The sequence below is a fragment of the Lepidochelys kempii genome, unplaced genomic scaffold, assembly GCF_965140265.1.
Source record: "Lepidochelys kempii isolate rLepKem1 unplaced genomic scaffold, rLepKem1.hap2 scaffold_140, whole genome shotgun sequence".
NCBI classification, from domain to species: Eukaryota; Metazoa; Chordata; order Testudines; family Cheloniidae; genus Lepidochelys; species Lepidochelys kempii.
The window spans coordinates 72,436-130,865 of NW_027333604.1; the positions used below are offsets into that span (position 1 = coordinate 72,436).

The 58,430-nt window shown below is 46.9% G+C and overlaps 1 protein-coding gene and 3 pseudogenes across 1 annotated transcript; all 4 read right to left on the reverse strand.

Annotated features, from left to right (window-relative positions):
• Positions 1 to 11,358: 11,358 nt before the first annotated feature.
• On the reverse strand, positions 11,359 to 15,442 carry LOC140904490 (olfactory receptor 10A4-like; annotated as a pseudogene).
• A 12,002-nt stretch (positions 15,443 to 27,444) lies between these two features.
• On the reverse strand, positions 27,445 to 29,892 carry LOC140904491 (olfactory receptor 10A2-like; annotated as a pseudogene).
• A 7,836-nt stretch (positions 29,893 to 37,728) lies between these two features.
• On the reverse strand, positions 37,729 to 38,676 carry LOC140904492 (olfactory receptor 10A7-like; annotated as a pseudogene).
• Positions 38,677 to 47,395: 8,719 nt separating this feature from the next.
• Positions 47,396 to 48,352, reverse strand: LOC140904499 (olfactory receptor 6N1-like). The gene has a single exon (XM_073326876.1). It carries the CDS (start codon positions 48,350 to 48,352, stop codon positions 47,396 to 47,398), a length of 957 nt encoding a protein of 318 aa, XP_073182977.1.
• Positions 48,353 to 58,430: the final 10,078 nt, after the last annotated feature.

The window sequence follows — 58,430 nt, forward strand, 5'->3', positions numbered from 1 at the left end:
CAGATGGAGGTTGATGACCTACCTGCCCGTGGTGACCGTGGTGCAGGACAGCCCTCAGGACATGTGAATGCAGCTCCAGATCCGGTAGCAGCTTTTCTTTGCTGGCAGGAGACCTTGCAGGTTGAGGGGAGGGGCGTGAGACAGGCACTCATATGGGCATGGAAGTTTGGGGAACAGGACAGAGGCCGGGGCTGGGCAAGGAGGTCAGGGACTTGGGAAGAAAGAGAGAAGATCAACCACTTTCTGAATGTGGGTCAGGATTATCCCCACTTTAGAGAGTGAGAAATTGAGGTGCCACGTAGAAGCGGGATTGCCTTTTGCCCAAGCGTCTGAAGAATCGCTACAGCTAAAATAGAAAAGCTATTAAGTGTCAGAAGAAGATGAACCATGGAATTCAGAGTTCAGGGCTGACCAGCAAAGGTTTCGTATATGTCATAAAACAGTCTGTGCTCTGCCACCTCCCTGGTCTTGGAGAAAGGGGTCCATCCCTTGGACAGGGTGTCACGGAGTCCCCGGGCGATGCTCTGGAACTGCTCCCTATGAAGCCAGTCAGGACTCTGGGGAAGTCTCCTTTCTGGGAGCAGACTGTCTGCAGGACACGCAGCTCACATAGCTTCCACCTTCCTGGGTCTGACCTCGGAGCATTCAGCATCCCCTGCCCCTCCGTGCGCTTCTGACAGCGAGTCCGCCCAGGAGTTGTCCTGGGGAAGCCAGAGGGTCCTGCACCCCAACTCCGCAGTCAGACGTGACTCTCAGCCAGCCAGTAAAACAGAAGGTTTATTAGATGACAGGAACATGGTCCAAAACAGAGCTTGTAGGTGCAGAGACCAGGACCCCTCAGCTGGGTCCATTTTGGGGGTCAGTGAGCCAGACAACCACGTCTCCACTTCACTCCAAGTCCCCAGCCAGCATCAAAACTGAAAACTCCCTCCAGACCGTCCTCCTCTGGGCTTTGTTCCTTTCCCGGGCCAGGAGGTCACCTGATTCCTTTGTTCTCCAACCCTTTAGTTCTCACCTTGCAGGGGGGAAGGGCCCAGGCCAACAGTTGCCAGGAAACAGGGTGTCAGACATTCTCTGTGTCCAGACCCCTGCACACACCTGCCCTCTAGGGCTCTGCACTGATCATACACCCTTATCCCACCACCTAGATACTTAAGAACTGCATAGGGGAAACTGAGGCACCCCCACACTATTCAAGAGGAACCATTAAGAACAGTCCCACTTCGTCACATCTCTCCCCGCTTCGAGATCGAACTGAGCGGGGTCACTTTAGCAGGTGACCTGGGGAAGTTCGAAGCCACCAACATTCCCATAGATGCCCCAGCATCTCTCCCATTCCTTGGTGGGAGTTATACCAGGCCCTTCCAGTTTCACGCCCTCCCTTAGGTCGGGGGTGGACGATAGCACTCACAGGCCGCATGTGGGAAAGTTTATGCGGCCTGTGCCCTTTGGCCACCCCAAAACCTCTGGGGGTCAAACTGGGATCGGGTCTTCTCCCAGCGCTCCAGTCTGGAGGACTGCCATTCAGGCTCTCTTGGTTAAGAGCCCCCATATTGACCTGGGCCACATACTGTTCACTTACAGAACTAGCATGGAGACATTCCTTTCTCAACAACCTTGTCTCCCCCAACAATCTGGCCAAACACAGCCACTTGGTGATAGGACTGTTTAACTTTCTTAACGGCTTTCACTTCATCTGAGACCTTCTCAAAGCTATCCACACTGGATCTTTCAACAGGAAAGTCAGGGGCTTCATTCACAACAGAAAACTTCTGGCTGTTAGGAACTGAAACTTTCTTGATTAAATCACTTTCACACTCTTCAGCTGCAGTAAACTGCTTGCAAAGACTCCATAAGGACTCCTTTCCCTAGGGGCTTTTCTATGCAACAATTCACCCTTCACAGAAATTCCGATGAAGTGAGCTGTAGCTCACGAAAGCTCATGCTCAAATAAATTGGTTAGTCTCTAAGGTGCCACAAGTACTCCTTTTCTTTTTGCTCTTACCCTCTTTACCTAGGGCTTGCTCTAGAGGAACACTTTCCTGAGCAACAACAGACTCTTTCTGGGTCTCACTTACATCCAGAATTACCCCTGGCCCATCAGGCGGATTCCGACACAATCCCCTTTCAGGCAAACTTACAGACTTCCTAGATGAAAGGTGAGAAGCATTCTCCTTCCCTTTGCCACCCACTAGCAACAGGCAAAATACAAGCATCAGAATTGTCTGGGTTCTGGCATTTTACGTAGACACGGACTGGATGCGACCTAGTTACAGGGCCATTCTCCCTAGCAGACAGAAACTTAGGACCATTCCCTTCCTGGGCTTTAGCTGAATCCAGAACCAACTCTGAGACAACTGCAGTATTCTCAACCATCACAGGCCGAAAGGCCCCTTCTGTCTGCTCCACAGACAAAGAAGAGCCGGACACACTTTCTCCTTTACCAGACACACAGCTTGGGATCTCATTCCCCTGGTCCCAGCACACAAGGCTGGTCACAGACAACTGCTTGGAGATCAGGATAGCTCCCTCCATAGGCAAGTCAATACCCCTGACAGACACAGGCACGTTTCCTTCACTGTCACACTTCTCCACGCAGGTAACAGGTAAGGTCCAGGGACACTCATCTTCCACTCTCCTCGGCTTCCACACTTCTGACTAGACAAAGCCATCAGCTCACAAGGCTGCCTTGGCTCATCCAGACTTTTCTTACCAAGCACCTTGCCACTCCCAACAGATACCCTGCCCTGCCTGTGTCTCCCCCCACTCAGCTGGGGTCTCAGGTCCCACTGTGCTCAGCTCTGCCCTTGCCGTCCCAGTGGAGTAGGCAGCAAGCTCGCTGCTTTCCTCACTGCATCAGAGCCAGCGTGAGCCCCCTCTCTGGTGTGCAAGGGGGCGGGGAGCATCTCTCGGTCCCACCCAGCCCCAGGGGCTGGTTACAGGCATGCAGGTAGCCTGAGCCTAGCAGCTCCTCCCTGCTGCCAGCCAGGTCATCTGCATTTTCACTGACCATTTCCCTCTCCACCAATTGGTTCCCTGGATTCAAATTCAAACCCTTGGCAGTTACAGGAGCAGGGCCTGGATCCTGTCTCAAAGAGACACAGTCACCCCACAACAGGGTCTCGCAGCTGGTATCCTGGGGAACCCCAACGACCAGCCAGCCCCACCCCTCCTAGGTCTGCACAGGAATCTGGGCCATAGGGAGGGAGAGGGGCTTCATCCCTGGGACCCTCACACAGCCCCTCAGCATCTGAGGCTGCACCACCACGGGCCTGACAACAGTTCTCTCTGCCCCAGGATCTCGCCACCCCAGGAATGTCTCCCCACTGACCATCACCTTCCGTTCCCACTGGAGGTCCGAGGGGCCTGGCCCCAGGAAACTCCACACAGACATATAGGTTGGGGTGAGAAGTGGGAGCCTGTCCACCACCCCACTCATCTGGCTGACGGAGCCTATGGCCTTGGGGCCCAGCAAGGGAGCTAGACACCGGGGCTTTTCCGCAGGGTCCCCCTGGTTCAAATCACCAGCCTGCTCAAAGGCAGTGAGGTGGGCATCCACATCCCCCCCTCCTTAACCAGGGGCAGCAAATGATTCTCAAGGTTCCCTGTGGAACTGGCACCCCGGGGTCTATCCCCACCCACCCCCGGGAGGTCCCTTCTGCCTCTCTGCTCCACCATCGCCAGTTCATGCTGCTGCTGCTTCTGCAGCTCTTTCTTGGACTCTCGCTGTCTCTCACAGTCCTCTTGCTCTCTCGGACTCAGCTCCAATCCCGTCCGTCTCCAATCCCCGGATGGGGAACCCGATCGTGAAGACCCTCGTCTGGTTGGGGACTGGAGTCTTGAGGATGCCTGGCTACTACTCCAGCTGCTCCCAGATCCTGCTATAGCCCCAGCTGGGGTCAGGAATCTGTCCCTTAGAGCGATCCTCCTCCTCCAGCTGCACGATTAACTGTGCTTTGGTGGGTTTCAGAGCAACAGCCGTGTTAGTCTGTATTCGCAAAAAGAAAAGGAGGACTTGTGGCACCTTAGAGACTCACCAATTTATTTGAGCATAAGCTTTCGTGAGCTACAGCTCACTTCATCGGACGCATACTGTATACATCCGATGAAGTGAGCTGTAGCTCACGAAAGCTCATGCTCAAATAAATTGGTTAGTCTCTAAGGTGCCACAAGTCCTCCTTTTCTTTGTGCTTTGGTGAACTTTCCAATGCTCAACCTTCTCTTTCTGCACAGGGTTACAATGTCCTTCTTAAGGAGATAGTGACAGGCCATCACTCCGCTCTTCCCAAGTTGTTGCGGACTCACAGGCCTGTGTGCTCTCAGCTCCCCATGGTTTCCAGGGAGAACCCCTAGTGTGCCAGCCCTTCTCCAGGTCACCACCTCTTTGCCAGGGTCGAGCTGCAGACTCCTCCGCCCCTTGGACTGCTCGCTGAAATCCCCAGGGGAACCCTGTTACTGCAAAAGTCCTTCTTTCTCCAAGGGCCAAGCCGCAGGCTCCTCCGCCCCTGAGACTGCTCACCGCAGTCCCCAGGGGGACCCCATTACTGCACAGTCCTTCTCTCTGGTCACACTCCCAGGGGTTAACCGCCCCCTGAAACCGCTCCTCTCTGAGCCTTCAGCATGCCTGGTCCTCGTCAATCCCCCTTTGTTTTACTGCTCCCCAGTCACTTACTGCAGGAAGCGCCATCCACGGGGTGCAGTACATCCCACCGCTGCCGCCAGTCTTCACGGAGTCCCCGGGCGATGCTCTGGAACTGCTCCCTACGAAGCCAGTCAGGACTCTGGGGCAGTCTCCTCTCTGGGAGCAGACTGTCTGCAGGACATGCAGCTCACACAGCTTCCACCTTCCTGGGTCTGACCTCGGAGCATTCAGCATCCTCTGCGCCTCCGTGCGCTTCCCACAGCGAGTCCACCCAGGCGGGGTCCTGGGGAAGCCAGAGGGTCCTGTACCCCAACTTCACAGTCAGACGTGACGCTCAGCCAGCCAGGAAAACAGAGGTTTATTAGACGACAGGAACATGGTCTAAAACAGAGCTTGTAGGTGCAGAGACCAGGACCCCTCAGCTGGGTCCATTCTGGGAGGCAGTGAGCCAGACAACCACGTCTGTACTTCACTCCACTCCCCAGCAGCCCCAAACTGAAACTCCCTCCAGCCCCTCCTCCTCTGGGCTTTGTTCCTTTCCTGGGCCAGGAGGTCACCTGATTCCTTTGTTCTCCAACCCCTTTAGCTCTCCCTTTACGGGGGGAAGGGCCCAGCCATCAGTTACCAGGAAACAGGGTGTCGGCCATTCTCTGTGTCCAGACCCCTGCACACACCTGCCCTCTAGGGCTCTGCAATGATCATACACCCTTATCCCACCATCTAGATACTCAAGAACTGCATAGGGGAAACTGAGGCACCCCCACACTATTCAGAGGAAACATTAAGAACAGTCCCACTTTGTCACACTGCATATTAAGCTAAGATTTAGAATTTCTGGACCCGGGCCTCACACCAGTGCTCAGGCATCTGTGCTGCACTACGCAAACCTAAGTCAAACCAGCCTGTGCCAGGTTTCCTAGCACCCTCCCCAGCGGTAGCCGTTCTAGCCCTTTGTGATGCCCTGTGGGAAAACTTGACTGTCCATCCCGTGGCACTTTACCGGAAGCTGTTGCATCCTGCCAAGGCATCCGGCCGAGCTGTCTTTTGAGTCTACACGTGCCCGACGGCTGGAGCCAGCAACAGGGAGGAGTCAGCGTTTGAAGCACTTGTCTTGCTTGTGCTTTCACTCCTGTTTCAGGCAATGGGCAGAGAGTCCATGAAGTGCTGGTGGACGTTTCGGGGGCATTTTCTGACCTGCTGAAGAAGGCACCTGTCGGGGGGCGGGGGGTGAAACAGACCTGTCAGACTCAAACTGGCTGATGGTGCTCACGGCTCTCGGGAGAGCTGCTGATGCCCCCTGTGTAGACCGGCGCTTCTGGAGCAGGGCCACGAGCACAGACCAGTGGGACCCCATAGTCATGCGGATCTGGGATGACTAGAACTTGCTCATGAAGAAAGCTAGATTTCTGGAGCCTTGTGAGCAGCTTGCCCAGACCCTTCAGCACCATGACATATACGCGAAGGAAGCCATTCCTGTTCAAAAGTGGGTTTCTACACCCCAGAGTCCTACAGGTCCGTTGCTAACCAGTTTGGGGTTGGAAAGTTGACTGGACGGTAAAGTGGTGGCCGAGGTTTCTGAGGCGATCAGGTGTGTGGTTTATCCAAAGGTGGGGGCATAAACAATATCCCCGAAGTAACTGCTGGCTTGGAGAGAATGGGGTTTCCCCACTGCACTGGGGCCACTGATGGGACTCATGAGCCCATTGCTTGCCCTCCTCAAGGAGCAGGAGTACCTACACTGCAAAGGGTACTACTCCATGGGCATGCAGGCCCTTGGGGACCACAGAGGGCAATTTATGGACGCCAACGTGGGCTGCACGGGAAAAGTTCATGATGCCAGGGTTTTCCGCCAGCCAGGCGTCTACCTTAATGGACAGGCCGAAACACTATTCCAAATGACAATGTCATAAATGGAGTCATTGTTCCCACGGTTATTCTAGGGGATCCCATGTACCCCCTTTTTCCTGGGCTTATGAAACAGGATCCTGATCACAGAGGCCCTGGCAAAAGGAGGTTTAATTACATTCTCAGTAGGTGTAGAATGGCGGTTGAATGTGCGTTTGTCAGACTGAAATCCTCGAGCCTGAGTCGGAGTTTGGGCTTACTTTGCAGTGTAGACATTCCCTAAGACCCAGTGCATCAGACCCTAAACAGATTAATGGCTAACAAAGTAAAATAAATGATGTGAATGATTTTTGTTGACACAACCTCTTTGCTACAGCAGCAGCAACAAACAACAAAACCAATGTCAAGTAAAAAAAAACAGCAGTTAGGCATGGAGGAAATGCTAGTCATGACATATTTGACAAGTGCCAGCATCTTTCATCCTGAAGCACATGGGGTAAAATTTCCAAAAGTGCCTCGCTGACTTAGAAGCATAATCACATTGACTTTCAATGTGACAGAGATTCCCCAGTCCTTAGGGCCTTCTGAACGGGGAACGCAGGCTCTGAGGTCACTTGGGCGCTTTTGAAAATTCTACCCATTGAGTAGTACTTGAATTCTTAGGACTCCGATTCAAATTAATACACAGGAACTAATTGAAGGCATGACAGTAGTTGAACCATTGAGGGTACGTCTACACGGCAGCTGAAGGTGAGCCTCCCAGCCTAGGCAGGCAGACTCGTCCTAGCAGGGCTTGTGCTAGCGTGCTAAAAATAGCTGGGTGAACATTGTAGGGTGGGGCCAAGCCTGGGTGACTAGCCCGAGCCTCCGCTGAGGTGGGGGATGTTGTAATGAGCTGGACGAAATCTCGTTATGGTTGAGTTAAAACACATATTCTAACTGATGTGTGAACACACCCTTCTAGTCACATACCTGTCAGGATGAGTTAAGCAGAAGCCCCTTCCCCCGCCTAAGATAAAGAGGTGTGTGAACTTGCCCAGGAATTTGGACTGAGTGAGCAGAAGGGCTTTGCTGAGAGAGAGAGAGCGCGCTAGAGGGGAAAAAAGCCAAGCAGTAGCCCAGTGCGAGCCTGGAAAAAGTGAGTGTTTGGATCTTATAAGGTGGCTAACGAGACTTGGGGCAGTAAGCAAAGAAGCTGCTCCTTTTGTTCTTGGTTCCTCATGCATTCAGAGAAGTTGGACTTTGTACATTCCTTGTCAATAAATGAGATCAAAGAAAATACCAGACTCCATCAATTTCTACTTCCAATGGGGACATCCCCATGGCTCCAAACTTTGCCTTGCCACTCTGGTCAAAAAGGGGTAATGATACACAGTCTTTACCCGACATGGGGATACACATTGTGTGTGGGGCAGTTTCAAACCTAATGTCCTCAGCCTCTACTCAGGGTTGTCTTGTTTTTGCAGCAGAAGAACTGAGAGTCTCTGTCTGGTCCCTAGAGAAAAACAACCTGCTGCTTAGAGTAATAGGTATTATCATCATTACATATGATAACTCTGGCTATTCTTGTTAGCCATACAAATGTCCAGTCCCGCTTTCATGATTACAGTCTAATCACACATCATAAGAAAAGGTATTTATTGGTTCAGAATTTGCCATCTTTTAATTTTATTGTATGTCCCTGTGATGTTTCTTGTGGGTGCCTGGGGTTGTGCGGTACCCACTGCCACCTGCCCTTAGCGTGGGGAAGCCAAGTCTGTGCCTGCCGGGGGTCAGCTCCCCAAATCCACTGGTCATGGGTGACACAAGCACTCCCTTCTAGGCCTATGCAGGCCCCGCTGTTACTGTACAGGTTAGCGACAGGCTCGCTCCAACACCCGAGCCAGGTCCACCTCAGATCATGGCTCTGCTTGACACACAGCACTAAGAAATGGTTACAGTCAAAAGAAGTCTGACGTTATTTACCGAACCACAGAGAGTCAAGTAGCAGCAAGTAAAAGTATTGGGAACAAATGGTTACATATAAAACAAAATCATACCCTGCGTTCTGGAGCCCAGACTTGATTAACAGGAGACTCTCACGTCTTGCAGAATATTGCTCACCCCAAAATGCTTGCAGAGCATTACAGCTAGCCTTGGCCATGACCCAGGTTTCCTGAAGCAAATACACTGTCAGTTGCCTCCCAAGTGAAGGATTTAGTGTTTTTCTTTGCCTAGTATAGATACCATAACTCCTTAAATATTATCCGTACATACATTTTGCAGTGATTATGATGACCAGTGGGCAGCTGGCTCTTCGTAATCTCACATGTCACCCTTTGGTATTATGCAGATATCCAACCCAATGGATCGCTGTAAAAACCTATGCCCTCTGCCACTTGGCACCAAAGGGGTTCCTGGGTCACAGTCCCCTTGTTCTTGTGTTATGAGACAGGGAGAAGAGAAGAGCCTAATCTACCGCCTCTACACCATTCATTATTTTATACACTTAAGTCTCCTCTGACCCATTGCTCCTCTGACCCAGATGTTAGTGATTTGAGATTCACCACTTCTTGTGGTGCATCCCCCCTCTTCTGAAGCTGGCCTGCACCGACATCTACCTGAACAAGGTGGAGATATTTGTGGTGGTCGTGTTGGCGGTCATGGCCCCTGGCCTGCTGATCCTTGTGTCTTATGCCCACATCATCCTCAAGATGTCTTCTGCTGAGGGAAGGCGCAAAGCCTTCTCCACCTGCTCCTCACACCTCGTGGTGGTGACTGTATTCTATGGATCCGTGAGTGTTATCAATTTCTGACCCAAGTCAAATTACGGAGGGGGCAGAGACAGGCCATTCGGCCTGGTGTACATTGTCCTCACGCCCAGGCTGAACCCCGTTATCTACAGCCTGAGGAACAAAGGGGTGCAGGCGGCCTTGAGAAGAATGTTGGGGAGAAAAAAAGTGTGCTACCGTCCAGTATCCTTGCTGATGGTACCTTGCACTGTAGAGCACTGAGTTCTTTTCACAACTCCCACAATTTGGGCAAGTCATTTTGGGTGAATAGAGTTTCAAGGTGCTACCGTAATAAAACTGACACAACCTCTTGACCCTGACTGTGCCTGCCGGGGGTCAACACCCCATCTCCACCGACCAAGGGCAACACATGCACTCCCCCTAGGCCTATGCAGGCCCCACGGTCACTCTGCAGGTTAGTGATAGACACTCTCCAACCCCCGAGCATCTCCCTGGAGCATCCAGCCCCTTGTCCACTGGACACTTGCGGTAGTCACAGATTGGCTGCTCCTAAAGGATCAGTGCAGCCCAGGTTATCAGTTCTACCTCAGAGCACCGCTCCGCTTAACACACAGCACTTAGATACGTTTATAGTTTAAACAAGTAGATGTTAATTGAACAAAGCACAGAGATCCAAATAGCAGAAAGTAGAAGTAATGGAAACAAAGGGTTATATACATAACATACATTCTAGAGCCTAGACTTAATTCCCAAGATACTCTTGTGTCTTGTAGAGTATTTCTCACCCTGGATCCTTGCAGCGCTTTACAGTCAGGCTGGCTGGGACCCTGCTTTCATGAAATAAATGTGTGGTCACTTTTTCTCCCAGGAGAAGGACTCAGTGAGTTTCTTTGCACTCCCTGATACACCAGCCCAATCCTTTGATCCTATTCACAAACAGGACACCCCCTCCACTCTTTGTTTCACCCTGCAGATTTACTTTGTAGATTTTGCACTCTCTCAATTTGCATCTGGCTCAGTATGCAAATAGGCCTACACCAAGAGGCGTACAATACACAATGCCTGCCTGTCCAGACAGGGAGATAAGGGTCTGCTCAGGGAACTCAGAACCATAAACCACTGTGTCACCCCTCCGCTTTAGCAAGAGTGAGCTTTGCTGGAGGTTAGACTGTGTGTTGCTCCCTCCCACACCCATCTGACTGCTTCATAGTAAACTCCTCGAGATTCTGCCAATCTTAACCTTGCCTTGCAGGTAGCCATCACTGACCTCCAGTTCCTGAGTTCCCCAAAGACATATCCCTGCAGTGTCTAGTCCCTGTCACTGCACACTCAGAAATTATGGAGTTCACTCATTCCAAAGAGGCAGCGCACACACCAGACTGTTAGTTTAGCTGAAGACTCACACTTCACTTCAAGATCACAGCACTTAATTGGTTTATAGTAAAACTAAGGATAAGTTTATTAACAAAGAACAGAAATGTAAATGATACTAAGCAAGAGAAAAAAGATACAGGTCTGGTTACAAACAAACCAAACCAAACCATGCTTTCTAGTGACTAAAACTTAAATCTTAATAAGTTACAATCTTTGCCTAAGCAGTTTTCTCACTCACATCAAGTTACCAGCATCTTTAGCCCTCCAGGCCAGGGATCCAACTTCCACAGAATCAGAGGGTGCTGTTATCTTTGTCCCCAAATTGAGGGATAACTAGAATGGCTTTTTGCTCCTGCTTGTATTTTCCAAAGTCCATTGTCTGTCTCACGAGTTAGAAAGATTTCCTTGAGGTGCAGATTCGGACCCCCAGTGTGCTCACTACATTGTTTCCTCCATCACTTATTAGCTTGATTGCTTTGTTTACCTTATATGGAAATGTCCTTTTATTGTCCTCTCCCTGTAATTAAGCTGATCAGACAGGTAAATCCATATTCCTTTGTCTAGGGCAGACCTGGATTATGTACGGCCTCCAAATGCCATTTTAAGAACATATTTCCCACACATATACATAACTTGCTATACACAACCCATACACACAGAACACAAGGATTTTCGGGAGCAGCGTCACCGTTTTGCATACGATACCTAACGTGACACCGCTTAGATACACATGACGTCAACAGTGTGTTGGGTGTAGTGAGTGTGTCAGGCCTGTTGCGAGTTACAGTCTAGAGGGCCCTTTGCTGACTCAGGGGCTCTTAAGGTCACAGTTACCCCCTGCCTGGTAGGAACACCTCCAACCCACATGACCTGCCTTAAGGCCAAGACCTTAAAGACATTGTTTTGAGTATGGACACACGACTCCTTCAATATTATCCACACCCACATTTCACACCGATTAGGATGCCTAGTGGGCTGCCGGCTCTTGGTAGAGACCTCACATGCCACCATTGAGTGAAGAGTTATGCAGATATCCAACTCAGGGGCTTCCCTTAAAACTCTAGGCAACCCCTCTGCCGCTTGGCACCACGGGATTCCTGGCTCACACCTCCCCCACTCTCACTGAGGCAGTAGGGTTAGCCACTGGCTAATCCACATGCGTTGCCTCAGAACCCTCGTGCCTGGACAGTGATTCTGTCACACATTTTCCTTGCCCTTCACGTGTGCAGTTTCCATACCGTACTCATGAATGTCTGGACTCCAGCGTTGCAGTCTGGAGCTGGTACCTTCTCTTCCGTGAAGCCCTGCCAGTGGAGAATGGTCTGTTAGGACTCTGAACTTCCTGGGCAGTAGCTATAGCCTTAGTTGACCCACAACTGCATATTTCCTTTTGATGACTGAGTAATTTTGTTCAGTGATGGGTCAGTTGTTTACTTAAAGAAAGCAATAGGACGCTTCTTATCGCCCTTGCCTGCTTGTATCAGTGCGGCTCCCAGGCCTGTACTTGATGAATCTGTGCAGAGTTCAAACATTTTATCGAAATTTAGACCGGCTAGAGCCAGTGTCGCTGACAGAAGTCTTTTCACTTGAGCAAAGCCCTCCTGACAGGCTGTAGTCAAAACCACCTTGGCAGGCTGTGTCTTTTTGCAGACGTCTGTCATCACAGTCGCAATGTTGCTGAAACCTTCCACGAGTCTTTGGTAATAATTCGGCAAGCCTCTAAAAGACTGAATTTGCTTTTTGGTTCAGGGTACAGGCCAGTTAACAATGGAGTCCACTTGTAAGGGTTTCTGGCAAATCTGGCCCTGTCCTGCCAATGGCCTGGATAAGGGACTTTCACCCCATCTTGCATTTTGACACTTTTACTGTGAGACCAGCACCTTTGGGTATGTCTATACAGCAATTAGACACCCGCAGCTGGCCCATGCCAGCCGACTCGGGCTTGTGAGGCTGTTTCATTGCAGTGTAGACTTCCAGGCTCAGGCTAGAACACAGGCTCTAGGACCCGGCAAGATTGGAGGGTCCCAGAGCTTGGACTCCAGCCCGAGCCCAGAAGTCTACACTGCAATGAAACAGCCCCACAAGCCGAGCCCTGCGAGCCTGAGTCAGCTGGCATGGGCCAGCCATGGGTTTTTCTTTGCAGGGGACAAACCCTTTGAGTCTCTTCAGCACAATTTCTCTGTGAGCCTTGTGCCCTGCCCATGCATTTCTGAAGATTGCAATATCATCAACGGAGGCCAAGTAAACATGGTTTAGAACAGAACAGGGACTTGATTCATTTTAGGCTAGTTATAAAATGTTCCGAGCCTTGTGGCTTTTGGAACTGATGCACTTCCTCACGAGCCCTGACATGAAACTGAGCTGGAAACTTTATCAAATATTTGAGCCCTTGCTGCTTGGCAGGTTCCCTTGCTCTTCTGAAAGCTGATCTCTGTTCAGCCACGTCTTTCTCAAAACCTTGCAAAATCATTTTCTCATTTTGTGGCATCCCCCAAAGCTGCTCTTCCCCCGCTTCCGCGCCCCCCCCCAAGAGCTGGCTGCATTATTATTTTTCTTTTACAGTAAATCTGAGAAATTTGACAATCAGTGGGTGAGGTCTGGCAAGCCAGGGTCTGCTGAGCTCTTTCTAAACCAAATTTAAAATCATCCAGCATTACTCAGCAGGTCTGACTGGACTCGGTACAAGTGCATGTCCACTTGGGGACCCGTGACCTGCGGTGATAACAGTGACCCAAAACAGCCTTCTTAAAACAGTGTTGTTTAATCTTAACCGTAGGAAAACAGCACAGCAAGAGACAAGGCAGGCTATGCTTCCTCGAAGAACCTCCCAGCCTCTGGAGGTCAGGAGGCAATTGCACCCTCTAAACCATCTCAACAAACCAGGCTCTCCTCTATTCAGGAGGGATGCAGTCCTGGGAAAGCTGGGCTAGCAGGCCCACCATGGGTGGGCAGAGGTAGCATGTCACCGTTAATTGTCCTTGGTGTTTGCAGAGGAGCTCTTCTCTGAGCTATTGTCCATCTTCCTAGGTCCTTTCCTGAACACCCGGCTGTTGAATTAACGCAATAGGTGCATACAAAAACATCTGTACAATATTCAGACAAGCATCATACAGTATTCACAGACTGCTACAGGGTAGCCCATAGAGCTCGCTTTAGCATTTATTTTATTCAGCAGTAATGCAAGGAACCTACAGGCCTGTATCCTGTAAGACTGGGGTTGTTAATTATTTTTTGTCAAGGTTCAAATTTCTTAGTCAAGGTATAGTCAAGGTCCAGACTTCAGAGAAACATTTTTCACACCACAGTATCAATAATAATAACAACAACAAGTAATTTAAAAGATTTTGAAGTCCATTCAAAAACATCTGGCAGTCCGGATTTGGCCCGCAGTCCACCTATTGACTACCCCTGACATAACATATTATAAAAGTTGTATCCCAGCCTGTGTGCAGGGGGAGAGAGAGATGTAGCCCTTGGGAGGTGCCAGGATGATGGCCACTGATGCTAATGAGAAAGTGATGGTGATGAGGAAGATAATGGCTAACATTTCTGGTTGTTCTGCAAGGGATGGTGGGAGTATATGGATGTTCGGATGTACAGTATGTATTATTTCAGTCTACCTTGCTGGGTTAGAGTGTTGGTGACTTTGCTGAATGTATTAATAAACGATTACAAAGACAGAAGGGTTCCTAAAGTGTGAGTGTTGCAACCGTGGACATCAAGGTTCCCAACTGAACAGTAACTTTAATAACACTGGACCTGATACTGGGACAAGAACTTTCAATACCTCAGAGTGATAACTGGGAATTCTTAAGTAATCAGTATAATTAATATACGATTCATAGATCAGGCTACAACAGGCAACTCCAAATCCATCACAAGACTATTAAAATAACATTTTTACCCCCACTTTTCAAATAAATATTTTTCTGACCATCACCCTTCTCAGGGCTTCCTTTACCTCCTTGTTCCTCAGGCTGTAGATCAAAGGGTTCAGCATTGGAGACACCACTGAGTAGAACAGGGAAAGCAGTTTGTCGCTGCCGAGTGAGTAGCTGGATTTGGGCTTCAGATATTCACGATGCCAGACCCGAAAAACAAGGTCACCATGATGAGGTGGGAGGAGCAGGTGGAGAAAGTTTTGCTCCTGCCCGCGGCTGATGGAATACTGAGGATAGCGTGGAGGATACGGATGTAGGATACAAGGATGAGCAGGAAGGGGACCATGATGAAGGTGACAGAGATGGTGTAAACAGCTTTTTCATTCCTGTAGGTATCTGTGCAGGCCAACTTCAGCAGCGGGGGCAGGTTGCAGAAGAAGTGGTTGATGCTAATAGGCGCACAGTAGGGCAGAGGGAATATGAAAGTTGTCTGCCCGACTCCCACCAGCACCCTGATGAGCTAGGACACACTTGAGAGCTGGAGACACACACCTCTGATCATCATGGTCGTGTAACGCAGTGGGTGACATATGGCCATGTAACAGTCATATGCCATGACAGCCAGCAGGCAACACTCAGTGATCCCCAGGAAGGAGAAGAAATACATCTGTGTGACACAGCCCAGGAAGGAAATACTCTTGTCCTCAGAGAATAAGTTCACCAGCATCTTCGGGGGAGTGGACGAAGTATAACCCATTTCCAGAAAGGACAAATTCCAAAGGAAGAAATACATGGGGGACTGAAGGGCAGGGTCCACCACCGTGATCGTGATGAGGAGGATGTTGCCCACCATGGTGATGAGGTACAACAGCAGCACCAGAAAGAAAAAGTGAAACTTGGAGCTCCAGGATGTTGGAAAAAGCCACCAAGAAGAACTGTATCACAACTGTGTGGTTCCTGCTAGCCATGTCCTACAGTTGTTTTCTATCTGTGGAGATAATAAAATCACAGAGGCATAGGACTGGAAGGGACCTTGAGAGGTCATCTAGTCCAGTCCCCTGCACTCATGGCAGGACTAAATATTATCTAGACCATCCCTGACAGGTGTTTGTCTAACCTGCTCTTAAAAATCTCCAATGATGGAGATTCCATAACTCCCTAGGTAATTTATTCCATGCTTAACCACCGTGACAGTTAGGAAGTTTTTCCTAATGTCCAGCCTAAACCACCCTTGCTGCAATTTAAGCTCATTGCTTCTTGTCCTATCCTCAGAGGTTAAGGAGAACAGTTTTCCTCCCTCCTCCTTGTAACAACCTTTTATGTCCCCTCTCAGTCTTCTCTTCTCCAGACTAAACAAACCCAATTTTTTTTAATCTTCCCTCATAGGTCATATTTTCTAGGCCGTTGATCATTTTTCTTGCTCTTCTCTGGACTTTCTCCAATTTGTCCACTTCTTTCTTGAAATGTGGCGCCCAGAACTGAACAGAATACTCCAGTTGAGGTCTAATCAGCCGGGCGTAGAGTGGAAGAATTACTTCTCATGTCTTGCTTACAACACTTCTGCTAAGACATCCTAGAATGAGGTTTGGTTTTTTTGGAACAGTGTTACACTGTTGACTCATATCTAGTTTGTGATCCACTATGAGCCCCCAGATCCCTTTCCGTAGTGCTCCTTCCTAGGCAGTCATTTCCCATCTTGTACGTGTGCAACTGATTGTTCCTTCCTAAGTGAAGTACTTTGCATTTGTCATTATTGAATTTCATTCTATTTACTTCAGATCATTTCTCCAGTTTGTCCAGATCATTTTGAATTTTAATCCTATCCTCCAAAGCACTTGCAACCATTCTCATCTTGGTGTGGTCCGCAAACTTTATAAGAGTACTCTTTATACCGTTATCTAAATCACTGATGAAGATATTGAACAGAACCCAACCCAGAACCAATCCCTGTGGGACCCCACTCATTATGCACCTCCAGCATGACTGTGAACCATGGATAATTGCTCTCTGGGAATGGTTTTCCAACCAGTTATGCACCCACCTTACAGTAGCTCCATCTAGATGGTATTTCCCTAGTTTGTTTATGAGAAGGTCACGTGAGACAGTGTCAAAAGCCTTACAAAATCCAAGATATACCACAGCTACCGCTTCCCCCCTATCCACAAGGCTTGTTACCCTGTCAAAGAAAGCTATCAGGTTGGTTCATTAACTGGTTAAGTTGGGTTGTAGCAGGATGGTCACCTGCTCCAGCCTTAAAGGACTTAAAACAGCCCAGGACTGTGGCTGGGAGCAAGCAGTTCCCAGGCTCATTGGGGGAAACAGGCTCAGCTGTGGCCACACCCCAATCAGGGCTCAGCTGGCCCTTATAAGAGGGCAGTAGGCCAGGAGCAGAGAGTCTCCTCTAGCTGTAGAGGGAGACAAGCCTGGCTTCTGGGGAGCATACCATAGTACCTGAGGCGGAGCAGGGCTGGGGGAAGGCCAGAGGAGCTGGGGAGGTGAGGTGGGGATAGAGGGTGGGGGTTCCCTGGGGAGGGGAGACCCAAATCTGTGGGGTACTGCAGGGGGCAGCAGCCCGGGTAAAGGGGCACCATGGTCTGGGAGGGACAGGGGGGCCAGCGGCAAGCGGGACACCGGCCTGCAGAGGGCGCTCCAAGGCTGGAAGAGCTAATTCCCAAGGACGACCAGCAGGAAACGACGCAGGGGTGAGTCCCGCACCGTGACACTGGTGAATCGTATAAGAAATTTATATACATAATCTCTGATACAACAAATTTTTGAGTGGTGTTTTCATTTGTGGATGCCCAGTGTAGGACATCTGGCACTTTATGTACAGTGGCACTAAGATCCCACAGCTCCCACTGACTTCAGTTGGAAAGCCAGGCTCAATGTGTCACAACTTGGACATCCAAAACAGGAGGCATCTAAAGCAAGTGGCCCGTTTTGAGAACGTCAGCCTGAATCTCCCTGCTCTGTAAAACGAGGAGAGGATTGCTCTGTCTCACCAAGTAGACCAGGCTTTATTTCCTGTTCCCCAGATCAGGTTACAGAGGTTGATATCCCTCGCTCCGATACCAGCCAGAACACATTGGATGTGTCTACACAGCATTTTGGAGCAAGCAGGAGCGAGTCTCCCAGCCCGGGTCAGCAGACTTAGCCCATCCGCCTCACTAGACTTCATATCCTGAGCTCCAGCCTCACCTGCTATCATTTTCCTGTGAGAGTTCATTTGAGAGCACAGTGATCGCTATGGAGCATTTAGTGATTTAATGAAGTCAAGACAAAAATGATCAAAGACAAAACCACCCCATTCCCTGTGGGAGAACACTTTTCACAAAGTGATCACTCTGTGTCTAAGCTATCAGTCCTCATCCTCAAAGGAAACCTGCACAACACTTTCAAAAGACAATCCTGGGCGCTTAAATTCATAACTTTACTAGATACTAAAAATCATGGACTGAACAGAGACACTGGATTTATGCCTCCATTGAGACAGGTTCCCTGATGCATTGAATCCTTGCAACGTAAGGGACTCATAGATAAGACAAAGACTTTTTCTTCTCTCTTTGGGGTGGAGAATATACAGCTTGATAGTCAGGGTCAAAGTTTCCAGGGACAGCTGTTTTGAACAAGGGATGGTGGAAAATTTTCCATCAAAACTTTTTTCACCAAAAAACTGGGTTTCCAATGGAAGACAGAAGTGTCTGCTTTGGAAGACAGGAATCCCCAAAACTTTTTGAAAATGGGACTAAAGTCCTTAAATCGCTGATTTTGAACTTATTACCCATGAGGAACCTCATTATTTCGCTTTCTCTGAGGTACTTCTATGGCCTACATTGGAGTAAGCGCCTCACACAATTTCTTTAGCCTCACAACTCCCCTGTGGTGTAGGCAGCGCTGTGATCCCCATATTGCAAACAGGGAGCAGACACACCCAGAGACAGGGGGCAGCTTTTCAAAGGTATTTCACAGGCTAAAGATGCAGAGAGGTCCCATGTGGGATTTTCAAAATTGCCTAAACAGGGAAGGGCCAAAATCCAAAAGGCCCAGATCCACAAAGGAACTTGGGTACCTAACTACCACTTTAGGCCCCTGAAGATCCCAGAGTCAGGCCCCCTCTGGGATTCATAAAACTGTTGCTGAGCTGCCATCAAACGCTGTCGGTCCCTAAACTCCCTGGGCTCCGGCTTTTTGCAGTAAGAGTTCCCAAGGTGCCTCTGGGAATGTGCTCCGCAGCCCAACGCCAACCACACAGACACCTGAGCCCCAGAGCGATGTACGAGCTGGGAGGAGATAACCAGTCCTCTGCCTCATTTGTCTGTGGGGCCCAATTTGGTAAACATGGTCAGAGCTCACCTACCAGATTGGGCCCTTTTAGGCAATCTTATGCAAAGCAATGATGGCTGGAGTTGGGGCAAGAGGAGGACCTCCCTCATAACTTTTAACCCAGTGGTTAGGCTATGTAGTTGGGGTGTAGGATAACACTGGTTCAAGTCCCCCTTCTGGCTCAGGGGGAGAAAGGATTTGAACAGAGATCTGCCACCTCTCAGGTTTCATAGATTCCAAGGTCAGAAGGGACCATGGTGATCATCTAGTCTGACCTCCTGTATAACACAAGCCAGAGAACTTCCCCCAAAATAATTCCTAGAGCAGAACTTTTAGAAAAATATTGAATCTTGATTTATAAATTGTCAGTGAGGGAGAATCCACCATGACCCTTGGTAAATTGTTCTATGGGTAATCACCCTCACTGTTACAAATTTATGCCTTATTTCCAGTCTGAATTTGTCTAGCTTCAACTTCCAGCCATTGGACCATGTTGTACCTTTCTCTGCCAGATTGAAGAGCCCATTATTAAATATTGGTTCCCCATACAGGTACTCAGACTGTATGGAAGCCACCCCTTCACCTTCTCTTTGTTAAGATAAATCGATTGAGCTCCTTGAGTCTATCACTATAAGGCAGGTTTTCTAATCCTTTAATCATTCTTGTGGCTCTTCTCTGAACCTCTTCAATTTATCAACTACTTGTCCACAAAGCATAACATGTTCCACTGCTCCATGAAGCTACTGTCTGTTGTAAAGAAATATAAAAGACAAAACTAAAATCATAATTAAAAACATTTCCCAAAGCTCACCAACCGCAGCAGCAATCCTGCCCCTAATTCCCCTGCCTTGACCTGTGATCTTGAAGTTCTAGCTAGGACTTTGACTTCTTTTCTGTTTCCCATACACAGAGAGTAAGCATATACTTTCCAGCTGAGCCTTTTAAAGCTGTCTAGGGGATTTGAACACACAGTTCCCACTAGTTTTATTGTGAATTGGATGACTGAATTCCTTAGACAGCTTTGAAAATCTCAGCCTCAATGACTTTTTTTATTTTATATTAAAAGCAAACAGCAACAGAAGGAATAAAAATAAAGTATCCATGACAGAGAGCACAGTGTGTGTATCGCCTCAGTAATTTTGTTTTAGAAGCGAGCACAAAATGGTAGCTGCCCCCAGGAGACTGCTAGCAATTTAGACCCCAATTCCCCACAATACTTGAGCACATGCTTAACTTGCAGGGCAATCTAGGGTGGCGGAGGATGGGGATGCGGATTAGGATTGTAATGTCCCAAACTGTGCATGAAAAGATGGCGGAGAAGAGAGGTTTATACTGGTTTTATTTCATGCCTAGGATTTCAATATTTCTTAGAGTTTAGGCTGGAGTGCATGGTTCTATGATTATCATTTTACCTGAAGTAGAATCTAATCCACTTTCCAAAATATCAAATCCAGTTTGAAGCCCTGGTCTGGATTCTCCAGCTAGTCCTTACACTGCTGGCCAAAAGGAGGAGGCAGGTTTAACAAGTCTAGAATTAAGTGGTGCCAATGTATTAACATTTAATTCTGCATTCTCCTCATTACACGGCAGAGTTTGTTTGGTTCCATTCGATACAAGCCATGGCAGACGCAAAATAGGGAAATCAAAAGTCCGTCAGAGAATTCATCCTCCTGGGATCCAGGAATACCCAAAAACTGAAGGTTCTTCTCTTCTTGCAGCTTCTAGTGATCTCCACTGTGAGCATGGCTAGGAACATCCTCGTTGTTGCGCTACTTGGGGGTGATCAGAACCTTCACACCCCCCTTCACACCTCCATTCTTTCTGCTTGGAGATCTGCTTCTCTTTGCCCATCTTGACCAGAATGCTGGCCAGTCTCCTGACTGGGGACAGACCCATTTCTGTTAGCAGCTGCATCATGCAATTTATACTTTTGATTCTCTGGCAGGTGCTGAATTCTATCTCCTAGCTACAATGTCTCATGATCGGTATTTAGTGATATGTAATCCCTTGCATTATGCAGCCCTTATGAATGGCAGATTCTGCCTCCAGCTAGCAGCTGGTCTTGGATGAGCAGATTTCTGATTACTTCCATATTAATGGGTATGATGTTACAATTGGTTTTCTGTAGACAATTTAAATTACGCTTGGTGATCATGACAAACCTTTCCTGCAGTGACACCCACACACTGGACCTTATAACTTTCACCCTAGCCTTTACATTCACCCTACCCCCATTTCTTCTGGCAGTGAGGTCCTACGTCTTCTGGGCATTCCCAATGCTCTGAATTCAGAGTCTCTTTCCATGAAACTCTGTGCGAGTTGCTTCAAGTTCACCGTTTTCCAGACATGGCTAGTGGCAAGCCCATTTGCTGGGCCACTCAAAAAAGAAACACAAATGGGAGTGAACTCACAAGAAGGACTTTATCCTGATCCCTGCATAAGGGGTAGTGCAGACACTGCCCCAGGAGCAGACCAGGAGATGGATTTTGACCCCGAGAGTCCCTGGCTCTTCCCTTGCCCCAGAGAAGAGGTAACATGAACCAGTTCTAGGCCCCACTGCAATTCACAATCCTCCCCACACTCAGCTGCCGCCAAACCCTGTAGGTGTCACTCGGAGTTGGCACCTAAATTTGGGAAGTGACCGTTCCGTGTGTACCGATGTTTTTGTCTCTGAGGGTCGCCCTGCTGCTTCATTCTAGGTGTCTGGATGCCTAAGCCTGAGCGCAATGCGTGAAGATGTACCACTTTAACTGTGGACTCAGTTATACCGGGATTAATGTGGAGAAGCCAATGACGGAAATTCTTGAAGCTGCCAAGGAATTTGGAAGCCCAGTTCTGAAAACTGATGGGAATTGAGGCATCCACATTTTCTAGGGACCTCTGAAAAATCTCAGCCTTCTGGGTACAAAGGATCAGATAATAGACATTTTTTTTGGAATATCATATATGAAACTTTGGAAATACAGAACAATCACCCACTATCAACCTTGCATTCCTCACCATGTCACAACGGGTTTTGACAAACAAATCATCTATCCAGCTGGTCAGAACATGTTTGTTTTTTCCCGCAGGGAAAATTTTGACTTTTTGGACAAAATACATACCTCTCCCAAACCCATTATTTTGTTTTCAAACAACCAAATTTTGAAAGATTTCAGCTGCAAACTGAACAATTTTTGGCCCCAGACTGCTAAAAACAAACATTTTCAGACGAAACTGCCACCCTCCAAAAGTTTCGGGGTTTTTGGCAGCAGGTTCAGTTTTCAGATGAAAAATCAATAATTTGCAAGGGAAGCATATACTTTCCATTACAAAAAAAATCATTTAATCACACTCCCAATTCTCTGAAAAAGTTGACAATTTTTTGACCAGCCCTAATAATCTGGTTTGTCTGACTCAGCCATGTCTAGAATGTTCTTCATAGTCACATCTTTGTATTACACTAAGGTGTAACAGAGATGGTTGGACAATATTGGTCAAATGAGGTTTGGATTAAAAACAGGGTGGGGTGGAAATCATGAACATTTTAGTGATTTCCCACCCTCATTTTCTGACCAGATCCATAGAATATTAGGGTTGGAAGAGACCTCAAGAGGTCTTCTAGTCCAATCCCCTGCTCAAAGCAGGACCAACACCCACTAAGTCATCCCAACCACCAACACCCACTAAGTCATCCCAGCCAGGGCTTTGTCAAGCCGGGCCTTAAAAACCCCGGAGGATGGAGATTCCACCACCTCCCTAGGTAACCCAGTCTAGTGCTTCACCACCCTCCAGTGAAAAAGTTTTTCCCAATATCCAACCTGAACTTTAGGAGGTTCAACCCTCTAATTTGTCTAGGTCCTGCTGTATCCTATCCCTACCCTCCAGAGTATCTACCACTCCTCTCAGTTTAGTGTCATCTGAAAATTTGCTGAGGGTGCAATCCACACCATCCTCCAGGCCATCTAGGCCATGACCATCTAGCCCATCATTGCCAAGAGGAAAACCTCTGTCCCTGCTAGAGCCACCAGGAAGTAGAGCTGCAACATGCAGCCAGTGAAGGAAATTGTGTTGCTCTCTGACAAGAGGTTTTCCAGCATCTTGGGCATTGTAGCAGTGGGGCAGCAGATATCTAACAAGGAGAGGTTGCTGAGGGAGAAGTACATGGGGTTGTGCATCTTAGCCTCAGTCCCTGTGGCTGTGAAGATGAGGCCATTGGCAGCGAGGGTTATCAAGTAGACCAACAGAAAGGCAACAAAAAGGGATAAGCGAATGGCTGGGCAATTGGAAAGTCCTGTAAGGATGAATTCAATCACCATCATTCCATTGTCAATTTCTCTGCTTGAAGAGGAGCTCTTCTGCATGAGGTTAAATAAAAGCGATTTCATTATGTGAAATTCTATGCATGGGAATGATGGATGGTCTTAGTGTTAAGGCAAAGGAGAGGGAGACAGAAGATCTAGGTTCTCCTCCACAGGCATGTGCCTACCTGTTTTCCCCAAATGATAAACATTCTCAGATTGATACATTTTGTTTTTTGCTTTTAACCAAACTGAAACATTTCATTTGGGGTAGGTTAGACATTAAACTCTCTCCCCCTGAGCTGCTTCAGCAATCCATGGGCATTGCAGTGTGGGTGCTTCATGGTCCTGTTTTCCTCTCTGAGCTGGACTCCCTGGCTGGATTACATCTCATCTGATGGACTGCAATGGAGGCATAAACAGGGGAATATCGACTAGGCGTAGAGAGTTTATTTTACCTCTATATTTGGAACTGGTGCATCCGCTGCCGGAATCCTGTGTCCAGTTCTGGTGACAACAATTCATGAAGGATGTTGATAAATTGGAGAGGGCTCAGAGAAGAGACACAAGAATGCCCAAAGGATTAGAAAACACGCCTTATAATGATAGACTCAAAGAGCTCAATCTATTTAGCTTAACAACGAAGGTTAATGGGTGACTTGATTACAGTCTGAGTACCTACCTACATTGACAAGTCCATTATCAAATATTTGTTCCCAATCTAGCAGAGAAAGGTATAACAAGATCCAATGGCTGAAAACTGAAGCTGAACAAATTCAGAGTGGAAATAAGGCATACATTTTTAACAGTGTGGGTAATTAACCATTGGAACAAGTAATCAAGCGTCGTGATGGATTCTCCATCACTGACACTTTTAAATCAAGATTGGTATTTTTATGAAAAATAAATAGTCTCCTCTAATTCAAAGAGGAATTATTTCAGGGAAGTTTTATGGCCTGTGTTATACAGGAGGTCAAACTAGTGGATTAGTGGTCCCTTCTGGCCTTCAAATCTGCTTGAACCATTCAAAAATTCATAGAAGGGAGTCCTCAGTGCATCAAGGGAGATGTAGTCCAGCCCACAGCTCCCACGAAGGATCATGGCTGCATCCAACTGCCCTGAAATTGAATGTTTTGACTGGATTTGACAAACTGATATTTTCATTTCAAATCATCCTGATCCAGGACAAAATATTTCATTCCAATTTTCCATCAGGAAAAAAATTTAAAATGTTTGGCTGAAAACCTGTGAAAAATTTTGATTCTGACAAAACTGCATTTTCTGTCAAAAAACATTTTGATGGAAAATTCCCAAGCAGCTGTCTGTTTGCTCCTCTCCAGTCATATAGTGCAATATAGACTATATATTTTGTTAGCAGCTCAGCCACTTATCAGCTATCTTCACCCTTTCTAACGTGTCATTGATTGACTTCTCTCCCTGCCAGCTTTCTCTACATTTCTAATTTAAATAATAACCCTACAGATTTTTTTTTTAAACTACTAAACTCGCAATCTGATCCACCTCTGTTTATGGTAGGTGATTAGCTGGAACAGTTTGATCAGAGCTGTCGCTGTGATAGAAGGATAGGTGCAGCCGCACTTTAAGAGATCAAGGACACCGCATTTCAGCACCGAGTCCTGTCTGTGGTATCAGTGGAAGTGTGCGGACCAGGCTCATGCATGGGTGGGGGGGGGGGGCAGAAAAGCCCCCAGAGGAGCAGGGTCCCTGAGATCCTGACTGAGCCTGGGGCTGCTGACACCCCCTTCCCGCCTTTGTCTGAGGTGTGTCCCTCTCTGTCTCCCAGCCATTGCCCTGAGCAATGGGGCTGTGAATAAGAGGCATCTTTCTTTCCCTTCCCCTCCCGTACTCCTGTCTAGCCTGCGTGGTAGTGGGGAGGGGGGGAAAGGGGTAGTGGCTTCAAACGAGATAGGGGAATGTGGAGCTGACAATCCCCGCCTCCTTAGCCCCCACTCCCCCTTCCATCCATACCCATGATCCCCTTTCAGTGTTTCTCCCCTCCCCGTGGCCTGACACTCCCCACCCTCAATCCTCTCCCCTACCACGCATCCCCATTTATCAGCAATTCATAGAGTTTAAGGACAGAGGAGACCATCAGGTCCTCCAGTCTGACTCCTGCATAGCCCTTACATTTCACCCGGTTACCTGTGTTTTGAACCCAATCACTCATGTCTGGCTAATACAGCTTCCAGAATGGCAGCCAGGCTGGGTCTGAAGACTCCAAGAGATGGAGAATCCCACATTGTCCTGGGGATTTTGTTCTAATGGTGAATTACCCCCCACTGTTACTGTGGGCCTTATTTCTACTTTGAATTTCTCTGGCTTCAACTTCCAGCCATTGGTTCTTGTTCTGCCATTCTCGGCAGCCTTCACCGATAGCGTTCTTTTTGGTTTAATCAGAATGTCACTCGGTACTAAAATCAAACGCCTTGCACAAGTCTAAGTAGATCACATCTATGCAGTTACCTTTACCAACCAAACTTGTAATCTCAAGGAATGAAATCAGCTCAGTTTGACAGGATCTGTTTTCCATAAAACCAGGTTGACTGGCATTAATTATGTTCCTATCCTTTCATTCTTTAGCAGTTGAACCCCGTAACAACTTTTCTAGTGTTTTGCCCGGGATTGATGTCAGGACAACCGGCCTATAGTTATTCAATCACCCTGCTTGCCTTTTTCGACTATTGGCACAACATTATCTCCCTCATTCCCCCTTCCCTTGCCGCAGCCCCAAACCCATCTCCTATTCCCCCTCCCACCACATATTCACCCTCATTCTTCGCCCTCCCATATTTCCTAGCTCTGCACCCAAAATAAGGACCTTGAAATGCAAAGAGCAGCTCACCTTAGAGGCAGGGTACGTCAGAAACCCCTTCACCAAATGACCCTGCAACTGGTTTGTCAGTTTACACTCGGTTCCATTGCTCAGCATGGTTGAATTACTAACTGGTTAATAAAGTTATTCAATTTCCATCTGTTTAAATTAAGGCTAACATACTTGACAGTGCTGCTAAAGTAAAATCAGAGACTGCATGTGGATTCTAGAGCTCTTTGAAATAATGCTGTAAAACCAGAAATTTTGGTTTCAGGGCAGAACTTCCTGAAGGAACCCTTCAGAATGCAGGTGCCCATTCTCTGAGCCCTGTTGTCCTTGGCAGTTCTCAAACTCAGTGTGTGGCTGTAACTTCGATTCAACGATCGTCATGTGTCACCTTCAGCCATCGACTTCCTGGGACAGCAGACTGCCCACAAACGTCGGGCTGTCAACAGACCCTTCGTCTTGCTGCCCATGCGTATTTCACTCTCTTGGGCCTGCTTTACTGCTGCACTGACCTGGAGTTCCTAACTTAACCCTCAATAGCAGTGATGCTTCCCGGGGGTACCCAGGGCAGTGCAGCACCCCTGTCACCACCTGCCTTGAGAGGAAGTCTCGTCTGTCTACTGGGAGTCAGCTTCCCAACTCCGCCGGCCATGGTTAATATAAGCACTCCTTCTAGGCCTATGCAGGCCCTGCTGTCAATCTACTGGTTAGCAATAGGCACACTCCAACCCTTGAGCCCTCCGAGCATCTCCATGGAGAGTCCAGCACCTGTTCCACTGGGCACTCAGCATTTCACAGGAAACGCCCAGCACCCTGTAGGAGTGGACACTATATGCTTTCTCTGCTTTCTATAATTGAGAAATCAGACTTCAGAGTGCTGGTATTTGGAAATCTGCAAAACAAGGGTACCCCAAGCAATAAGGGATCAAAGCAGCCATTCACACAGGGGTCCCAAGAAACGCCATTGTACAAATGAGGAAACAGATCCAGAGAGGTGAAGTCGGCCAGAAACAAAACAGGGAATAGAAGTCCGGTGTCTCTGTGCCGCTATCACAGTACTGACCTTTCTTCACTGTCCCACCTCAGGGCTCCCGTTCTTACAGAATTATGGGGCCCTGAAACCTGATTCACATCTTACATTACCATTGCACATTGAAGGAGTTAGACGAAAAGAAATATTGAGTATCTGGTACAATCCACGATAAAGGGGCCTGGTACAAAACACAGCGTGTGCTCACGTAATTACAGACTATCGTAATGGAGACACAGAGAATGGCATCTCTCTACCTTGGTGTCTCATTGATGAGGTGTTTTAGAGCAACCCACAACAGCGGTGATAAATATCAGACTAATCAAACCACAAAGACCTGCATCCCTAAGCCAAAACAGCAGAAGTATCTGTCCCAATATTGAGTGCAAGCTATAGCAGCCGCTGACCTCACCTAAAAAGCCAGATGGCCAGTGAGAGAAGTGACTCAGACTCATTACAGCAAACCAGCATATTTCCCTTTCACGGGCACTGAACAAACTACGGTAGGACGATCTGAACCCTTTTGACAGAAGAGAATTTAGTGACAACTTTTCCCAGGATCTCTTTGACCTCTCTGTTCCTCAGGCTCTATATGAGGGGGTTGACCATGGGAGTCAGGACTGTGTAGAAAACGGAGAACACTTTGTTCAGGTCTCTCAGTGTATCAGTTTTTGGTAGCATGTAGACAATCATTATGGTCCCATAGAAAATTGACACCACGATAAGATGAGAGGAGCAGGTGGAAAAGGCCTTTTGCCACCCAGTGGTGGAAGGCATTCACAGAATGGTGGTGAGGATACAGATGTGTGTTGCCAGCCTTCATAGAAATGGCGAGAGAGTGCATATAGCAGCCAGCATGGTAGTGACAAGCTCCATCATACGTGTGTCACTGCAGGAGAGTTTTATTACGGGGATGAAGTCACAGAAGAAATGGTCAATTTCATTAGGGCCGCATAAAGTTAATGTCAGCAGCCAGAGAATGACTTATCCAAGTGCCAACTGCTAGCTGGAGGCAGGACCTGCCATTCATAAGGGCTTCATAATGCCGTGGTTTGCATATCGCTAAATGCCAATCATAGGACATCACTGCTAGAAGAGAACACTTTGCAACTGCCAGGAAACCAAAGAAATAATATTGTGTGAGGCAGCCGCTAACAGAAATGGTCCTGTCCCCAGTCAGGAGACTGGCCAGCATCTCAACCCTCCTGCCCAGGGTGTAGCCGTCTCCAAGCAGGACAATTTGCCAGGAAGAAGTACATGGGGACGTGAAGTTGCTGATCAGCCACAACTAGCGGAACGATGAGGACGTTCCCAGCCATGGTCACAATGTAGATGATGAGAAGCAGGAGGAAGAGAAAAATCAATGAGGAGTTCTTGTGGCACCTTAGAGACTAACACATTTATTTGGACATAAACTTTTGTGGGCTAAAACCCACTTCATCAGATGCATGGAGTGGAAAATACAGTAGGAAGAAATATATAGAGAGTACATAAAAAGATGGGGGTTGCCTTACAAATTCTAATGGGACAATTCAATTAAGTGGGCTATTAGCAGGAGGAAAAATCACTTTTGTAAGGGTAATCAGGGTGACCAATTTCCAACAGTTGTCAAGAAGGTGTGAGTAACAGTGGTGGGGGCGGGGGACAGAAGAACCCCTTCCATCGCTGTAGTAAGTGTCTACACAACAGCAGCACAGCTACAGCGGAGCAATTCCAGTGTAGACGTGGCCTTAGAATGATTCTGCAGCCTGGTAGTTCAGCATCAACCTCCACTGGATGAAAGCCACTGCCCCAGTTTGTGTTCTCGAGCCAGTGTCTGGGCTGGTAGCCAGAAGGCGATGGGGGCATTTGAATATAAATTCTTTTAAATTCATAGGTTTCAGAGTAACAGCCGCGTTAGTCTGTGTTCGCAAAAAGAAAAGGAGTACTTGTGGCACCTTAGAGACTAACCAATTTATTAGAGCATGAGCTTTCGTGAGCTACAGCTCACTTCATTGGATGCATACTGTGGAAAGTGCAGCAGACATTATATACACACAGAGATCATGAACCAATACCTCCTCCCACCCCACTGTCCTGCTGGTAATAGCTTATCTAAAGTGATCATCAAGTTGGGCCATTTCCAGCTCATGCTCAAATAAATTGGTTAGTCTCTAAGGTGCCACAAGTACTCCTTTTCTTTTTAAATTCATAGTTGTTATTAAAGTTTAACAAATGCTGTATTCTCATTATCTTGGAGAGTTTGTTTTATCTCCCCCAGATACAGACCATGGCAGACACAGAAGGGGGAAATCAAACATCCACCACAGGATTCATCCTCCTGGGACTCAGGAATCTCCCAGAGCTGCAGATCCTTCTCTTCCTGCTATTTCTAGCAATCTACATAGTGACTCTGGCTGGGAACATCCTCATTGTTGTGCTAGCTGTGGCTGATCAGCATCTTCACACACCCCCATGTACTTCTTCCTGGGGAACTTGTCCTGCTTGGAGACCTGCTACACCTCTGTCCTCCTGCCGAGGATGCTGGCCAGTCTCCTGACTGGGGACAGAACCATTTCTGTCAGAGGCTGTATGACCATTTTATTTTGTTAGTTTCTTTGGGGCTACAGAATGTTCTCTTAGCTGCGATGTCTTACGATCGGTATTTAGCAATATGCAAACCAGTGCACTATGCAGCCCGTAAGAATGGCAGTTTATGCCAACAGCTAGCAAGTGGGTCTTGGATAAGTGGGCTTCTGGCTGGCACCACACCAATGTCCTTCACATCACAATTATCTTTGTGGCCCCAATAAAAAACATTTTTTCCTGTGAATCTACAAAAATAATAAATCTCTGCTGCAGTGACACCTACCAGCTAGAGCTTGTAACCACCATCCTGGCTGCTTTACTCACTCTGCCCCCATTTGCATTCGCCCTGGCATCCTCCGTGGGAATCATCTCCACCATCCTGAGAACCCCTTCCACCACCGGGAGGCAAAAGGCTGCCCAACCTGCACCGCTCACCTCAGCGTGAGACCATAATCACCGTGTCTGCTACCAAAACCCAACACGCTGAGAGAGCGGAGCAAAGTATTCTCTGTCTGCTACACAGTTTAGACTCCCACGGCCAATCCCTTCATGTACAGCCTGAGAAACGAAGATGAAGGAAACCCTGAGAAAAATGGTCAGTAAGCGTGCCGATCAGTGGTTCTCAACCTCTTTGGGCTCCGGACCCATTTGTAAATGTTTATGGCCTGTCGCAACCCAGTAAACAGGCTGCGGGGGAGGCCCTGGGGTGGTTTTGGCTGGGTCCTGCCCCCCAGGGGAGTTGGGGCGAGAACTGGGCAGGGCCCAAACTGGCAGCTCCTGCGCTGGGCTGGGCTGGGCTCTCCGCTCTCGGCATTGCCACCTCCGGGGTTGCAGCGCCGCTCAGGTTTGCCCCCGCCCCAGGTGGACCAAATTTGTGTGTGTGGAGGTATGACCTGGCTCATGGGGGTGCAGTGCCACTCACTCGGATTTGGCCTACCCGGACTCCCGCCATCATGATGGCTGGGCCAAACCTGAGTGGTGCTGGGACCCCAGAGCAGAGCTGATACTAGGCGTTAGCAGACTAAGCAATCGCTTAGGGCCCTGAGCAGCTCAAGGGGGCCCCCTATTAGTTACTAGTATGTGTGCTGTGGGGGGTCCCCCAAATATTCCTGCTTAGGGCCCCCAATGGGCTGGCACCACCTCTGCCCCAGAGCTTGCAGTGCCTGGAGCAGGGGGACGAGCCCAGCCAGCCCTGTGGGACAGGAGCTGCCATGCCACCTTTGAAACATTCTGGTGACAATTTCTGGTCTCGGCCCACAGGTTGAGAAACCCTGGTCCAGATTGTCTGAGAATTCAGAAATCTCACTTTAAAAAATAAAGACGAAATGGTGACGAGCGCAGCTGCTTTGCTCTTTGATACTCAGATGCTGTGTAGCCCTTTCTTCTCGCTCAGTCTTTGGTCACGTGCGCTTATAACATTTGCGGATGTGCAAAGATTTAAACAGGTACGAGGAGTCCGTACTGGGATCATTACAGTCAGAATCAACTTGAACTGTAGTTTACCTGCTGAAATTGGATAATGATATTTTGGTGAATTGTAGCCAGAGCTCTCCTGGTATAAGGAATCTTTGCATTGCTGTAACTGCCAGGTATAAGGGCTTGTCCAAGTGTAATTATATTGGTTAAAAAAAATCACACCCCTAATAGACAAAGTTATTCTGGTATGAAATCTAGGACAAACTAGAAGAAGGTTGGTGGGCAGAGCTCTCCCTGAAAGTCTTCCTACCTCAGACATGGCTTTTACCAGCAAGAAAGTGATTTTGCTTGTAGAGCTTACACAGATGGGTTCCCTGAAAGAAATAAGCTATATTAGTAAGAGCACATTTTTTGGTTGTTATACCCAGGTCTACGCTAGGGATTTTTCTGGGGAAGAAGTGTCATTAAAAAACCTAACCAACATTACTGTACTTGGAAACGTTTCTGTTTAGACCTGGCCAGAGACACAACTGTATTATACAGTGGGGCTACTGGGTAGCAGCAGAGGATAATGAAAGGAGAAAGGACCATTTTACTCTGGGGATACCCCTAGATGACCGGAGATAAGGAAGAGGGAACAGGCTGTTACACTGTGTAATGACTGCTAGAGGAGAGTGGAAGATAAGGACAATGGAAAGGGGCAGCTGCACTCTACATTTGCTGCCACTGGGTGGCAGCAGAGAATAAGGACCCCGCCGTGTTGTGTTACTGGCACCCACTGAGAGCCAAGAGAAAAGGACACGGACAGAAAAGCGTTCTCAGCCAAGGTGCTGTGGCTGCTAGATAGCCAGGCAGCACCAACGATAAAGACAATATACTGTGCACTAGGTGGCGGCACTGGGTAAGGGATACACATGGGGGGGTCTATTGAGAGCCAGGAGGATTCTGTAGAGGATAAACAGGAGGAAAAGATGAACTATACTTCGGCTTGGAAGAATTAGATTTTTCTTGGTAAATGTTGATTTCACCCAACACAAACTGATGAAAAAAATTTCCATTGATGACCATTGAAATTTACAGATCGGCAAAGAACGAAAGATGCTGCTTGAGAACTTAGAGTTTGATTTAAGGATATTTACTTGGTATATTTTGACACGGGATGTTAAAAATTTGTATTTTAACAGTTTAAAGCTTTAACTTTTTGAATCTCAACAAGTACTGTAATTAAATAACTATTGACTGACCCACCCACGGTCTGATCCCCCATAATTTTCTGCAACTGAAAATGTATTTAAGTATTTTTTATTTTTATGGATTAAATCAATATTATCCATTGAAACAAATAAAAACCGACTTCTGCCAAGCCTAGCGATAGGTGCCCTTTTCTCTTGCATTACTCTCAGCTCTCACCTTGTCCCAGTAGCAGAGATGCCCCACTCCTTTGGGACACTGCTTTGCCATCTTAGGTCCATTAGACGCTGTAGCAGCATAAATAGTATAAAAGTTGCAATGTTGCTACCTAGTGATTGTTACACAATGCAGCTACTTAGCGAAGGGATGTCAATCCGGAGCCCTCTCAGGGAGTCATTATTCAACATATCAACATTTTCACTGCTTTCCCAACACCCATCAGCCTGTGCCATGCCATTGAAACCTGGGGCCTGAGCTATAAAGCACCTGGGACAAGGAGCACACAGCATCCTTACCCCTCTGCGCATTCCTCCACCCAGGATCCTCATCTCACAAGTGGTTCCCAAGTTCACAGTCTGGGAGTTCCCACAAATATCCCAGTGTGCAGCATTACACTCAGCCTGTATCCAACACAATCTACGAGAGTGGGGGGCAAATGTTCTGTGCATCCCCTCTCCCAGAGAGCTCAGGTAGACAATCACCCAGATAGAGTCACTCATGGCCCACAGGGAGAGCATGGAGACATTTCTTCAGTGAATGATAAATTTGCCAAAAAAAAAAAATGCATTTTTCAGGGCAGTGAAACTATTCAGGAATTCAGGTTGAATTTGGTGAAGAGTTTTCGGGAGAAAAAATTGGGAATGTCTTGAAATGTTTTAAATTCGCACTGAAAAAATTTCATTCAACTTGAATAGAATTTTTTCAGCCGTTCATTTCAGTGAGAGACTCATTTTGGTTAAAAACAAAAAAAAAAAAACTTACTAATTTGATCAGTTTTGCTGTAACACTGCCTGTAATACCCAGTGCTGTGAAGGACCTTGCCGCCGCCTGCCCTCAGTGTGAGGAAGACTTGTTTGTACCTACCAGGGGGTCAGCTCCCCAACTCCACAAGCCCTGGGCAACAAGCACTCCTCTCCAGGCCTCTGCAGGCCCTGCTGTTACTTTACAGTTCACGTTGGGCACATACCAATGCTCAAGGCCTCAGAGCATCCCCCTGGAGTGACCAGCCCCTGGTCCACTGGACACTTGCCATATTCACAGATCTGCTGCTTCCAAAGAACCAGAAAACCTTAGCTTAACCATTCCATCTCGGATCACCGCTCTGCTTAACACACAGCTCTTACATATGTTTCTAGTGAAAACAAATAGAAGTTTATTTAGCAAAGCTTAGAGATTCCAGTAGTAGCAAGTACTGGAAACAAATGGTTACCTATAACAAAATAAAATCATAACATGTATTCTAGAGCCCAAACTTAGTTAACAAGATACATGTGTCTTGTAGAGTATTGCTCCCGCAAAATCCTTGCTGTGCTTTATAGCCAGGCTAGTGGTGACCCTCCTTTCATAAGACAAACACGGTTAACTTGTCTCCTAGGTGAAGGACTCTCAACACCCCCTGCTGTTTTGTTTCTCTCCGATTTTGCAATCTCTTAACTTGAACCAGGCTCATTCTGTAAAGAGGCCTCCTTGGTGAGGCCTACAATATACAAATGGCCAGACAGGGAGAAAAGCATCCTGTTATCTCAGGAGGTATAAAACTATAGGGTTAGAAGGGACCACAAGGGTCATCTAGTCTAACCCCCTGCCAAGATGCAGGATTTGTTTTGTCTAAACCATTCAAGACAGCTGGCTCTCCAGCCTCCTTTTGGAAACCTCCAGGAAAGGAGCTTCCACAACCTCCTTAGGCGTCTGTTCCGTTGTCCCACTGTTCTTACAGTTAGGAAGTATTTCTGGAGGCGTGTCACCTCCTGGTGACCTGGCTCAACCCCAAGATGGTATTTTCAGTATAGATACATAATCCTTGTGAAATGTTTGGCTCGATAATTCTTAAGGAGTTATGACAATCCGTGTGATATTGGCTCTCAGTACAGAGCTCACATGCCACCCTCTGGTGAGCTCTTGTGCAGATATCCAACCCAGGGGATGCTATGCACACTCTGTGCCCTTGGCCAGTTGGCAGAGGTCCCGGTCTCATATGGGCCACCAAGCTGTAAACGTAATGATTCCCTCCGCTCTCATCGGAGAGGTTAAAGACCAGGAGTAAAATTTTCAGAAGTGCCCAAGAGCCAGATTTTCATAGAATCATAGAATATCAGGGTTGGAAGGGACTTTAGGAGGTCATCTAGTCCAACCCCCTGCTCAAAGCAGGACCAATCCCCAATCAAATCATCCCAATCAGGGCTTTGTCAAGCCTGACCTTAAAAACTTCTAATGAAGGAGATTCCACCACCTCCCTAGGTAACGCATTCCAGTGTTTCACCACTCTCCTAGTGAAAAAGTTTTTCCTAATATCCAACCTAAACCTCCCCCACTGCAACTTGAGACCATTACTCCTTGTTCTGTCATCTGCTACCACTGAGAACAGTCTAGGTCCATCCTCCTTGGAAACCCCTTTCAGGTAGTTGAAAGCAGCTATCAAATCCCCCCTCATTCTTCTCTTCCATAGACTAAACAATCCCAGCTCCCTCAGCCTCTCCTCATAACTCATGTGTTCCAGTCCCCTAATCATTTTGTTGCCCTCCGCTGGACTCTTTCCAATTTTTCCACATCCTTCTTGTAGTGTGGGGCCCAAATCTGGACACAGTACTCCAGATGAGGCCTCACCAATGTCAAATAGAGGCGAACGATCACGTCCCTCGATCTGCTCGCTATGCCCCTACTTATACATCCCAAAATGCCATTGGCCTTCTTGGCAACAAGAGCACACTGTTGACTCATATCCAGCTTCTCGTCCACTGTAAACCCTAGCTCCTTTTCTGCAGAACTGCTGCCGAGCCATTCGGTCCCTAGTCTGTAGCGGTGCATGGGATTCTTCCGTCCTAAGTGCAGGACTCTGCACTTGTCCTTGTTGAACCTCATCAGATTTCTTTTGGCCCAATCCTCCAATTTGTCTAGGTCCCTCTGTATCCTATCCCTACCCTCCAGCGTATCTACCACTCCTCCCAGTTTAGTGTCATCTGCAAACTTGCTGAGGGTGCAATCCACACATCCTCCAGATCATTTATGAAGATATTGAACAAAAAAGGCCCCAGGACCAACCCTTGGGGCACTCCACTTGATACCGGCTGCCAACTAGACATGGAGCCTTTGATCACTGCCCATTGAGCCTGACAATCTAGCCAACTTTCTACCCACCTTATAGTCCATTCATCCAGCCCATACTTCTTGAACTTGCTGGCAAGAATACTGTGGGAGACCGTGTCAAAAGCTTTGCTAAAGTCAAGGAACAACACGTCCACTGCTTTCCCTTCATCCACAGAGCCAGTTATCTTGTCATAGAAGGCAATTAGATTTGTCAGGCATGACTTGCCCTTGGTGAATCCATGCTGACTGTTCCTGATCACTTTCCTCTCCCCTAAGTGCTTCACAATTGATTCCTTGAGGACCTGCTCCATGATTTTTCCGGGGACTGAGATGAGGCTGACCGGCCTGTAGTTCCCAGGATCCTCCTTCTTCCCTCTTTTAAAGATGGGCACTACATTAGCCTTTTTCCAGTCGTCCGGGACTTCCCCCAATCACCATGAGATTTCAAAGATAATGGCCAATGGCTCTACAATCACAGCCGCCAACTCCTTTGGCACTCTCGAATGCAACGCATCCGGCCCCATGGACTTGTGCACGTACAGCTTTTCTAAATAGTCCCAAACCACTTCTTTCTCCACAGAGGGCTGGTCACCTCCTCCCCATACTGTGCTGCCTAGTGCAATAGTCTGGGAGCTGACCTTGTTCGTGAAGACAGAGGCAAAAAAAGCATTGAGTACATTAGCTTTTTCCACATCCTCTGTCATTAGGTTGCCTCCCTCATTCAGTAAGGGGCCCACACTTTCCTTGACTTTCTTCTTCTTGTTAACATACCTGAAGAAACCCTTCTTGTTACTCTTAACATTTCTTGCTAGCTGCAACTCCAGGTGTCATTTCGCCTTCCTGATTTCACTCCTACATGCCCGAGCAATATTTTTATAATCTTTCCTGGTCATTTGTCCAATCTTCCACTTCTTGTAAGCTTCTTTTTTGTGCTTAAGATCAGCAAGGATTTCACTGATACATTTTAAAATGTATTTAGACGCCAATAGGACTTTCAGCAGCATCTTGGGGCTTAAACCCATTTTGGCATGTTCTGCACCTGGATGCTTTTGAAAATCCCACTAGGCACCTCAATACCTTTAAGTACATCTGGCCTCAAGCGACCTTGGTGACACAGGAACACAAATCTCATTAAGAGGCCAGGGGCCGAAGAGCATCCATCACTTCGGAAGTTGGGTTTTCAGAGCTAGGTCCACAAAGGGACTCAGGTGCCTAGGGCCAGCATTTAGGCACCACTGAGAGCCTCAAAACACCAGCTCAGCTGACACCTGATGTCATAGGTGGCTAAATCTCTGCCACTAAAGGCCTGTAGGAGCCAGTCTCTGCCAGTGAACATATGCACAGCGCCCTCAGTCTAGGCACTCATCTCAGACCTCACCCCCACAGGAGCCTCAAGCTAGACGTGGCCCTGCCTGTCTCACCTGCAGGGCTCCATCTGGTAGGCATGCTCCCAGCATGCCTATCCCCAGCCAAAGTGGCTGAGGGGCATGAAGCCTCCATTATAACCCTGATCCCAGTGGCTAGGGCATTCAGCCAGGATGTGGGGGAGACAGGTCCAATTCCCTCCTCCCCCCCCCAAAGAGGAGCCATTTAAACTTGGGTTTCCCTCTTCTCGGGTGAGTTCCCCGTGCACTGGCATGGAGGGCAATCAGATCTGGGGCTCCCTCAGGGTCTCCTGAGGACATTGTTCCACTGTGTAAAACTAATTAAACATGCACTGGGCCAGAGGAGGACTCTGCCGTCCAGTGGCTAGGACACTCGCCTGGGGTGGGGGAACCCACAGTCATAGCCTGGTGAGTTCACCCCTCCCCCTTGGGGTTCCCAGCTGAAAATCCCAAGCAGAGGCAGTGTCAAACTCCATGGGAGAGATGGGGCTTAGGCAACACTCTAATTGATTTTTCCTCTTGGCTAGGTGAGGCAGCTCCTTGCTCCGCATGCTGATCTCTGGGGATCCCTTTCTTAGCTGCCTACTTCTCCCCATGCACCGTATAGGGAGCCTGGCTCCCCATGCACCGTATAGGTTCCCACTGGCTGGCATGGCACTAAAACTTGCTCATTGCAACACCAAAGTCCCTTCGTAGATCTAGCCCTAAGTCATTCTAGTGTATGGAATTAATCGAGATATCTACCCACATTCAGCAAGTAAAATACAGCTCAGTTTTATTCCAACAGTCCTGGTATTGATTCCTCTTATACTTTCAAAACTTTGCACATCCTCAAAATGTTATAAGCGCATATCACCAAAAATGGAGTGAGAAATAAGGTCCACATAGCATGAGTATTACACCATCTTGCCTTAAGGGATTAAAGTTTCTGAATTCTCATAAAATCTAGACACTTACTGACAGTTTTTTTCAGGGCTTCCTTGACCTCGTGGTTTCTCAGGCTGTATATGAAGGGATTGGCCATAGGAGTCAGAATTGTGTAGCAGACAAAGAACACTTTGTTCAGGTCTCTCAGTGTGTTGGTTTTTGGTAGCAGATACACAGTGATTAGGGTCCCATAGAAAATGGTCACCATGATGAGGTGAGAGGAGCAGGTAGAAAATGCCTTTTGCCTCCCGGTGGTGGAAGGGATTCGCAGGGTGGTGGAGATGATGCACATGTAGGATGTCAGGGTTAATGCAAAAGGGGGGCAGAGTGAATAAAGCTGCCAGGATGGTAACAACAAGCTCCCTCTGCTAGGTGTCATTGCAGCAGGGATTTATTATTTGTGTAGATTCACAGAAAAAGTTATCAATTTCATTGGGACCACAGAAAGCAAATTCTAACACAAGAAATACCATTATGGGAATAGTCAAAAATCCACACATCCAAGAACCAGCTGCTAGCCAGAGGCATAAACTGCCATTCATAAGGGCTGCATAATGCAGTGGTTTGCATATTACTAAATACCGATCATAAGAGAGAACATTCTGTCGCTCCAAAGAAACCAAACAAATAATATTGTGAGGCAACCACTGACAGAAATGGTTCTGTCCCCAGTCAGGAAACGGGCCAGCATCCGGGGCAGGATGGTGGAGTTGTAGCAGGTCTCCAAGCAGGACAGATTCCCCAGGAAGAAGTACATGGGGGTGTGAAGGTGCTGGTCAGCCACAACCAGCACAATGAGGAGGATGTTCCCGGCCATGATCACAAAGTAGATTGCTAGAAACAGCAGGAAGAGAAAAACCCGCAGTTTGGGGATATTCCCAAATCCCATGAGGATGAATTCTGTGATGGACGTTTGATTTCCCTGTTCCGTGTCTGCCATAGGATGTATCTGGGGGAAGCAATAAACTCTACAGTACAATGAGAATGATGTTTGTTAAACTTTAATCTATTGATTCCAATGCTTCCTCTCCTTGAGGTCACAGCCCAAATGCTGCATTGAGGACCCAGGCTGAGGTGGTGGGATTCTTATAATGTAGGCTAATGATGAAGTAGGAGGCTGTAGAGTTATTCTCACCCAGTTTTCCTAGCCCGATGAGTATTCATTGTCATCATGACTGACTATGAATCGCCATTATGAATGGCAACAGATAGTCATTGGGCCGGGAATGGAGTATGAACGTGACTCTATAGCCTCCCTAGGATGTGGGAGAGCCAAGTTAAAGTCAGACTCCAAGGCCAGAAGGGACAAACAGCTGAATATTGGTTTGTTTTGGACTCGTCCCCAGCAGAAACCAGCCTCTTTGACTGTTTTTTCCAGTCCAAAACTGGAACGCCAAAGCCTTTTTAGGCAGGCATTTGTTCGATTTCATTTGCGCTGTACCATGCAGATCAGTTTTTATGCTGTAATGTGAGCATCGTGGTGACACTTTGGGGATCACGCAGACCAGTCAGGGGTTCTGTCCCTGCCTGCCCTGCAACCTTGGGTGCCTTAATGCTTTGCCAGCTCTGGCAGAGCCCTGACCCCAGTAGCCAGCCCATAAGAATAAAGCTCTTGCCCTGGCTACCATCAGCCTTGTGGGGTGAGCCCCCTCAAATGACACCCGCAAACCCAGAGATTAAGGGGAAACTTTCCCCCTTCTTAACAGCTAAGCTTTCCTCAATTCGCACAACAGAGACCCCTGCTGGGGTAAAAATAAACAGGAGATTTATTTCATAGAAAAAGTGTGGATTCATATGTAACCCTTCTGCCTGCCAGAGTTGGCAGGAACAAGGGCCGGGTTCAGTATCTAGGGGTTCCATTCCAATAACACAATGCAAAACCGGCTCTAGCCCCCACCCAGTGACCTGGGACAAATATATACCACCCCCGCTGGGCGCCTCCAAGAGGCAATACTTCCCTTCTTGCAAGCACAGAGTCTGAGTGTAGCAAAAAGCCTTTTAATAACAGAGAGAAACAATGTGGCATTATGTTGGGGAAACACCACCAACAGGATTCATAACACAACCCATGAGCAAAAAACCCACCCCAAGCAAATTGGGGCATGCCCTTTCCCTTTTGTTCTTGAGTCCAGCAACCCCAAATCACCCAAAGTCCCAAAAGTCCAACGACCCAGAAGTCTCTGTCCCTGGTCAGGGCAGCCCCAGAGTTCGAAAGTTTATCTGCAGAATTTTACCTCCCAACCTGGGTGGAGTTGCTGGTGGGGAAGAGGTAGGGGGCACCTTACGTGATCTGCAGCTGACCGCCCCACAGCTCCATATGGCTTAACTCTGCTCCGCTCCACGAGCCGCTCCCCTCCGCTCCACCAGCCGCCCCACGAACTGCTCCGCTCCGCGTCCCACAAGCGGCTCCTGCCGTCCCATGAACTGCTCCACCAGCCGGTCCACAAGCCGCTCCAGCCATCCCACAAACTGCTCCACAATGTATCTTCAGGCTCCCCCCCTACTTAACACAACGCTCAGTGATTTCAGCTCTTAGTCAGTTCAGCTCTTTTGTGATTTCAGCTTGTAGTAGGGGAGCCTCAGGGCTGGTGCACTGTCAGCCCAAAGTGAATTCAGCTCATCAGCTTGTAACTAGACTCCTAATAGAATCAAAGTTAGCTCTGATATTCCACAGTGGAGAGAGGAGGAAGTACAATTAGCATGTAAGGCCTTCACCAGGGGAACCACGCTACTAAGTATTAATACCTGTCCCCAACCTCTTGTTATTCACTGGGTTTTGGAACCCATGACCCTTGCCTAGCGAGTGCTGCTTAGTGGATGGTGAGTCCCCCCATCATAACAAAAGGCCACGTACAGTTCCACTGTCCTTGATTCCCATAATCAGGGTAACAACAATTTTTTTTCCTGCCCCAATAACAGAGAAACTGGGGATCCCACAGCAACCAAAGTGACCATTTGGGCAGCTATGGCCTCATTCTAGGAGGGGTGGGTGTCCCTATGCAAAGGAGATCAGTCTCTCAAGTTCTTCTCCACAACTTGCCACATCTCACCACCAGATGTCAGGGTGGAGCTCATCCTGACTCTGATTACACATAGATGAAATAGCAAGGGAAACAAACCCATACAAGCCATGCAGAAAAAACAGAGATGCAACATCAACCTTTAAAATTTCAAATTAGATAAAAATCCCTTTTCTAATAAAAGCCTTTCCCAGCATATTCCCTAACTGTAGGGGGATTCAGCATGTCACAGACAGCACCCACCAAGTGGCTGTCCCTCAGTTACTGGAGAGATTTCACATGAAACCCCTTCAACAAGATTTTCAGATTGTTCCCCCCATAGCTTGGTCTCAGACTAGGGTGGCTCATGGTTAGTCAGAGCAGGGGAAATGCCCTCTACTTGATCACCAGGATGTCTCAGTGTTTTCCCCTTAAGTGTAAGGGTCCACCATTTGTCTTTTTCTGGGTTGTACAATGCCAGGTGCTTTGAGCTAGTCACATCTGGGGAGGGGTGGGCAGCCCCTCTCTACCAGAATGGCCACTGAGAGGTGGAGCTGAAATTGTAATAACCTGTGCTCAGAACCTATATGCATACTCATAACCACAGTCTGTATACATATCTCAGTGATTAAGTTTAGAGCATTACAAGATTTTATCAACAACCTTACTCAACATATTTTTATGTACAACACCACAATATACAATCAGTTGGTTTAACTGCTTGTTTGAAACTTTCTATTCTCCCCTTGAGGTGTCTGAACCCTGGTTGCCACAATCAGGGATTAACTTTTCAAATTCTCTACCAATAGATATTGTTGATTCAAACTGCTTAGTGAGATTCTGAAATGGCATGATAAAAATATCCATTAAAATCTCCACTAGCAAACTTATACGTTTACAAGGGATAGAAGCTTACAGGATTTAGAAAACATGCTAACTATCATGTCTAAAGTTTGTTCACAATTCCTTGTTCTTCCTCCCATAATTTTGAAAGATTTACAGAGAGAAAAGGAAAAATGAAAGCCTGTTACTTTGCCACATGATAATTTTTCAAAGTTTGAGGAAGTTTCGGAAAGTGTCATAAATATAAAGGGAAGGGTAAACACCTTTAAAATCCCTCCCAGCCAGAGGAAAAATCCTTTCACCTGTAAAGGGTTAAGAAGCTAAAGGTAACCTCGCTGGCACCTGACCAAAATGACCAATGAGGAGACAAGATACTTTCAAAAGCTGGGAGGAGGGAGAAACACAAAGGGTCTGTGTCTGTCTGTATGATGTTTTTGCTGGGGACAGAACAGGAATGGAGTCTTAGAATTTGTAAGTAATCTAGCTAGGGATGTGTTAGATTATGATTTCTTTAAATGGCTGAGAAAATAGCTGTGCTGAATAGAATGGCTATTCCTGTCTGTGTGTCTTTTTGTAACTTAAGGTTTTGCCTAGAGGGATTCTCTATGTTTTGAATCTAATTACCCTGTAAGGTATCTACCATCCTGATTTTACAGAGGTGATTCTTTTTATTGTTACTTCTATTAAAATTCTTCTTTTCAAAAACTGAATGCTTTTTTTTTCATTGTTCTAAGATCCAAGGGTTTGGGTCTGTGGTCACCTATGCAAATTGGTGAGGATTTTTAGCAAACCTTCCCCAGGAAGTGGGGTGCAAAGGTTGGGAGGCTTTTGGGGAGAAAGATGTTTCCAAACAATGCTTTCCTAGTAAAATAAACCCAGATAAACGTTTGGTGGTGGCCGTGGAAGTCCAAGGGCAAAGGGTAAAATAGTTTGTACTGTGGGGAAGTTTTAACCTAAGCTGGTAAAAGTAAGCTTAGGAGGCTTTCATGCAGGTCCCCACATCTGTACCCTAGAGTTCAGAGTGGGGGAGGAACCTTGACAGAAAGTTACCAAGTGACAAAAAGAAAAAAAGGAATAAAAGATGGAAAAGAGCAAGGGGAAGTGACACTATTTATTTTCTAGCACACCACAGTTTAAAAACAAAATCACCAGAAGTTTAAAAAAAAATGATGACTTCTTCCTGATTAATGGAAGTAACTTTCAAATGTCAACATTTTTAATGAAACTGGTTTTCCATTTTCCAATCAATACTAGTGATCATTTAGCAGAGAGAGAGAAAGAGCAACCTGATTGCCTAGGTAGCTTCTTGCCAATCTGTTGCTGAAGCAAAGGGGACTCCTCTCAGCAGTCCTTCAGTCTCTCTAGCAGCTAACTTACCTAGTGGCTGAGCAGCTCTCTGCAGCTGTTGGGAGGCCACTGATCAGTCCCAGCTGAGCAGGCAGGCAGTATCCCTATTAACTCTTTAGTGGTATCCCCTGACAGACAGGTTCAGTCTCGGTGCCTGGCAGCAGCAGCAGAATGAGGGATAGCGCTCACCTGAGACCCCAGGATGTTCAGCCTCCAATAGATGAGCTTGGATCTCTCCGTGCTGATGACCAGGAGTCAGGTTCTTCTCTCTCACTTCTCTCCAGAAATTGGGTTCTCTCAGTAAAGAGACCCATGTGGCCCTGAAGAGACAAGCAGTTGATGAGATCTCCCTTGGAGAATGTTCTCCTCTCTCCATTGACAGACCGCACTCGCCTCCTCAGATTTGAACCCTCTAAGGGAGAAGGTTGTGTCTCCCCTGATGCTACTTTTGAGCGGCATTTCCCGGCCACTGAGTGCGGGGAGCTGCCGCTGGGTTTGTGATACAGACGGCACAAACACCAGGGCTGATGAAATCAGCCTGCTTGGCCCAAAGTTCTCTCCTCCCGGGGAGAGTCTTCTAGCCCAAACGGTAATCGCAGCCTGGGCCTCCCGGTGCATTCACTCCCAGGGCAGCCCAGTCATCTAGTCCACCAGCGATTTACTGGGACAAGACGAGGTGCACGGAGCAAGGATCTTCCACCATAAGCCAGCTTCAGCTGGGGACCCTACAGGCTCGCCTACACAGGGGATAATGCCAGTACAAATACACCACTGTCACAATACTGGCAAAACTCCCCATGTGGAAACACTTATTCTGGACTCCGAGCCCCATTTTCTGCTTCAGCTGCTGGCACATGATGACATACATCACATTGGTAGATGTGCAGGTGAACGAGCCCCTGATGGTGTGGCTAATGGGATTAGGTCCTATGATGGTGTCACTTGAATAAATATGTGGACAGAGTTGGCATCGGGCTTTGTTGCAAAGATAGGTTCCTGGGTTAGTGTTTTTGGTGTGTGGTTGTTGGCTTCAGGTTGCGGGGCTGTCTGTAAGCGAGGACTGGTCTGTCTCCCAAAATCTGTGAGAGTGAGGGATCATTTTTCAGGATAGGTTGTAAATCTTTGATGATGCGCTGGAGAGGTTTTAGTTGGGGGCTGAAGGTGATGGCTAGTGGCGTTCTGTTATTTTCTTTGTTGGGCCTGTCCTGTAGTAGGGGACTTCTGGATACTCTTCTGGCTCTGTCAATCTGTTTTTTCAATTCAGCAGGTGGGTATTGTAGTTTTAAGAATGCTTGATGGAGATCTTGTAGGTGTTTGTCTCTGTCTGAGGGATTGGAGCAAATGCAGTTGTATCTTAGAGCTTGGCTGTAGACAATGGATCGTGTGGTGAGCCATCAAGGTCTTGTTCACCTGCACATCTACCAATGTGATATATGCCATCATATCAGATTTATTGATTGATTGATTTGGCTGAAGACTTTCTCCGTAATGGTATCCCACATTTGGACAAACTTTGTCATGAGAAGAGATATGAGATGATGTGAATCAAACTGTGTGTGTCTTTGCAACAAAGCCCAATGCCAACTCTGTCCACATACTTATTTAAGTGACACCATCATAGGACCTAATCCCATCAGCCACGCCATCAGGGGCTCGTTCACCTGCACATCTGCCAATGTGATATATGCCATCATGTTCCAGCAGTGCCCCTTTGCCATATACATTGGTCAAACCGGACAGTCTCTACGCCAAAGAATAAATGGACACAAACCTGACATCAGGAATCATAACATTCAGAAACCAGGTTTCAGAGTAGCAGCCGTGTTAGTCTGTATTCGCAAAAAGAAAAGGAGTACTTGTGGCACCTTAGAGACTAACCAATTTATTTGAGCATGAGCTTTCGTGAGCTACCGCTCACTTCATCTCTAAGGTGCCACAAGTACTCCTATTCAGAAACCGGTAGGAGAACACATCAACCTCTGTGGCCACTCAGTAAAAGATCTAAGGGTGGCAATTTTGCAACAGAAAAGCTTCAAAAACAGACTCCAAGGAGAGACTGCTGAGCTTGAATTCATATGCAAACTAGATACCATTCACTTGGGTTTGAAAAGAGACTGGGAGTGGCTGGGTCATTACACATATTGAATCTATTTCTTTAAGTTATGGATCCTCACACCTTCTTGTCAACTGTCTAAATGAGCCATCTTGATTATCACCAAAAAAGTTTTTTTTTCTCCTGCTGGAAATAGCTCATCTTAACTAATTAGCCTCTCACAGTTTGTATGGTAACTTCCAATGTATCTGTATGTATATACATCTCTTACTATATGTTCCATTCTATGCATCTGATGAAGTGAGCTGTAGCCCACAAAAGCTTATGCTCTAATAAATTCATTAGTCTCTAAGGTGCCACAAGTTAGGGGGGAGGGATAGCTCAGTGGTTTAAGCATTGGCCTGCTAAACCCAGGGTTGTGAGTTCAATCCTTGAGGGGACCATTTAGGGGTCTGGGGCAAAAACTGGGGATTGGTCCTGCTTTGAGCAGGGGGTTGGACTAGATGACCTCCTGAGGTCCCTTCCAACCCTAACCTTCTATGATTCTATAAGTCCTCCTGTTCTTTTCCCCATTATTGTATTGGCTACTGAACTCTGTTGGTCACTAGTCAGTATTTCTGACACTCCCACCAGCCCCATTTCCTCTACTCTGCTGCCATCTAGTGTCGATTTCCCAGCATGACAGCCTGTTGCTCTTCTCTCCTCTAGTGGATTCTTCTCTCTATAGCTGCCTCTTTCCTGTTCTTGACTCTCATGTCACCTGGTGGCCCTTTGTTTAATATAACAGCCCATAACCCACTCCATAACGTCTGCTACTATCCACCTTTCACTATGCAGCACAGAGGTCCTCTTCTCTTCAGTGCTCTCTACTCAGCACTTACACACTCTTATACAGCTTCACCTCCCTTTCCATTGGTCCTTTGGCAACATAATTTCTCCTTTCTTGCCCCTCCACTTTGGCTGCTGTTCACTGGGCAGCACAGCTGCACCTGTCCTCTCTGCCCTCTTGTGGCCCTAGACAGCATAACTGCATCTCTCCTCATTTCTTACCTACTGCTAGGTGGGTGCTGTTTCAAACTATAGCCACTGGGAACAAAATCGTTCAAAAAATGATTGCAACATTCGTGGCTACAAGAGCGCATACTGTGGCAGCAGCTCTCAAAGGCTTAGCAGGGGTTTCCCATCCATCCAGCGCCTTTCTGTTGATGTGGGCTCTGAGTCCAATGGAAATGCACAGACTGAAGCTACCATGACAGATTCCCAGTGGCTCTCCAGGCTGAGATTCTCAGAGGCGTGTAAGGTGATGTGCATCCATCTCCCATTTCAAAGGGATTTGGGTGACTAACTCTGTTATGTCCCTTCTGAAATCCCTTCCACAGGGTCGGAGCCCTACAATTCTCACTGGTGCCCAGCTCCCCGGCCTCTGGCCAAGCCCTGACGTGCTCCCAGTGACTGAGCCAGCACTGCCGTGTTTGGCATCACAGGAGTTCTGCCCGTTGGTAGGTGGTCGCTGCCTCCTCTCACCATAAGTTGCCTCACCCCCTGAGGAAAGGGCCCTGTGCGGAGCAGAGCTGCCTGGGGTACCTGGGGCTGACTAGACACTGTGCCCTCAGAACTAGCCCTCTCGGACATTGGGCTTGTTGCAGTTAGTTTTGGGGATGCTCATTGTAACAGGTCCCCTCCCTTTGAACTGCTCTGTGCAGCTGGTGGAAGCAGAGCAGCTGGTGCCCTGCAGGGCCATGAGCAGAGTCCCTGGTCAGTGACCGTTTGACAGACCCGACCCCCGGAACGGCCTCAGTTCTACGGGTGCCCTGGCAAACCCCAGCTGGGCCTGGACAGTCCCAGTGGACCTGACGTGTGAGTCTACATCTTTGTTTGCCCAACCTCCCTGCCTCCAAGGGCCCGGTGAGCCTAGAGCTGTTGCTTTCCCAGAGCTGGTCACAGCCGGGTGTAGCCCAGATAAGACCTATAACACTGTTCCTGGTGAAGTGTCCAGAGGTCACTGCTGGGGCCTGGTTGTTTGCCTCCGGCCTCTGTGAGTTCAGTGAAGATGGTTGGTTTGCAGAGGGTTATGACGGTAATATGCACAATTTCAGGGGTGGCAGATTTCCCAGCCTTACGTTCCCAATTCTGCTGCACAAGGAGTTACTATTTTTATTGTCCAAACATTTATTTTGATCAAGAATGGCTTTTCTAAAGATCTAAACAATGGGTTACAATTTTGTCTCCATTTTGCATAGTGCCCATAACTCCATGATGGAAACATGGTTATGGCCACCTCCCTCCCTGGTCCTTCCACTGAGAAGGACAACACTGAGTGCTGAGATTTTCACTAGGACTTTTCAACTTAATTTTAATGGGGGATGATTGCTGAAATCATCCAGACAGCCTGAGGTTTTCAAAGCTAAGTTATTATCTCAGAGTCTCTGCACGTTTTTGCGAAAGCCACATTTGCTGACTGCTTTCCTCAAAGCTTCCTTGACCTCTCTGTTTCTCAGGCTGTAGATGAGGGGGTTTACCAGGGGAGTCAGGACCGTGTAGCAAAGAGAGACCACTTTGATTAGGTCTCTCAGTGTATCACGTTTCGGTAGCATGTAGACAATCATTAGGGTTCCAAAGAAAATTGTCACCACAATGAGGTGAGAGGAGCACGTGGAAAAGGCCTTTTGCCTCCCGGTGGTGGAAGGGATTCTCAGGATGGTAGCGATGATGCACATGTAGGATATCAGGGTTAGTAGGAATGGAGGCAGGGTGAATACCCAGGCTAGTATGAAATCTATCAATATGACCTGGTGGGTGTCACTGCAGGAGAGCTCTATCAGTGGAATGGCATCACAATAGAAATGGTCAATTTCATTTGGGCCACAGAATATTAATTGTGATAGGAATAAGACCAAGACGGTAATAGCCCAAAGACCATTTAACCAGGAGCCAGCAGCCAACTGGAAGGAAAACCTGATATTCATAAGAGTTGAATAGTGGAGGGGTTTACATATCGCTAAATACCGATCATAGGACATCGCTGCTAGGAGATAGCATTCTGTACCTGCCAGAGACCCAAAGAAATACAGTTGTGTGATGCAGCCACTGACTGAGATGGTTTTGTCCCCAGTCAGGAGACTGGCCAGCATCCGGGGCAGGATGGCTGAGGTGTAGCAGGTCTCTACGCAGGACAAATTCCCCAGGAAGAAGTACATGGGGCTGTGAAGATGCTGGTCAGCCACAACGAGCACCACAATGAGGGTGTTCCCAACCACGGTTGCCATGTAGATCACTAGGAACATCAGGAAGAGAAGAATTTGTAGGTCAGGGAGATCCCCGAATCCCAGGAGGAAGAATTCAGTGACGGCTGTTTGGTTTCTGCAGTCTGCCATTGGTTGAGTCTAGGAACAAAAAATCTGTGCGACTGAATTGGAAGGACACAGAGTTAAAAGTTAATCAAATCTCGTGAATTAATTCCATAAATATTCAGAAAATCCCTCCCTCTCCTGGTTACAGGCTGAAATTTTAAGGCTAAGTTTAGATTTCAGAGCCAAGTGCCAGGAAACTGAGTCCGAGGACAGAACATTGCTCTGATGGGGAAGAGGGTGTTCGACACGGATATCAGTGATTACTATAAAAGCCCATTTATCTGGTAGCCACATACTGATATGACAGATCAGATCATTTCTCTGTCTATCATATCCTATCTAGTGACATACCAGAGCTTAGCAATGATGCTTAAATGCTGTATTTCACTTCTGGCAATGGCCAGAATCATGCCATGTCTTAGGAGTCAAAATCAAACGTCAACTAAAATCTTGGACTGAGACTTTTCAATGTGGTCTAGAGTTCTTAGGCACCATCCTGTGTTAGATTTCTTTCCATGAATTCTAACAATATATCCGGGTATATTCAGCATTTCAGTGCCCTGTAGGAGAAGGAATAATTTTCACCCCCTCACAAGAGATCAGTTCCTGCCATAAATTATGAAGTGGAGTAAATTCTCCCTTAGTGCCTGTGGCGGTAATGGTGACATGGTGAGGGACTGGCAGTGCCTTTTCTGTTTCCCAACAGTAGCTATGTAGCAGTCATAAAATACAGGTCTTTGGAGGGTGGATCTTAGGAAGGGGTAAAGCCAGGCTGATGTGCAACCCTAACTGGGGAGTGACCCTCCCCACTCCATAATGAGTGTGGGATGATAATACAGGAAAGGCACTGGGTGAAAAAAAATGCTTTCCCTAAACTCAGAGTCTAGTAACAATCTGGCATGTGTGATCCGGGCTAGTAAGACTCTATCACCACTTGCCACCCCATTGAAAAGTCATGGAAGACGGGAGACATTCCAGAAGCCTGGAAAAGGGCAAATATAGTACCCATCTTTAAAAAGGGAAATAAGGACAACCCAGGGAATTACAGACCAGTCAGCTTAACTTCTGTACCCGGAAAGGTAATGGAGCAAATAATTAAGCATTAAGTTTGCAAACACCTAGAAGATAATGAGGTGATAAGTAACAGTCAGCATGGATTTGTCAAGAACAAATCGTGTCAAACCAATCTGATAGCTTTCTTTGACAGGGTAACAACCCTTGTGGATGGCGGGAAGCGGTAGATGTGGTGTATCTTGACTTTAGTAAGGCTTTTGATACTGTCTCTCATGACCTTCTCATAAACAAACTAGGGAAATACAACCTAGATGGAGCTACTGCAAGGTGGGTGCATAACTGGTTGGAAAACCATTCCCAGAGAGTAGTTATCAGTGGTTCACAGTCATGCTGGAAGGGCATAATGAGTGAGGTCCCACAGGGATGGGTTTTGGGTCGGGTTCTGTTCAATATGTTCATCAAGGATTTAGATAATGGCATAGAGAGTACACTTATAAAGTTTGCGGACAATACCAAGCTGGGAGGGGTTGTGAGTGTTTTGGAGGATAGGATTAAAATTCAAAATGATCTGGACAAACTGGAGAAATGGTCTGAAGTAAATAGGATGAAATTCAATAAGGACAAATGCAAAGTACTCCACTTAGGAAGGAACAATCAGTTGCACACATACCAAATGGGAAATGAGTGCAGAAGGAAGAAGTACTGTGGAAAGGGATCTGGGGGTCATTGTGGATCACAAGCTAAATATGAGTCAACAGTGTAACACTGTTGCAAAAAAAGCAAATATAATTCTGGGATGTATTAGCAGTTGTGTTGTAGGCAAGACACGAGAAGTAATTCTTCCACTCCTGGGCACCGCATTTCAGGAAAGATGTGGACAAATTGGAGAAAGTCCAGAGAAGAGTAACAAATACGATTAAAGGTCAAAACCTGGGTTTGACCCACATCCCAATCCTGACTCTGTCTTTGGCTCTGACCCTCGGCTTAACTCTGACTCTGATTTTTGCTTGACCCTCAGCTTGACCCTGACACTGGCTCTGACTCCTGGCTTCAGTTCTGGGATCCCAAGCTCCTGCCACTAGTCCTGCCTACCTTTGCCAAGGATTCTGGAAGTTTTCCTGGACCAGCCCTCACACTTGTACAAGGCAGGCCCTGGGGGACATGGAAGCAGTCCCCTACCCAGCATGTTCCAAGGGGCATTAAACACACCTGAACAGGTTGACAGCCCTCGGACAGAACTTCCCATGATGCGAACACAAATGGGCAGTTTTGACAACACTCCGTGAAGTAGTTGGGTTACATCCTGTCCCCGAGGGCCTCAAAATGGACCCTAGGAAGGTGAACCCTGTTCGGACCTGGGCGGCACCCCTGGAACATCAAGGAGCTGCAATGCTTCCTTGGGTTTGCTAATTTTTATAGGCACTTCATGCCTGGGTTTTCAGACCAGATAGCCCCATTGACAGTGCTCCTCCCCAAACACGCCTCTTTCACCTACTCTCCGGAGGCTCAACAGGTGTTCGACCAGCTCAAGATGGCCTTCACCAGTGCTCCAGTCTTGAGCCATCCTGACCCAATGCGGGCCTTTGTCGGTGAGACTGATGCATCTAATGTTGCATTTGGGACCATACTTCCCCAAGAATCAGGCCCCCAACAGCACCTGTTCCCTTGTGCTTATTATTCTCGGAAACTCACACCCAGCAGAACAAAATTATGAGATTTTAGATACGGAGCTTCTAGCAATCAAAGCCACCTTCGGGGAATAGTACCACCACCTTGAAGGTGCCCAACACCCAATACAGGTTTACACAGATCATAAAATCTTGGACTATCTCCGTAGGGCAAAGGCGCTGAACCAAAGACAGTTTCAGTGGGCCCTGTTGTTCACACACTTTTATTTTACCATCACCTATCACCAGAACAAGGCAGCCAATGCCCTGTCCTGAAAAGGGGAATACCTCCCTGACCATACCCAGCTGGTGTGCATCCTCAAGCCCTATATTTTCCTGTATGCTCTATTCCCCAAGACCACTTCCTCCTTTAGTTAGTAAGAAGGCGCCCCTCAGCACCTTCAGACACCCTATCTAGACTCTAGGTGGTTATTACTGTGGATTTGATAGTCAAGCTTCCCTTATCTGCCAAGCATACCATCATCCTCCTAGAAGAGCCTGTCTGGGCAGCACCCCTAGAAGAGATGATGTAAGGCCTAGTGGGTCTATAGGACTACCAGGCAACAAACATCCCCACATTGCTACCTGTAATTTGATTATTCCTTGCAACACACAATCTGCAGTGGTTTAACACCAGGGGAAGTTCCGCCTCATGTGATCTGACTAACAGTGGTCTTAGCTATCCCTGATTGGCTCCTTGATCCTATATAAAGTGATGGGGTGTAAAAGGAAGTGTCCAGGCTCTGGTTGAAGAAAGGCTGTTTCAGTAGTGACTGTGGGGTGCTGGCTCGGTGGCTGGCTGGGCAGAGTGAGATGGATGAGAGAAATGAAACTGAAACCAGGCTAGACCATGAGTACAGGGAAAGCATTGACGAAGACTGGATGCCAGCAAGGAAAAAGAAAAGGGGAGATTCTCTGCACCCAGAAGAAGGACCAGCAAATAGGAGGGCAGGAAAGGGAAATGGGGGGAAATTACCTTACAGTAAAATCCGTAGATAAGGATATAAAGATAGGGGATATCAACCCCCTGAGAATGGCAGAGGGGATCAAAAAAGTGCTGGAGACAGAGCAAGAGCTAAGATGGTACCTGCTGGAGACTCATTAGTAGAATGTAAAAACAAAGACCAAGTAGGGACACTCCTTAAGACAAAGGTGCTAAGTAAAATACAAATAAGTTGTCAGCTACCCAAATTCCTCACAGAAACAAGATGGGTAGTATCTGGGGTGCCAAATGAAATTTCAGGAAAGAAAGCAAGGAATAGGTGGAGATAAGGTGATAAGTGCTAAGAGGCTCATTAGCAGAAGAGGCAGTGATAGCAAGTGCTTGACAGCTGTGCTGGTCACATTTTAAGGGAGGGATGTGACCAGATAGTCCAGAATATCAGAGTAACTTTAGGGTATCAAAGTCCTATAGTCCTCTTTCTGTGAGATGCTACAGCAGCCAGAGATTTGGTCATGTTGCAAATAATTCCAATGGGAAAATACAGTGCAGTAAGTGTGGAGGTGACCATTCACAGGATGACTCTGAGGAAGGGACAGAACAAAAATGTTGCAACTGTGGAGGAAAACACAGCTCAGAATATGCAAGCTGTACTGAGGGGAGCAAGCTAGAGAACTACAAGAAACCCAAGTTGCTAATAACATGTCCTGTGCAGAAGCTGTTAGGAAATACCTAAAAGAGAACCTGATGTGAGGAAAGGCAATAGCTTGCAACAAATTAATGGGAGGGAATGAGTAACGTTGGGATGAAAAGAGATTCATTGCAGTAATGGTTGATGTAATCAATTGTAGTTCTCAAACAGGAAAGAAAACAGAAAATGAGAATTATAACTAAAGCTGCAGGCTAGCAACCTGTCAGTGGAACAACTTCAGACTTTCCTCAGTGAAACTACTATGGATGGTTAGAAACAGATTTTCAGCTTGAATGCCCACAGCTTAATAGCACATGGGTAGGAATTAAAGACCAATATTTTTTATATGAAAACAAAGCCTGATCTAATATGCATACAAGACTTGGCTAATAGAAAAATGAGACTATAAAATCCCAGGATATGGTCTATATGGACATCATAGAGAAATGGAAAAGGTGGGGACGGATACCCTTTTACTAAAGAGAACCTGAAGTACCTTGAAGTAGAGAGTAGAAAGCTAAATATCAAGGATAATGCTACTGAGATACCAATACAAAACAATTCTACATCTCTAAGACTTTATCATGTTTATTACCCATGCAGGAAACTAGAGGCTATGGACCTGAAAGAATTCATTGCAAGTGTCACATGCCCACTCATTGTCTGTGGTGATCTGAATAGTCACAACCGATTGCAGGGAAGTAAGAAAAACATGGAAAATGTTCAGAGCAAAACTTTGAAGAGAATAATTTAGCAATAAGTGATGGAGCGCCTACCAGGTTCAGTACAGCTGATGGAAGCTTCTCATGTCTGGATCTGGGACCATAGGGAGTGAATGCAGCTGTGAAATTGACAAAGGGGTGGGAATGGCTAGTGACCAGGTCCTGACATTAATTACATCTCAAGGAAAAGGATATCCCCACTTGGAATCTTAAAAAAGCAAACTTGAAAAATCTTTGGAAAGAGAAGTGAACAATATGTGAGTAAGTAATGTATCTGTGAAGATATTGAGGAATTCTGTAGTAATATTAATAAAGGAATCATAAAGACAGCCAGCCTAGCTATTCCTAGGATGCCAACACTGCCTGAAGATAGGGGACGTGTACCATGGTGGAACAGGGAATATGAAATGGTAAATAGGGAAAGGAATAAGTCATATAAGACAGCAAAAAATCCTTAAATAATGGACTTAATGAAATATAAAAAAGTAAGGTAGTTTCACAAAGGGCTATAAAAAGGGCAAAAAGAGAGAGCTGGACACCATAACATGGGGAAGTAAGTAAAAATACCAATACAGCAAAGATTATATATAAACAAACTAGGGAAATGAACGGAATAAAGAGTAAGAGTCACGTAACACCAAGTCTTCCAGTTGCGGGGCATGGAGTAATAAGCTCTTACAAAAGAAAAACAGAAACTCTGGCCACCATATTTCAAAAAGTCAGTAATGATAAATATCAGCGGTTACAAATTAGGGAGAAGAAAAGAACATTAAGGATAATTATGAGATGAAGAGGTGGGATGGGAGAAGGATGTGGATATTTTAAATGTAAACTTTAGTGTGGCTTAGGTAAAACCATGGAAAGCATAGTAAGGGAGAGAACAGTAGCACACCTAGAAAGAAGAAGGTTTATAGATAAAACACAAAGTGGGCTCCAGTAAGGTGGGAGTGTGATTGACCACGTTGTCAGGATAGAGACAGAAGCACAAAAAAGCATGAGAATCATAGAATTAATTATACTAATATTCCTGGACATAGAAAAAGCCTACGATGTGTTCTGGAGAGAGGAACTACTTCATAAAGTGGCCTCAATGGGTAACATAGGAAGAATATACAGATGGATAAGGAACTTCTTAGGCAAAAGAACAAGTCCAACTGGAGAAAGCTTTCCTTAACGTATAGTAAATTGCAAGTGAAACTCCACAGAGCAGTGTAGTTACACCAGCCCTCTTTAACATCATGATAAATGATCGCCCTGAAGAGATGAGGATAGGAATAGGGATCATGTTTGCTGACTGTGCCATATGGATCAAAAGCAGAAACCTTGAAAGTGCCACCAAAAGAATGATGATGCATTTAAGAGAAGTGCAGAATGGGGAAAGAGGTGGGGCTTCAAATTCTCATAGACAAAACTAAGGGAATGATCCTCACAACATGGAAAAGCCAAAAAGATGTAAAATTATAGCTATATGACCAATAGATAAATATACTGTCATTACAAATTCTTAGGTGTGATATTTGATAACAAGCTCACTTGGAGGGACCATATTGAAAATATTAGATAAGTGCAAAAGTCAAATGCCTTTGGAACATCCTGGGGAGTGGATATGAAAATGGTGGCAATGCTATACAGAGCACTAATTAGACCAGTTATTGAGTATGGATGCCCGGCCTTTGGGTCAGCAATGAATACAAATCTGAACTAGATTATATCCACACACACGCATTGCATATCAGGTGGTGACTTCATTACTGTATCTCTGTACTACAGATATACGCATTTCCATCAGCTGCTGCTAATTCTTAGAACGAAGCTCCCAGACTTAACCTTTTTGGGCCAAAGTACGAGATAATAGTGAAGATAGCACTAAGCTAACCGGTTTGGACAAAAACTCAACATACCCCATGTAAATAGGGTACAGAAGTGGATAGCTGATCTTCATGAAAAGAAGGGATTGAAAGAGACAAAAATGTATAGCTATGGGAAAATACTCTATCATTAGAAAATCACCCCCAGTCGGGAAAGACATGGAATTATATAATGAAATCAATAAAAAAATGATAGACAAGATGTCACAATTATATTGATTTGCTATAAGTGGGGACACTATTGACAAATACATACAGAGGCTTCCAAAGAGGAAAGAACAGAGTGGGAACAGCTTCCTGTGTGCCCTCACTCGGACTCAAGAAAGCTGTATGACTAACTTTGTATCCGTCTTTATGGCTGAGATACACAGGGATTATGCTAGCACTAAATCATGCTTTAGATGTGTGGCCTGCTACTGTGGCCATCCTGACTGACTCTTTATCAGGGCTGCAGCAGGCAACTCACAGTGGTGAGTCTGACAGCAGAAATGATTCTCTTAATGATATATTACTGCTAACAGCCAGACTGGTGGAACTGGATATAACCAACGTAATCACATGGATCCTGGTGCAGACAGGGATAGCAGGCAACGAATTGGCTGGCAAAAAGTGTTATTAATCACAAACAAGTTGACCTCGGGATCCCCTTAAGCAAACTGGCATTTAAACACCTAATCAAAAGTGAGCTAAGGAAGGAATGGCAAGAACTGTAGGCAAATGAAATGAAGGGGAAAAAAATTCCTGATTCTGCCTCCGGCTCTGACCCTCGGCTTGACTCTCGACCCTGATACTGACTCTGACCCCTGGCTTCAGTTCCGGGATCTCCAGCTCCTACCACTTGTCCTACCTACCTTTGCCCAGCATCCTGACACAGACTATGTACTGTAAAAATGAATACAGATACTTCCCACATTCTTCACAGAAGGTGAATCTTAAATTGCTCATGCTTAATTACTCAAGCACTTTAATACCCCGGTTCGGAAGGTGATATATAAATGCAAAGCAGCAGCAGTTTGGAATTGGGTGCTCACCTCTATTCATAGGACAGCTCTCACTGGAGTTGATGAACTCATTTCTCAGGGTTTGAGACCAGGTGGGTGAGGTAATACCTTTTATTGGACCAACTTCTGCTGGCGAGAGACATGTTTTCGACACACAGAGCTCTTCAGGGTTTGGCAGACAGGACTCCAGTTCCACTGAAGTTCTTGTCTTTCATCATTCTGCAGAAATGGGACTTTCTCATAGAGACCTGCAGTTACCTGAAGGGACAGAAAATGGGCTTCCCCTTCGATTTAATAAGTGTAAATGCTCTCTCATATTTGTATTCGCTCTTCGTGCTTTTCAAAATGGTCCCACTTCGACCTTTTTCCCACTTGTTTCATTTTGTGTCTCCAAAGCGTTGTAGCTAACAATGCCCACTGTGAGTTGCAATTATACAAGTCCCATTCTACATCAGGTTTTAGTCTAATGATCCTTTGTGGAAAATATTTTAGATCATGGACAAACACCAGCTTACATTTTTGGGAGATGCCTGTCCAAGGTGATGGCCAGTTATCATGTACTTGCACCGCCCCCGAATTAGTATTCAAGAGATGCTGCCACCTAATGGGCATTTTTGAAAATAGTGGCCCATGTCTCACTCTTACAACATGCTTCCACCTAGGAGCCATTTTACAGTATAACTTTCCCATTATTGTATTGGCTACTGAACTCTATTGGTCACTAGTCAGTATTTCTGATCCCCCCCCCCGCCCCATTTCCTCTACTCTGCTGCCACCTAGTGACAATTTCCCAGCATGACAGTCTGTTGCTCTTTTCTCCTCTAGTGGATTCTTCTCGCTATAGCTGCCTCTTTCCCATTCTTAAAAAGAAAAGGAGGTCTTGTGGCACCTTAGAGACTAACCAATTTATTAGAGCACGAGCTTTCGTGGGCTACAGCTCACTTCATCGGATGCATACTGTGGAAAATATAGTGGGGAGATTTTATATACACAGAGAACATGAAACAATTTGTTAGGGTATGTCTACACTACGAAATTAGGTCGAATTTATAGAAGTCGTTTTTTTTTAAATCGGTTTTATATATTCGAGTGTGTGTGTCCCCACAGAAAATGCTCTAAGTGCATTAAGTGCATTAACTCGGCGGAGCGCTTCCACAGTAACGAGGCAAGCGTCGACTTCTGGAGCGTTGCACTGTGGGTAGCTATCCCACAGTTCCCGCAGTCTCCGCTGCCCATTGGAATTCTGGGTTGATATCCCAATGCCTGATGGGGCTAAAACATTGTCGCGGGTGGTTCTGTGTAGATATCGTCAGGACCCCGTTCCCACCCTCCCTCCCCCCGTGAAAGCAAGGGCAGACAATCATTTCGCGCCTTTTTTGTCTGCTGCCAGCCAAAGATGTAAAGGATCGATGGAGTGGGTCAGAACAAGAAATAGACCAGATTTGTTTTGGACTCATTTTCCTCCTCCCCTGTCTAGATCACACTGCAGTCAGTCACAGAGAAGGCGCAGCGAGGTTAATCTAGCCATGTATCAATCAGAGGCCAGGCTAACCTCCTTGTTCCAATAACAACGATAACTTTGGTGCACCATTTCTTATTGGAACCCTCCGTGCAGTCCTGCCTGAAATACTCCTTGATGTACAGGCACACCCTTTGTTGATTTTAGCTCCCTGAAGCCAACCCTGTAAGCCGTGTCGTCAGTCGCCCCTCCCTCCGTCAGAGCAACGGCAGACAATCGTTCCGCGCCTTCTTTCTGTGCGGACGCCATACCAAGGCAAGCATGGAGGCTGCTGAGCTCATTTTGGCAATTAGGAGCACATCAACCACCACACGCATTATCCAGCAGTATATGCAGCACCAGAACATGGCAACGCGATACCGGGCAAGGAGGCGACGTCAGCGCGGTCCCGTGAGTGATCAGGACATGGACACAGATTTCTCTGAAAGCATGGGCCCTGCCAATGCATGCATCATGGTGCTAATGGGGCAGGTTCATGCTGTGGAACGCCGATTCTGGGCTCGGGAAACAAGCACAGACTGGTGGGACCGCATAGTGTTGCAGGTCTGGGACGATTCCCAGTGGCTGCAAAACTTTCGCATGCGTAAGGGCACTTTCATGGAACTTTGTGACTTGCTTTCCCCTGCCCTGAAGCGCATGAATACCAGGATGAGAGCAGCCCTCACAGTTGAGAAGCGAGT

Coding starts and splice junctions, on each gene's coding strand:
- LOC140904499 (XM_073326876.1), bottom strand. CDS start 48,352: ATGGCAGACTGCAGAAACCAAACAGCCGTCACTGAATTCTTCCTCCTG.